This window comes from Humulus lupulus, chromosome 6, assembly GCF_963169125.1.
Source record: "Humulus lupulus chromosome 6, drHumLupu1.1, whole genome shotgun sequence".
In the NCBI taxonomy this organism is placed as follows: Eukaryota; Viridiplantae; Streptophyta; class Magnoliopsida; order Rosales; family Cannabaceae; genus Humulus; species Humulus lupulus.
The window spans coordinates 27,394,940-27,467,028 of NC_084798.1; the positions used below are offsets into that span (position 1 = coordinate 27,394,940).

The window sequence follows — 72,089 nt, forward strand, 5'->3', positions numbered from 1 at the left end:
TGAATTTTCCTATAATAATAGTTATCAGACGACTATTGGAGTGGCTCCATATGAAATGTTATAGGGGAGGAAATGCAGATCGCCCATCCATTGGGATGAGATGGGTGAGAGAAAGTATTTATGACCTGAGATCGTTCAGAGGACCAATGAGGTGATTGAGAAGATTAGAGCTCGAATGATCACCTCCTAGAGTCGACAGAAAAGTTACTCAGACTTAAGACGTAGGAGCGTAGAGTTTCAAGTCGGTGATCATGTGTTTCTTAGAGTTTCTCCCTTGAGAGTGGTGAAACGATTTGGAGTGAGGGGCAAGTTAAGCCCTAGGTTTTTTGGCCCCTTCGAGATTCTGAAACGGGTTGGAGAGGTAGCCTACAGATTGGAAACGCCCTCCAGGCTTATTAGGGGTTCACAACGTATTTCATGTGTCCATGCTTCGGAAGTACGTATCGGATTCTACGCATGTGCTGAGCTATGAGAACCTGAAGTTGGATCAAGCTTTGTCTTATGAGGAAAAGTCGGTTCAGATTCTAGACTGGAAAGATAAAGTCTTGTGGAACAAGACCATTGCCTTAGTGAAAGTGTTGTGGAGGAATAACAAAGTGGAAGAGGAAACTTGGGAGCTTGAGTGTGATATGCGTGATCGATATCCTGAGTTATTCAGGTAAATTTCGAGGACGAAATTTCTGTAAGGAGATGATAGTTGTAACATCCCAAATTTGCTAATAAGACTTAGTGCCTTGATTAGCGTGTCGGGAGGACAATAACTAATTTAATTATGTTAATATGTGGATTAAATGATTATGTGATTAGAAATGCATGTTTAGGTGACTTAAATATGCATGTGGGCCCATTTTTGTTAGTAGGGGCATAATTGTAATTTTGGCCCGTTGAGAGCATAAATGTGAATTATATGTATGTTGTGCTTGATACCACCAGATTGTGGTGATATATTTGTGATGTGCGATTTGAGACAGTCCTAGGGATCAAAATAGCGAAATAGTCACAACGGATTCGAATACCTGGTTCGGGGGTGAGCTTAGGGGTATTTTGGGAATATAGTTTTTGTTCGAGATTTACTGAGTAATGGGTAGCGATTTAGAAATCATTTGGGTATGTCCTGATTAAATGGGGATTTATAGGAACACTCGAGGAATTAGCGGGATGTGGCAAATGACAAGATTGCCCTTGGAGGCATTAAGTGGCAAGGTTAGATTTTAGGGGTAATTTGGTCAATTTGGAGGCTGAGGATGGGTTGGACTTATCTTAGACTCTAGAACTAGTTAGAAGAAAGTAGAAGAAACACTAAACCTCAACTCAACTCTCTCTTGCTCTCTCTTGGAGACTGAAGGAATTTTGGAAAATTTTGGTGGTGAGGCTCAGAATTTGAGGCTAGAGGTTGGGGGATTTGCAGCTGGAGGTGTTGGAAATCTAGTTTGAGGTCGGAATTTCCAATGAGGTAAGATTCAAAACAAGTTCCCGTACCGGATTCTTTAGTTTACTTTAAGTGTTTTAAGGTTTTGAATTCAAGTGTTTGAGCTAAGGTTGTAATGAAGTTTTTGTTGAGTTTTTGGGGTGCTTGTATCAGTTATGTTGCTTGGATATGAATCCTAGACTGAATTCTAGGTTTAAGGTTCAAGATTGGTGAATTTTAGGGAGGTTAGCTCATAAAATACATGAGGAATTATGAGTTTTGGGGTTCGCACCGCAGCCCTGTTCATCAGGCGACGCGGCCCGCTTGAACGTAGAGACTTAGGGGCCTTGGAATTTTGCCCAGGTGCTGCGCCGCATGCTGAGGCGCGCCACGACCTGTGTTCCTTTGATGAGAGCCCCAGGGCTCTTTGACTTGAGCACGTCACGACCCTTAAGGGCTGGGCCGCGACTCAAATAGGAAATGTTGGCCATTTGAGGGTTTTAAGCTCGGGAACCCAAATGTTAAGGCTCGGGAAGGATTTCTACTACTCGGTTTAGTAGAATCCGAGGTCCTGAAGACTATAATTTTAATCAAAAGTTTTTAATTGGTTAGGGATTGATGGATATCTATTTATTATGGCGTTATGACTAGGTTTTATGTCAAAGCTCGGGTTTAGGGGACCGTGCTCGGGATAGCGTTAATCTATCAGCTTGAGACATAGGTAAGAAAACTGTTTATGCCCGTAGAGCAGGGCATGACCCCATTATTTGTGTTTCAGGGCATGACCCTATTATTTATGTTTAATATGTGTGAATACTTGTAATTGCTATGCTATGTTGTCCATGATTATGAATGAACGACGAAGGTCGAGAACGGCAAGGGCCGGGAACGACGAAGGCTGAGAACGTCAAAGGCCGGGAACAACGAAGGTCGAGTACGGCAAGGGGTCGGGATTGGCGTTAAGCACACTGAGTGCAAGCTACTAGGGCAAGACCCTATAAGGGTGTTGTTTCCACCCGCTCGGTGAAGACAACGAACCCAGTGTCTGGTAAGCACCTTGGTTTGCATAGGTCGTTATATGTTTATTCTGTTGACTGTTTATGATATATATTGTTGGATTGAATTGTGATTTGTTATGCATTGAGTTTTCTTGCTAGGCCTCGGCTCACAGGTTCTCTATGGTGTAGGTAAGGGCAAGGAAAAGGTCGATCAACCATAAATTGGAGAGCATGGAGCGGTCTACACATGTTCAGCCTACCTGACTGCCACGACCAGGGCTATTTTGAGGAATATGATTTTAATGGTTGGTTTTGTCGCTTAGGTCGACTGTATTCACATTTTGAGTTGTAAAACAGTTTCAAACAGTATTTTGGGACCCCAAATGTACAACTTTTATGATTTTGAATGAATGTCCAAAACTTTATAACTAATGTTGTCAAAGGAGTCTTTATTTCTATTTAATCACAATTTTCAACCTAAAACCTAGATTAGCAAGCTAATGGCACATTTATAAAACACACGGAAACAACTCTAAGGTAGTATGGCGTTACAACCCTAGAAAAGATGGGATTATCCGTGACCAATCTAAAGGGGACCTCAATGACATTGTACAGATTTCCAGGTGAAGGGACGACAGCCATAGGGACAATTGGACCGGTGGTTACGCTAGGGGATGATGCATGAACTGTTACTAAAATACTTGAGTTTGTTGTAATCGATTGTCCGACTTCGTATAGCTTGATTTTGGGACGACCCGCATTGATGGTTTTTGAAGCCACTACCTCGATCTAACACCTGGCAATGAAGTTCCCCTCAGCCTCGGGGATATGCACAATACGTGGAGAACAACTCGTCGCCCGAGAATGCTACAACATAGACATGAAGGGAAAATCACAACCCGGGCAGCAGGCAATGGTCATAGACGAAGAATGTGAGGAGTACCGGGTAATGGAAGTTACCCATGGGATGGAAGAACCTCGAGAAGGAGATAATGAGGTCTCCCAACACGACGACATTGACCCGTGAATAGGCAAAGAGAAATCTGAGCTCAAAGCTGTGGAAGAGTTCGAGGATATCAGTATCGACCCAGAAACACCTTCAAGAGTTGTAAAATTTGGGAAAAATCTGGGAGCTGAAAGGAAGAACGAGCTGGTCAAATTCTTGAGGAAGAATATGGACGTCTTCACCTGGTCGCATGAAGATATGGTGGGAATCAGTCTGACTATAATAATGCATACTTTGAATTTGGACAAGAAAGTGCCTGTAAAGTCCTAAAAATGAAGGCTTTTGGGGAAAATACGGTTGGAAGCATTAGAAGAAGAAGTAGCTTGCCTACTTAAATGTGGATTTATTAGGGAAGCAAAATACCTGATCTAGGTTGCTAACCCCGTTCTGGTCCCGAAGCCAAATGGGAAGTGAAGAACTTGTATTGATTTCTCCGATCTCAACAAGGCATGTTCTAAGGACTGTTTCCCATTACCTAGAATTGATAAGTTTGTAGACGCTACCACCGGTCACGAGCTCATGTCTTTCATGGATGCGTATTCTGGATATAACCAGATCGCGATGAACCCTGCAGACCAAGAGCATGCCAGCTTCATGACTGAGCATAACGTATATTGCTACAAAGTTATGCCATTCGGACTGAAGAATGTCGGTGCTACGTACCAATGATTAGTCAAAAAAATGTTCGCTAACCAGATCGGGAGAAACATGGAGGTGTATGTTGATGATATGCTTGTTAAATCAAAGACTACCAGTAACCATGTATTCAACGTGGAAGAATGTTTTGGCATACTAAGAAGGTATGACATGAAGTTAAATCCCCAGAAGTGAACTTTTGGAGTTTCGTCGGGAAAGTTTCTGGGGTTTATAGTCAACACAAGGGGGATAGAGGAAAATCCAGAGAAAATCAGATTGTTGTTGGAAATGCATTTGCCTAGGTCGCGCAAGGAAGTACAAAGTTTAATCGGAAAAGTGGTGGCCCTAAACCGCTTCGTTGGAAATGCATTTGCCTAGGTCGCGCAAGGAAGTACAAAGTTTAATCGGAAAAGTGGTGGCCCTAAACCGCTTCGTTTCAAAATCCACTGACAAGTGTCTCCCATTTTACAACTTTCTCAGAGGAAACAAGAAGTTCGAGTGGACCAAAGAATGAGAACAAACATTTCATGACCTGAAAGCTCATCTAGCTGAACCCCCTGTACTATCAAAACTGGCATCTGGGGAATGTTTGTTTTTGTATCTGGCCTTGACAGAAAATGCGGTCAGTGCTGTGTTAGTTCGAGAGGAAAAATGGGCGCAAAAACCAGTGTATTATGTAAGTAAAAGACTTCTCAGAGCTGAATCCCGGTATCCATTAATAGAAAAGCCCTCGTTTTGTCTTATTTTGGCTTCTAGGAACCTCAAACCATATTTTCAGTTCCACACTATCCACGTCTTAACCGACCAACCTTTAAGGAAGGTTTTGTAAAAACCTAAAACGTCGAGACGTCTACTAAAATGGGCCATTGAACTTAGCCAGTTCAAAATATTATCTATGCCATGTACAACAATCAAGAGTCAAGCCCTCGCTGACTTTGTGGCTGGGTGCACAGGTTTTCAGGACGAGCCGATAAGAGAACCGGTGCAGGAATTGTGGAAAATATTCATTGATGGATCCTCTAATGGAAACGGATCAGAAGCTGGGATAATTTTAATCTCACCTGAAGGGCATCGATTCCATACAATTCTCAGGTTTAGATTCGAAGCATCCAACGATGAAGAAAAATATGAGGTCTTATTGGCAGGGCTAAGGGTGGCAAAAGAGCTAAAAACAAAGGCGATCCAATGTTATAGTGATTCCCAACTCGTAGTCAATCAGATATTGGGAGAATACCAAGCTCGCGCTATTAAGATGGCGGCCTACTTAGCCAAGGTTAAAGGCGAGTTTTCTGAATTCGAGTTTAGCTCCATTGAACAAGTACCCCGCGAGCAGAATTCCAATGTTGATGTTTTGGCTTGACTTGCTACCACCAAAGAAGCGGATACAATAAATGTAGTTCCAATGGAGTTCTTGGAAAGACCGAGCATAATAGCAGAAATAGTTGAGGTCGGAATGATTGACATAAAATCGACTTGGATGACCCTCATAGTGGAGTATCTCACAACTGGAAAGTTACCTGACGATCGAAAGGGTGCAAGAAAGCTGCTATATCAAGCTCTGCGATATGTTATGGTTGAAGGGATTCTATACAGATGAGGGCATTCACTACCTCTCCTATGGTATGTTCTGCCTGAGGAAGTGCATACTATCTTGCAAGAAATACATGAAGGTGTAACGCCCTAAACTCTAGGGACTGTTACGGTGTGCCTTCTAAATAGTGCTAAACTCGCTAATCGAGTCATTTGGCCAAAGTCGTGTAACTAAGTATGATTAGCGGTTTAGGGATTTTAAATTTTTGGATAAGATATAACGTTTCATTAGAACGTTTAATATATATATATTGGGATCCCAAAAGTATAATTTCAGAGTCTACTAGAAGAAAATATTTACAACAGGTCGATCTATGCGGCAAAACAGGGTTCAGCCCTAGTTTCCCTTCAAACCTCAGCCGTGGTGGTCGAGCAGCTGCATATGTACACATTATCACCTAAGCTCTCCAACTCAAGGATGGTCCAGCTTTCTTTTGCCTTTACCTGCACCACATAGCACCCGTGAGCCGAAGCCCAGCAAGAAAACTTAATATGCTCATGAACAGTTATAACATGTCATCGAATCATAAGGCACACGCCTAGCAGATATAGCCCTATTCCAGCAGGTAACATATCCACATAATGTTGAGTATAACACATCAACCAATGATCATAATAATCATCCAGGACTTTCAGTCCAAACAAATAGGTGACAGTCGCAAAAGTCACAAAAGTGGGTACAGCCCCCTCTAGCCATGTGACGATAGGGTCACCAGGGCTTAACAGATAAGTGAACCTTCCATAGCTTAAACAGGATAGGTGCATGGTGATTAGGCACCAACATAACCTTCCTCTTGACCATAGAGTCATAACCTTGGAACATCGTTCCTTAGCCGTGTGACAAGCAGTCACCCGGGCCCTAGGCCCCGGCTCTAGTAACTAGTCTTAGACTAGGCAAGTGCTTATAAGTTCATCAACCTTAGGGTCGGTCCAGCGTTAATGCCTTAGAGCCATTCAACGCTGATATCGATTAGATCTAATCTTCATTTGGCCTTACGTTCGTGACGCTATGCCATTTCTGACTCTTAGGTCAGTATCCCTGACTAGTCAGTACATATACAAGTAAGCAATGCCACCAAACATATATCATATGTCAAATATCCAAATAAAGGGCATTCAGCGTGCTTACTCAATAATTATTAGCACAACTAGGATCATGCATAAACACAGAGGCTCAAGCTTTGAACAATACCATACCCAGTATACAAAGCATGTCCTAATCACATGTTTCTCGTGCATCTCATGCATCATATTCAACCACTTGACATGCCTCAACAATAATCATGCATGCCACATTTAACAATCCAACATGCATCCAGAATAACCATGCATGTCACATTTAATAATCCAACATGCATCCAAAATAACCATGCATGTCACATATACACAGGGTGCAGTTTTCTTACCTCAGATTCGAGCTAGAATCAATATATGAGCGACCCTTGAGAACGATCAACCTTTAAGCCCTTAGCGGTCACCTAGTCATAACCAAATATGGGACACCATCAATAAAAATGATTAACATAGGTTTCCAAACCAATATCTAGCCTCTGGGACATCAATCCAAACTAATCCAAGTAGTAAGAACCATCTAGAGGCCTAAAACTATGTTTCCCGGGTCAAAACACACAAATGGGCTCAGCCCAGCTCAAGAGCCGCGACCCTGGCACCTTGTGCAGCGGCCCCCAGCAAAACCTGAAGCAAGCGCCGCGGCGCCCAACACCAAGGGCCGCGGCGCCCAGCAAGAACAAAACCATTCCACTTGCTTCATCGAGCTAGGGCCGCGGCCCCCAATCCTGGGCCATCCCCAAACACGATTTTCAACTTCCCAAATCCTCCAAAAACATGACTAAACATTCCCAAATCATCAAATCAAAGTTCCCAAGCTTCCCAATGGTCCAAAACCATCAAAACCCAAGGCTCAATCGAACAAAAAACGCAACAATTCACAAAAGCCAATTCTAAGCTTAGAAACTTTAAAACTCAAAACTTCAAACTTAGATTACCTTCGATTGGGTTATTTTCCGTCGAATCCTTCGGTTAAGAAGCTTCTAATCTTTCCCAGGATCGCTATGCCTCGACCCTCGCTTGATTCAGACTCCTAGAACTCAAGATTTCTTCAAAAAGACTTCGAATTGTAAAATGAGCTAACAAAGGAGAGAGGAAATATTTTCTAACGTACGTTCTATCTGACAAGCTACTTCAAGCTTAAGTAACCTCAAATAAAACCTAGTGCTCGGGGTCCCAAAAACACCCCCGAGGACATTATAGTCAAAACTTCCAGAATTTCCTCCTGACCTCAAATACTCCCAATTTATCATCAAATAAACATTCTTATTACCCAATAATCGACCCCGTTATGACAAAACCGCTAACTCATAATATAAGATCGTCTCATGCCGAATAGCTCGAATATATCTCCATAATGATGAAATCTCATTCACAAATTACAATATGCACCCAATTTACAAATATGGCCTCAATAAGCCAAATTACCAAAATGCCCTTATAATTATAAATACCCCCATATGCATGCATTTATCATCATATAATAATATAGTTCACATTAACATGCATATAATCATTTAATACCATAATAAATCAATTATGGCCCTCCCGGCCTCCTAATCAAGATCCTAAACCTTATTAGGAAATTCGGGGGGGCATTACAAAAGGCTTCTGCGGAGATCATGCTAGGGGCAAAACCTGGCTTTGAAGGTACTGAGACAGGGCTATTTTTGGCCCACACTAACAAAGGACTCGATCTCGTATGTCCAGAAATGTGACAAATGCCAACGCTTCGCCATAGTTGCCCGAGTAGCTCCCATTGAGCTAACCATGATCTCATCCCCTTGGCCATTTGTAGTATGGGGAATTAACTTGATTGGTTCTTTTCCAACAGGAAAATGAAGAGTTCATTATGTTGTTGTCGCCATCGATTACTTCACAAAGTGGGTGGAGGCCGAACCTCTAACAACAATCGCCTCGAAGAGAGTCCTGGATTTTGTCGTAAAAAATATCATATGTCGATTTGGGCTCCCAAAAAAGATCATGTCTGACAACGGAACTCAGTTCGATAGTGATCTCTTCACAAACTTTTGTGAAAAATATGGCATAACCAAGAGTTTTTCGACGGTAGCATACCTGCAGGCTAATGGGCAGGTCAAGGCCGTAAACAAGACCCCTAAAGGCGAGCTTAAAGAAGCGATTAGATGAGGCCAAAGGACTATAGCCTGAGCAGCTCCCGCAAGTACTCTAGGCCTATAGAACCTCACATAGAACCTTCACGGGACATACCCCTTTTTCTCTGACCTTTGGAAGTGAGGTTATGCTATTGATTGAGGCACTGGTGACGACCCACAGACAGAAGACCTTTGATTGAGATTAGAACCATGAACTACTCAGTGCATCCCTTGATCTAATTGAGGAAAAATGAGAAGCATCACAATTGCAGCTCGCCCATTATCAGCAGAAAATCACTCGTTACTTCAACTCGAAGGTAAAAAGGACGCAGACTCGGACTAGGTGATTTGGTTCTTCGGAGGGTGTTTTTGGCAAGTAAAGATCCCAAGGACGGTGTGTTAGGGCCGAACTAGAAGGGACCATACCAGATTGTTGAGATCCTGCGCGAAAGGACCTTTGAGCTAACCCGGTTAAGTGGGGAAATAGTTCCACGGACCTGGAATGTCCTACAGCTCAAAAAGAACTATCATTAATTTTGTTGTCTTTGATGTTTTTAGAATTATTGTTTACGTAAGGCTTATCTATAAAAGTCACTTAATTTTAATAACAATTGGATTATTACGTAATCAATGTTGTCATTTTATTATCGCAAAATGCTTTGTAAAAGCAACCTAGAACATTTATAAGTTCTGGTTGCTTGGGGGGACATAACCAAAGAAAGCTTTTAAAAGAGTTCAGCGTATTCGAATGAAATCTAAAACTTAGAGTTTGGAAAAATTGATTATTCAATGACTTTTTAAAGCTCGGATTTTCAAATTCCGAACACAAACTAATATTGAGAAATTTCTAAAACAAAACCCTTGGAAATAACCAGGTTCGAGGCCTAATTCCTAACAAGTACAATGCTATTAAGCAGACTAAAACCCTTGGATACGTTCAGGTTCGAGGCTTGATTCCTAACAGGTATAACGCAATTAGGCAGGAAAAATCTTGGATACAACTAAGATATCGACTAAAATTAGTTAGTCGAGCCATCAAAAATCTATCCCGATCTAAAGACAACCTTAAGATTTCGAGTGTACATGAATCCAAGAATTCACAAACATGAGAAAAAAATAGACCAAGGGGAACACAAATAGATCACAAATAAAATATGTATTCAAAATCATATAGTTATCTCGAGGAGGGAAAAAATCTCGATCTGTGCCCGAAGGTGATTGTTTTAATCCCTAGAGACTTAGTTACAAAATATAAAATGAAGAAAATGAATCATTGAGATCTGTCAACTTGCTCGAAAGATGTCACTTCCTCGCCATCCCTTTCAGCAGCATCAGAAGCCTCGACGGACTCAGAGGGTTCCTGTGAGAATCAAATCTTGAATTTGGCAAGATAAGGTTCCCAAAACCTTGGCTGCATGAAAGTGAAATTCTCATCCTGGTTGAAAGCCTAGCACTGGTAAGACATCTCCTCCATTGAATTTGACGACTCCGCAATCTCTAACCTCACCCTCTCGACCTCATCCTTGGCTTTGGCCTCGACCTCACCAAGCTTCTTTTTGAGGCCATCATTCTCAGCCTACAATTATTCTAGTCGACGACTCATTTCAATGACATGATTCTTAGCAATCCACTCACCTTACTGGGAAGCAGTCAATGCAGCCTTTGCAGATTGCTCACCTTCTTGGGCGACGATCAGGGTGGCTTGGAGCTCATCACTCCTAGCTCGAATTCGATCAATTTTGCGGAGTTAAGCCAAAACAGACTGCAAAAGGAAAATGCAAGTCAAGGTTAGTAAAAAAAGAGAGAGAAGAAAAGAAAAGGAAATGCTAGAATAATGAAAAGGGCTCACGGTGAGGTTCATTCCCATAGTGGACTCGAGAACATCTTCAGGAGTACGCTCCTCCATGGCCCTCAGATCCTTGACAATGGCTCTATACGCATGGCCCACCATATGGCTCACCATCTCGTATACAGTCCCCTGAAATGCTTTAGGGATCCTTGCTAGCTCGAGTGGCTTTACCAGGATCTGAACAGTTGGGACCTGAGCGGATGAAGCTTCGGCTTGGATCACTTGAGGAACCGAAGGAGGTACATGTCGAAGGAGAGGAGGAAGAGCCTCGAGAACTGTGACTGTTGTTACCGGGGGTGGGGGTTAAGTTTGCTGTTGTTGCTCCCAGGTGGAGCTGACACCTTTGTCTTTGACAGGAGACCCGATGGAAGTTCCAATCTTGGAAGCATGTTTCTTTGGAAGCTTGGGCCTTTTTACCATGGGCCCAGCTTCGACCCTGCCAGCCTTGAAGGCACCCTTTAGACCCAAGGCGTTTGGCAAGTCCATCTCTTTACCTAAAAAGAAATGAGCAGAAGATTCAGATACAAGGGATAGTTAGTCAAAGTAATGCAAAGACAAGAACAGAGCAAGAACCCTACCCTCCGAGCTAGGGAAGGAATCTACTATGATCAGCTCGAGGTTATGAACCAGACTAGGTATAACCTCTAACTCCTAGACTACCGGAGGTGGGGAAGAGTCTAGAATTATTACATCCTGGGTCCTAAGGGGTTTAAGCTCTTCTTCTGAGCTAGACTCATCTACAGGCTGCCTAAAGTTAGGGGAGAATACATCTTGACGTAAGGAAGGCCATGTCCTACGATTTGTCCCATATTCCTAAAAAATGGAGGACCTAAAGTGGAGGGTGTTGTCAACCACAATGGTGCATCTGGGGTAGCTATGGTTATAGCGTATCACTAGATGATCCACACATTGAAGGAGTGTTGTTTCAGGTCCGAGTTAGTAGGATGCCGACTAACGAGCTGATGGGGGTTGAAGCGAATTAGCCTAAAACTGGCAGCATCCCGATCTAGTTCTCTATATGGGTTGCCTTGGCCAGAAGTGTCGGCTGCTGCCGAAAACTCAGCTCGCTCTGGATCAGGACCCTGATCATCTTCAGGAACTCTCATCTTGCGCACCAGTAGTGCCACTTCCTCTTCCTCCTCGGTGTCTTCAATGGCGGGCAAGACTTCTTGAGGATAAGGAAGCTCAAGAAGAATGGAAGGTGGACCTCGGATCCTGATAGCCAGTGTCTGGCCTTTGCGAATCAGGTTGCAGGCCACCATGGTAGCATCATTCACTACCTGTCGGAAGTCCTTCTCCTTCAAAGGAAGATGGGACAATGTCTCGTATTGACCCCCAAGGGTCTCAGACCACTCTGTCCTCTTGAATATAGCTGGATAAGGAACAAACTCAGTTATAAGGATTAAACTCAAAAAAATGAAAATGATAAGAGGTTTGCGTGCAGAATTTAGAAAGTTAGGAGGCTTACGGGGGCGGTTGAAGTATCAGTGATTAAAATTCTTGAACCCATTTGACATAAAGAACTGGTCTTTATAATCATTTGGGTGGTTGGGGAGGTCAATAACGGAGGCCGAGTTGGGGAAGCGAGTGAGGTAGTAAAAGCCGTCACCTCGCCCCTTCTGATCAGGACTGGCCTTGAGGCAGAATAAGTACATAATATCAGCTAGGCCGGGGACCTCCCACTTGTGCCTCAAAAACAGATATTTTTACCCCGTCAAAAGTCGATACGAGTTTGGGGGGAGCTGGAACAGAGCCAGTTTGACGTAGTTCAAAAAATCCTTAAAGTACTGGTCTAATGGGAGGAAAGCACCTGCCTTCAGGTGCTCATCACTCCAAGCCCCAAAGTCATCTTGAAGAGGGGCGCAGCTCCGCTCTCCTTCCAATGGAGGTCAGGCGAGGAGGCCATCAATTCCCATCTCGATCCCATGGCTCATCAGTATTTTGTTCACTTTCCCCTGCGACGTTATTCAGGACACGATGTGCACGGCCTCGAAAAATTTTTAGGGTCGACAACAATCTCCCTCTCCACCACTGGGCCAAAGTGAGGAATTGGAGATTCGGACGTGATTTGCTTGCCTTTATTCTTGTTCTGAGTAGAGAAGCTAGCGACATTTTTCTTTGGTGAAGCCATGATCTAGCTCACCTGACGACAAAGTGGCCTATTAGTGGTGACCTAAGATAATTACTAGCTACAACGATAAAGGTACGGTGACCCGAGGGTTTGAGTGATTTACTTTTGGTGATTCAAAATTTACACGAGCTAAAATATGTCCTAGCACCAACGCGTGTTTCCACGCGCAGTCCTAGGCCACACGCTATGAATTCGGGAAATTCCCTCATACTTTGGGATTCGTGTGTCAGATTCGTCAAACCCACTACTTTTCTTTTGAAAGTGGTTTAATGTAAACCGCTTAAGGAATCGTGACCCTTAAGCTACCCAGAGCCAAACCTAAAAACCTCTCAACTTCTACATCCAAACAGGTATCATAATCGATTCATCAGTGACATTTTCCTTGCAAAACCCAGTAAATTTGCTCAGTTTTCGAATACCTTATTTCTAAACAAGTCTAGTATCATTCTTTTATCCTAAACCGAACCCTATTTAAACTCAGACATGGCCAGAACACGAAACGGTGCTGAACAAAAAAAAAAATCGAAGTAAAAAACTCATTGGAAAATAAAGAAGTGAAAGATTCAAGCCAGATGAGGAAATACTTACAGTTTATACATTTGTTCGATGAGAATGTTGATGCATCCATAGGTAGGAGCTTGAGAGCTTCTGAGAAACTGAAGGCCGATGAAGGATTTTGGAAAAAAAAATTGAGAGAAAAAGGGGATTTTTGTTTCTGAAATGAAAATTTTGAATGTAAATGTGGTAAGGTTCAGGTCTAATCTCCCTATTTCTACGTAAGCTTTGGGAATTAATTTGGGCCATCAGATTGGGTCAGCTCGAGATCCAAAGGCCAAGATTAAATGACCCATGCGGCGGCAAAAGGTTGACAGGACAGTTGTTACAGTCCTCGATCGCTGAACAGGCGCCAATTACATACAGCTACGTGTTCAACACTCGAGTAGTAGGCACGCACGATTTTACATGACAGAAGCCTAAAAGCCCCTATTGGGCGTGTTAGACGACGTTAAGCACGAGCAGAAGCTTGGGGGAAAATGTTGTACCCCAGAAATTAGCACGGGTTTAATCACTCAACTAGGGGTACATTTGGCATATGAATATATAGAAAAAAGTAAATGAGTAGAACATCTAGCTAATGATGATGTGAGCGACTCGGGTTAGGATTTGGCAGCATGAAATTCAGGTAATTAGCAGGTCGCCTCTTAGGATGACGGTCCAGTTCGAGACATGTAGTGGCTGGATCCCCTTTAGGGGGCTCTGAATATGTTCAGCTTGTAGAAATGTGGTCATGATGCATACTGAAGGATCTCGAGAGATTCAGAGGCACTCTATACGCTCATTAATGTCCAGGCTGTATGACACATTTATTGTCCGAGATAACATGAGTATACTCTGTTAGGCAATCGTATCCCTGTTTTATTAAATGTTTACTATATTTATGCACACAGTTACCCAAACCTGTCAAGGAAATTCCACTATAAATATTAGGGATAATGGACAGGGAAGGGACGACTTTTTTGTAATACTGAAACTCTGCATAAATTGTGAGAGAGTAATTATATTGTCTCGTGAACTAGGTGGATTTTAGTCACTGAACCACGTAAAATTGTATGTGTAAGAAATGGTTCATATAAGTTCATTACGATTTGTAAATAAGCACTAATACTCTTATTAGATTTCTAAATCTATAGTTGGCGAAAAACCACGTTAACAACAACAATGTCAGAGATCATACGACGTATTTGTGTATACATTTTAATGTTTTGAATTCTAAATTGAGATTTTTTTATTTGGTGAAGTAAAATCATAACACCATGGGCCTATTGTACGGTCTAAAATATTTTTTTTTTCTTTTGAACTTGATTAACTTTGGTTGGTTGTATAATTTTAAAATTTCACTATGCTTTAATAATATAATTAGGATGGATAACTTATAGATTATTCATGATAAATTATAGAATCATGCTCTATAGTTGGTTTAGAGTGAATGTTCTTGTATTATTAAAGAGTTGGATACTTAAGCTATGAAATAAGTAAGCTATTGCTCACCTTGGGCTAAGCTAAGCCAGTCCAAATTTGGGGCCCAAATTACAAGAGATTAATTAAATATTGAATAAAATTTATAAAATAAGATGTGTTAAAATTAAAATTTTAATAGGATCCAATTTTAGTTAGGGTCGACCTAGTGATGGTGCCAAAACTAAGATATAGAAGGAGCCATTTTTTTAATAAGCTCATACTAATATATATATATATATATATATATAAATAAACAAAAATATTTACTCAAAATATATATATGTATACAAAAATATATAAATGTATAATTTTTCAATCTAATATAACTTTATACATATATTTATAATAGTTTTTTTTTTTCAAAATTACATTGTATAAAATCATATAAAAAAATTAGTGAGTCATAGCCACCCTAATCCCAAACTTTGTCATTTTTGGTTTAGCTATAATGAGGTTTTGGTGAAGGGGAGTTTACATTTCTATACTAATAATAAATAATAATATCAAATCTGTTAGGGAAAAAATTATTTACCGAAATCCTACTAATTATTTACATTACTAATATTTTCATATGATGTAATAAAACAATAAGAATCACATATATTACTCACATTAAAATAAAATTTCCTTAAATAGAAGTGTACGTATTTACCAATTTTTGATTTAATAAAACAAAATGAATACCCATATATTACTCACATTCCCTTAAAATTCCCTTAAATATAACAATTTAAGTGTACGTATATAACAATTTCTGATTACATATATTACATATATTAACAATTCCCTTAAATTCCCTTAAAATCCCCAATATATTACATATATAAAATTCCCTTAAATAAATGTGTACGGATATAACAATTTCTGATTTAATATAACAAAATGAATCCCTATATTACTTCCATGATAAAATCTTTCCTTAATCAAATGTGTTAATTTCGTGTATAAAAAAATATATATATATATATATGTATTAACCAAATCATTGCATAATATCATTGCTTTATTACACATTTATGTTCTCCATATTTTTGTTTTAATTCACAGCTTATATAACATTTGAATCAAAATGTAAACAATACAAAAATCACTATTGTTTATAATTTGGCTATTAGCAACAACTCCATTGTTCTACTAGTAACCAACTTGAATAGTAATATAAAGGGGGACTGAAGATCATAAGGTGCCTTGAAGTAGTCATTTGATACTAGTAAGTATTTAATTTATTAAAAGTAAACCATTTAGTATATAAATAAATTGATGTGATTTTTGGTGTATGAAATGATGATGATTATGGGTTTAGTTTATCAGAAATAAGAGTAGTTATTTATAAGAATTTGTATTGTTAAAATTTATGTTTATTCAATTCTTTTATTTGTTTTGTTGTGTATGACATGCAACTGATTTTGTATCAAGTTTTGTTAGGGGAATGATTCCACCGTTTTTTTGTTGGATACTTGAAAGTAGTATTTTAATAGTGTTCGATTAATAACATAGCTAGTATCAAGTATTATCAAGTATTAGCATATCATTAGGTTGCAATTTGAATACCAAGAGGTATATTGGTGTATTATATACTACCAACTATATAATGTTTAATAACAATTGAAATTATTGTTTAGAATTTGGTTATGGATACCAAATAGTATATTTCAACCTAGAACACTAATCATATTGATACTATGTTTTCAAGTATAATTATAGTTTGACATATGTTGTATTTATATTGAATTTGTAGGAACATGGACATGGTAATGATAGTTGTGTACTACAATGGTATTTGGGAGGATACATTCAATTATAAAGATTATGAAGTGACTGGAATATTGATCCCAAATGGTAGCACATATGAGATTCTAAGGAGTTCCGTTTGTGATGCTTTGGAATTAGGCAGTGAAATAGATAGATTGGACCTACAATTTCAAATAAAAGATGGAATCCCGCCAATGACAATAAAGGATGACAAGGGCTTAAATTTCTACCTTGAGATGAAGCGCAGTGGTTCTAACAACACATCATTCCCCTTGCTAGTAACGACCTACAAAAGTGCAACAGTTGATAACACACAAAAACTATTGTTTGGAAGCAATAGCAAAAATGCTACCACCCAAGAAAAAGAGTGTGAAGAAATCAGACAATTACATTCGTGGAGTGAAATTGCAAATAATATGGCAGATTACATGTTTGAGCAGGAGCAACTAGCTTTGACAAATAATAGTGAACTACACAACATAGGTTTGATCATAGATCCCCATGTTGAAAAAAATTCAATTAAACAAGTATTTCGTGACAAAAGTGTGGTGGTGGATGCAATGAATATGTATTCAATAAAACACAACTATCAGCACAAAGTCAAGCGTTCATCAAAAACGAATTATGTCTTAGTTTGTTTGGATGATGAGTGTAAATGGTATTTCCGTGCATCATCATTGGGGAAAACAGATATGTTTAAAATCAGAAGTTTCGAGGAGACACGCACTTGTTCGTTAAGTGTTATCTGTGGTGACCATCGTCAAGCTACTAGTACTTTAGTGGGGAATATATTAAAGAGAAAACTTATGAACCCAAAAAAGATTCTTATGCCAAATGACATTGTTGATGACATGATGGATGATTACAGTGTATCAATTTCGTATCAGAAAGCATGGCGAGGGAAAGAAAAGGCATTAGAATTATCAAGAGGAAGACCAGATGAGTCATACCAAATTCTACCTTCATTCTTATTCATGCTACAACAAAAAAACCCAGGTAAAAAGTACAAATATTTTTATATAAAAAGTAGATCATGTTTGATGTTAATTGTTTACATGTTAATAAACTACCTAAATGTATCCATTTAATACAGGTACAATTACTGACCTTGTCATGGATAATGAAAATAGATTCAAATATCTATTTTTTGCAATTGGCATCTCTATTGAAAATTGGTAGCATTGTACACCTATTGTTGTTGTAGATGGGGCATTCTTAAAATCAATGTATGGCGGGACTTTGTTATCAGCGAGTTCACAAAATGCAAATAGAAAGATATTCCCCCTAGCATTTGCAATAGTCGATTCCGAAAATGATGCCTCATGGGAATGGTTCATGCGCAAATTGAAAGAATCTTATGGTGAGTGTGAAGGACAATGCATAATTTCTGATAGGCATGAGAGTATCGAAAAAGCCGCATTGAAAGTATATCCAGGAATTATGCTTGGTTATTGTGGTTACCACCTACTACAGAATATTAAGAAAAAAATAAAAAGGGGTGGTGAAGAGCTAAAAAATGCATTATAAGGGGCTAGTAAGGCTTATAATATGGATGAGTTTGAAAGATACATGTGTGATCTGGACAGAGTAGATGGAAGAATAAGATCATATCTAGCGAATGAAGTTGGCTTTGAGAAATGGACAAGAGTTTTTAGCCCAAACAAACGATTTTCAACATTAACATCTAATATTGCAGAATCAATAAATTCTGCACTCAACGCTGCAAGGGAATTACCAGTATCACTTTTGGTGGAATCCATTAGATGCCTGGTTCAAAAATGGCATTGGGCAAACAAACACCTGGCATCTTCAACATTCACAAATCTATCATCTGAAGCAGAGGAGTCGTTGAAGTACAATCGAGAATGGTCACGCAAAATGAAGGTAACAAACTTTGAAATTATATTTTATTTATTTGTTTAATAATAAAGATTACTAATTACTTTTCATTTTTTAAAAGGTTGAAACATCGAACCTAGTTGTCTACACAATTTATGATTCCAAAAAATCATATACCGTAGACTTGGGAAATAAAACTTGTACCTGTGATAAATTCCAATATGATAAAATGCCATGTTCACATGCAATGGCAGTCATTGGACGAAGAAATCTAGATTGTTATGAATACTGCTCATATTATTACACGAAACAATCATATATCGCAGCATACAAGGGTTCAATCTTGCCTCTTGGTGACATGTCAACATGGGAAGTACCATTAATTTTTTTAGCAATTGATGTACTACCACCTGCCACTAAACGACCTGCAGGTAGACCAAGGAAACAACGATATCGAGGTGCCCATGAGAAAAAGGATCAACACAAATGTGGGCGGTGTCAGGAAAAAGGCCACAACAGAAAAACATGCAAAAATCTGCCTATCATGCGTCCTAGTAATATGAAGAGAAATTAAAGTTACAGTTTCATCTTTTTGTATTTTTTTTATATTTACATTCAAATATGAGGTGTTCAGTTAACGATTTGAATGATTGTCTTATAAAATACATTTATGGTTTCGTATTTTATTAAATTTTTCCTTGATTATTAATATTCAAAACCAGATTTTAACATTTGATAGTTTGAATTAAATGTTATATTACTACCACATGGTATATAAATACATATAAATAACATGTCAAACATAGAAAATCAAGCCCGTTATACAAGAAATTGTCACAAAATGATTACACCACTAGTCATTGTTTATGTCATTTCATAAATAAAACATATTTATATAAATATATATAGAAGAAAATTATAAGTTGAGAGGCTTGACTTAGCAGATTATTGTTCTATTAATGAGGTATGAGTAATTTCAAGTTTATTCCCCCACATAGTATATTATTGTTCTATTAATGAGGTATGAGTAATTTCAAGTTTATTCCCCCACATAGTATATCTAAGAATGATGAATGTAATTTTTTCTCTTTAATAATTCTATGACCGCTTTAGAGCAAAATATATGACTATATCTAAGAATTATATATAATAGAACACATTGCTACAATAAGATAAATAATAGAAAATGCTTCACGAAATTTTGTACTACTAATTATATTTCAACTTGAATAATAAAAATTACTATTAAATAGAATTAAAACTGATTATTGAAAACCAATATATAAGATTACTGTCAATGTATCACAGAACCTCGAACATAAAATAAAATATGTTTAACTAAGAATTGCTGTTTTATTGTCAATAGCCCTTGAACTGTCATATCTGCTAGGAAATTCAGATACAGAAAGGTAGCATTCAAATATCAATAGCTATTTTATTGTCAACAACCTTTGATCTCTCATATCTACCAGGAAATTCAGATTCAGAAAGTAGCCTTCAACTTGTTTCTTTTTTGCGTAGACATACAACTCAACACAAATTTTATTGCGAAACACATCCACCGGCATCAGATTAGGCAACTTTTTAATTTCACCTCGCAAAAAATACTCAGCGAATTTGATGATGAAAATCCCACAATCACTATTATTAAAAAAAAAAAACAGGTTACATTTTACAATTATAGCCAAAGAATGAATGAATGAATACAATTGAATACCTATCAGTTTGTTCTGGAAGGTCAGGCACCACGAAAACTTCAAGAGGATCTGTTTCTTTCTTGTTCTCAAACTCATGAGCATTAGGCAAAATATCCATTCTACTAGCAAAAAATTCAATCCTAGCAAGTAATATAGGCAACAATACTGCATAGGGTCTCATCGCTTTCGATACTTTCCTCAGAGATGCATTTGTTCCCACTATAGAGTTGTACACCTCAAGACATCGCTTATGAATATTAAATATGCATAAAACCCAATGTGTCAAATCCTCAATGAGCACAGGCATCAAAATAAAATCAACTGCATTCCATCGAACATTACAATGCAAGTGCAACCCATCAATATACTCACTTATTGCATTATTGTCCGGTATTGCTGCTGCATTCTTTCCAGAATTCACATATTTTTTATATAATGAGTTGATCCGCTGACCAAAAAAAGAATCTATTGTTGTTGCTGAAATACTAATACTCTCGTCGTATCTAATTTGCTTCCTCAGGTAGTAAAATGCGATGTTTATGTGCTGCATATTAATTAATATACTAATTAGTATCAAGAAAAAAAAATGAGAAGTAAGCAAAAATCAATATCTCTAACCATTATATCTAGATTTCTTCCTGGAGTCAACAGATCATAAAACCATTGTTTGTTATCCACGTCACCAACACCGAAATGGAGAGGAGGGTTTATTCTCTCGTCTAGAAACAACTTCTTCCTGCGTTCGTCAAAAATTATATTTAAAAATAACCATTCAAATGATTATGTAAATTAATAATGTTGTCTGGCACTACCTATTATTTTGTTTAAATCCAAAACGAAACCATTGGTCAAAAGCCAATTGCTCAAAAAAATGAGGAGTATGCTCCAAGTCAGAAGAAAAAGGATACAATCCTTTGATAGTTATAATTGCTGGATTGGATTTGGACAAAGTAGTCTTCTTAGCAAAAGCAAACTCATCTGGAAATGGATCTTTAGTATGAACTCCTGGTTTGGCACTACGCTGACGAGAAACCAATCCAGCCTCAATAACAGGTAGATTGGAGTATTCCTATTATAAAAATCTACTAATTAGTAAAAAATTATATAATAATGCTATTTCATTAGATGATTGAAAATAACAAGAAAAAAAACAAATATTGAATAGAAATTTTAAAACCCAACCTCATTTTTCTTATCTGCATAGCGCTTGATGACTTCATCAACTGTATCACCAAGTGCCTTGAGAAATCCAACATCATCATCATCATTCCCACTTACAACATCAGCAGCTTCATTTGGAATTGACTTATCACCAATAATATTGTCTTTTTTTTCTTCAGGATTATCATTAGAGTTAACTATTGCATCCTTGTACACACTTTTATGATCAATACCCTATCATTGAAATACATCAACAATGCAAACTCATATTTGAAACATGTTAAGTATGTACAGAGCATGTAAAAAGACCTATAATGAAAATGCTTACTTTGTCATCACTGCAACCATTGTCCTTATGATCTTTTGTTTTTTGTTTATGCTGGTTGTGGTCCTCTTGGTTTTGGGTATATGATTGACCAACTATTTTATTTTGAACTGATGGGGTGTGAACAATATCATTGTTATGCATAAGTTCAATATCCAAAATGTTCTGACTCATTATATCAAAACTTGGGGGATCCTCATACTCAATATGTAAAATATTCAAAGAAAAATGGTTAATATGTTGATCACAAAAAAAAAAAAAAAAAAAACTCTAAAAACCAAATATAGAACCATATATAGCTTGCACGCCAACCTATTTATTCAGCTACCATTCAGTATCCACTCACAATAACTCATATAATAAAACAAGAACTATAAGCTCCCCCCTCCAAAATAAAAAAGACACAAAAATACCTTATTCTCTTCTTTCTGATTTTGTAACTTAGCATTAATTTCAATTTCTCCATTAATCTTAGATGACAAGCAAAAAAATGCATATCAGTGGCTAACCATTGTGTTCACAATATACTAAAATTCAATATCTAAAATAAAATAAATTAGTTCAATATATAAATATTTAACAAAGAAGATACCTTACTGACTTCTTTTTGTTTTTCCTGGTAAACACAAATATTAACATAAAAAACTTCAGCTAGCTGAAATATAAATATGAATACAATATAGACACAATTACAAGTACAACATATAACAAAAATTACATCAAAAGCTACCTTGTAGTCTTCTTTTTCAAGTTGAATGTCAGTAATCATTTCAATTTGATCATGGAACTGGAATTGGAAAATATACAACAATTATTGTTAAACTATCAAACAAAATAAAAAATGAACAAAAACATCAAACCTTAACATGTACCATATATTGCTTAATTTCCTTCAATGCTTCGACAAAAACATTCATCTTGGTATCATTATTCTTCATGATCTTCTCCAACAAATCAAACCTCGCATCAATATGTGATTTGTAATTGTTAATTTTTAGATCTAATTGGTCTTGCTTAATAAGAACAACCTTGATGCGATCAATCAAATCAGTAAATTGAGGTCGTTCCTTGTCAAACGATATTGGTGGTGGCATATACGAGCATTCCCCAGCATAAGTCATTTTCCCCTTCACATGAAATGGTTGAAAGTCATCATCCGTTTTTGAATCCGACATTGACAAAACATTGAAATTTTTGATGTCCAACAACATAGCCTCTTCTTCTGAAGGGATAATGTGATTTACCTTAAGCTAAAAAAACATGGAACACATTTGTAAGAGCTTATACAATAGATAAAAAAAAAAAAAAAGAATCTAAAATGTTAGAAAGCTAAGAAGTAGTAAACTCACCACAGATGAAACAAACACTTTCTTTTCTAGCGTACTATATTCAGGCTTTGATGTGCTACTCCATTTGGATATTCTAAAAACTTGCTCTTCGTCATAAAAACAAAATCCTTCATCCTTGAGATTGGGTATCGTTTCATACAGCCAACACTGGAATGTTAATGGGAACCCACCCAACTTGTTTTTGAAGATGGGCAAGTGGGGTTACCAGCAACCTTAATCACCGATTTCTCTTTTTCTCCAACCTTCTTTTTCTGCATTCCCTTAAAACTCGCTTGCAACTCTTTCAACGTTAGATCGAACACTAGCTTACCCCAAGGAAATGTTTCAATCTCATCAGAACCTACCAGATTCAAGATATTGTCTTCAACAAGTTTACCATCATGTTTAGACATCAAATAGTTAGACAAGAAATACATAGCAGCCAACTTAACAACGAAAATATCATCATCTTCAAATTTGCTTGACCCAAATCGTGTATGTATAACTTCACGACATACATTTTGATCGCTGAAATATTTATCAACAAATTTATTGCTGATGTTAAATCTTTCTAGACTATAATCACCATAGCATTTCAAACCAGTTATTATGGCAAACTCGCCTAATCCAAATCTAACTCTCTTGCCTCCAAAATCAAACCACATCTCTTCATTATTGGTTTGATAAAGTTCCCTCATCAACGCATGATGAATTACCTGAGCTTGCATGTTGTAAGATTTAAGATCCAATAAGTGCCCAAAACAGGTAGACATCAACATTTTCCATTGATTATTTGATAATTTTTTCTTAATGTCATTAATAATATTACTTTTCCCCCAAAAATGTATTTTACCACCAATTCTATCTTCGGGTTTGAAATACAAGTTCCATATCTGAAAATGAGAAACGATGTAAAAAAAAGTGTTTAATACTATTACTAAAATGTGCCACATAAGATTAGTACTAACTGGTATGCAATATCAAACACACAAATAATATTCACTACTATACAATATATAAAACGATATTGGCCGACATGTCATATTGATACTAAGTACTGACAATTGAAAATTTTAAAAGAAACAAGACCCATTAAGTTACTACAATATATATGAGGTTATCAAAAATCATATATTTAACTACTCCAAAATAGCTACCAATAAGTATCCAGAACTTGAACTCTCAAAAGCAACATATCACATTTAGATACTATCATATAAATAAACATTAATTTTTTTTTAAAAATTTAGATACTATTGAGTATTTATCTTGTAACTTGATACACACAAAGTGTCAAAAAAATAATCAGTACAATATTAAACAATAAATTTCCCAATAAATAATATTCACTACTATACAATATATAAAACGATATTGGCCGACATGTTATGGTGGCATTAAGTACTAGCAACTGAAAACTTTAAAAGAAACAAGACCCATTAAGTTACTACAATATATATGAGGTTATCAAAAATCATATATTTAACTACTCCAAAATAGCTACCAATAAGTATCTTGAACTCTCAAAAGCAACATATCACATTTAGATACTATCATATAAATAAACATAAATTTTGTTTTTTAAATTTAGATACTATTGAGTATTTATCTTGTAACTTGATACACACAAAGTGTCAAAAAAATAATCAGTACAATATTAAACAATAAATTTCCCAATAAATCTTTAGAAACTATAATAACTTACAAAGCAAATATACATACAAGGATGAAAGGATTATACATTAGTATGAGAATCTAAACAAACATATATTTTAAAAACGACCAAATCACTATAATGATTTTGAATAAAATCAACACGCCAACTTAAATCACAAAACTCACCGAGCAAAAAAATTGTAATGTGTAAAAATCAACCAAAATGAATACCCAAACATATAGCTAAATATATTTCATCCATAGATAAAAATTCATAAAAAAGAGAACTTGATATATAACTTGAATACCATCTTCAACACATGAATACCCCAAAACACGGTGGGTGTAAAAAACCAACAAAAAATAGATCAAACCTTTAACTTTTTGGTTGGGAAGAATGTTTCAAGTGAAGAACTTGACTCATATTTCATATGTTTCTGCTTCTTGGCCGGTCGTTCAACAGCTTTGCAGGTCACCGTCGACACCTTTCGCTTCCCCGACTTGTCTTCGGCAAGTGACTGCATTTTCTACTCTCAGTGGCAAAATGTGGCTTCTGAATAGATACACCGTATTTGACCATCTCAGCTATTCAATGAGATCCTCAAATGAATTTTCCAAACTTCAATCAAACCCCAAAAAATTAGGGATTCAAATCTCTCTCTCTCCATATACCGTAAGTAAAGAAAGAAAAGAATAGAAATTATTGCTTTGTAAATAAGGAAATAAATTATTGCTTTGTAAATAAGGAAATAAATTATACCTTTTTAATATCTCAAAAAAAAAAAAAACGTAACAGTAAAAAAAAGGAAATCAAAGAACTTAATATATGGAAATATAATTAGCTTGTTATATGATGTTAAAAAAAAGTGGGTATAATAAATATGTAAATAAAATATGATTATATGTTATTTATGTTAATTAATATTATAATGTAGGTATATTAAAATATCAATTTTATATTTATAATTATTTATATTATAACGTGTGTGAGTGTAAATCTTCCTTTGGTGAATATATGGGGTTGGTTTGGTTTCTAAGACTAAATTGAATTGGGTTTGCTATTTCTTACTTTAATTTTATATTTTTGGTATCTTATTTTGTTGTAATAAAAATATAGGAAAGATAAATGCACAAATATACACAATCCACAATAAATAGTATAGGAACAAGTATCAATTATTGTAACCTCAAGATTGTTAATGTACAAATTGCAAAAATAAAGACTAACAAAGTGGCACTAAACAAGAATTAAATTAAGTGAATTTTTGAGTTGTAAGTTAAACTGATAAGAAATTGAAATTAAGCTTAAAAATATCAAACACAATCTGAAATAAGTAACAAAAAGGAACAAAGATAGCATAACAAGTTTGGATAATTAATTGTCCATATTATGTGAATTCTAGTAACAATGTTGTGGCAATTCTCTTGCAAATTGACAGTTTAATAATCAATAATTCAAATTTAATTTTCAGGCTTTCGTTGAAATCACTAAGGTCTAAGGTATAATTCTCTAAAGTAACATATGTCTATGTCAATTTAATATTAAGAAAATGTATTTAAGCATCAATTCCACATGATTATAGAAGACAAAGAAGTATGTATGTGTATACCTCTACAAAATTAAAATAAAAAGAAATTAATCTTTGGACCATTTAAGATTTATGTATATTTACCCTTTTCAGCAATATCAATAGTGTACATACTACAAATATAAAAATATGTATCATAATTGTATTTTTAAAAAGTGTTAGATTAATACATTATGGTATTAAAATTGTATTAAAAAAATTATTAAGTAATAAATTATGTAAATTTTCCTAAAATAAATAAAAATCATTTTTAACCTAAGACAGGGTTTAAGCAATTCTTGCCGTTATATCTAACTTAAACCCTGCGGCACCTCCTAATAGCCTGTGCTGCACCGTTGGTGGTATGATATTGGATTTTTCAATAGTTATATACTTTTTCCCTACCGATTTCTTTTTGGATATTCTGGGATGTTTTGATATGGTGTTGGTTTCGTTTGAAATGACAAACTTTTCTATTCTTAGCTGTTAGAGGAGATTGGTTCGTTAGCTATGAGAATTGCTTTCTGGGTTCGGAGTCTTTTTGTTTTCTCTCTTCTGGGTCAGCCAAATTTCCCAGATTCCGCAACTGGGTTTGCTACAGAACTGCCCATATCCTCTTCCGAAGCTAGGCAATGTCATGTGATATTTACTTTGTAGTGTCGGTACGAATATGAAGAAGAAAACTCTCAATTCTTTATACCTCTTCTGCAAAAGCAGACGGCCTCTTACTTCTTGGGCTCTTCCAATGGAAACCGCAGATACTTCATTCTCAACTATTGCCAGTGACCATAAATCTCTCTCTCTTACCTTGGCCGAACAGCTCATTCGACGTGGCTTGTTGTCCTCTGCTCAGCAAGTGATGCAGAGACTTGTCAATCATTCCTCGTCGGTTTCGGATGCAATTTCGGTTGTCAATTTTGGTATCGAACGTGGTTTGGACCTTGATTTGGGTACCTATGGTGCACTGATTAAGAAGTTGGTTGATTCGGGTCAGCATCAGCTGGCTGAGGCTCTTTATCGTGACAATGTGTGTGTTAGAGGTATTGATCCTGACCCCTTGGTTTTGACTCATATGATTATTTGCTATTGTAAGTTAGGGAAATTAGAAGAGGCAAGCTTCCATTTGGATAAACTTCTTACGAAGAATTCTGTTCCTTGTAAAGCTACTTGTAACAGCCTTCTTAAAGAATTGTATGACCGTGAAATGATTTTAGATGCTTTTGATTTTTTCGTTTGGATTAGTAATGCCAGAGTATACCTGGGCTTTTGGTGTAGTCGGTTGATTGATAGACTATGCATTAGAGGCTATATGGATGAAGCTCTCCATGTGTTTGATATAATGCGTGAGGGAATTGGATATTTACCTACGGTTCACATGTTCAAGTCATTGTTTTATGGTTTTTGTAAGAGAGGGCGGGTCCTTGAGGCTGAGTTGTTATTTAGCGAAATGGAGTCTCATGATGTGTACATAGATAAGACAATGTATACTTCTTTAATTCATGAATATTGCCAGAGTAAAAAACTGAAGATGGCAATGCGGGTTTTTCTGAGAATGCTGAAGACAGGTTGTGTGCCTGATAATCGCACATGTAATACATTGATTCACGGATTTGTAAAGATGGGTTTGTTTGACAAAGGGTGGGTCATAAGCAAACAAATGGGAGATTGGGGAATGCAGCCCGATGTGATTACTTATGGTATTATGATTAGTGAATACTGTAAAGAAGGTAAATGTGACTCTGCATTGATGCTTTTGAAAACCATGGTTAGTTGCAGTTTAACTCCAAGTGTGCACTGCTACACAGTGTTGATCAATGCACTTCACAGGGAAAAACGATTTATGGAAATAGATGAATTGTACAAGAACATGCTTAACAATGGTGTTGTTCCTGATCACGTGCTTTATTTTACCCTTTTAAAAAACTACCCTAAGGGACTTGAGCTTCAGCTTGCTCTTATGATTTTGCAGGCGATTGGAAAGAATGGTTGTGGGATTGACCTTTCTGTGCTCTCAGCCTCCAATGACAAGTTTCCTCCTGGGGACCTAGAGCAAGAAATTGAAATCTTGCTTGGGGAAATTGTCAGAAGAGACTTAAATTTAGCTTCTGTGGCATTTAGTGTGTATATCTGTGCCTTGTGTATGGATTGTAAAACAGATGCTGCATTGAATTGTTTGGATGGAATGGCGAGTCTTGGTTGCAAACCTTTGCTTTTTACTTACAACTCCTTGATCAAGTCTCTTTGCAAGGAGGGACTTTTTGAGGGCGTTGAATCCCTAATTGCCATTATGGAAGAGCAGGGCATTATTGCAGACCAAACAACATATTTGATAATGATAAATGAACTTTGTAAACAAGGTGATCTGGAGTCGGCCCTTGGTGTTCTGGACCACATGGATGATATGGGGATGAGACCTAGTGTTGCTATATATGACTCAATTATAGCTTGTCTAGGCAGAGAGAAATGTGTTCTAGAAGCAGAAAATATGTTTAAGAGGATGCTAGAGATTGGTGTTGATCCTGATGAGGTTGTTTATACAACAATGATTATGGTGTACCTGAACAATGAAAGAGTTGTTGAAGCCCGACAGTTGTTTGAGAAAATGATGGAGAATTCAATACAGCCAAGTATGCTTTCTTACACTGCCCTTATAAGTGGATTAGTTAAGAGAAACATGACTGATAAAGGATGCATTTACCTTGGTAGAATGCTGAGAGATGGCCTTTTGCCAAACGTTGTGTTATACACCTCTCTAATAAGTCATTCCTTGAAGAAGGGTAAATTCGAATTTGCCTTTAGATTAGTTGACTTGATGAATTACAGCCAGATAGAATTTGATCTTGTCACATATATTGCACTGGTCACTGGTGTTTCTAGAAACATTCCTGTTATTCAGAATAAGAGGCACATTCTAAGCAGACAATCTCTACAAGCTTGGCAAATGTTGTTTCATTTGCTCCATCAGAGTAATCTGCTTCCGAAGGAAAACTATTTACAAGTTCATCTAACCACTTCCGAAGAAATTAAAAGCTTTGCTGTCAAGTTGATTGAGACGATAGAAAACACAAGGTTCATGCCAAATTTGTACCTATATAATGGTATAATTTCTGGATTTTGTTGGGCGCAGAAGATGCAAGAAGCATATGATAAATTTGAATCAATGCAAAGAGAGGGTTTATGCCCCAATCAAGTTACTTACACTATTCTCATGAGTGGACATGTTCATTCAAATGATATCAATTGTGCAGTTGGAGTTTTCAACAAGATGAAAGCAGATGGTTGTGACCCAGATAAAATTGCATACAACACTTTGTTGAGAGGGCTGTGTAAAGCTGGGAGACCAGTGGATGCCTTGACACTTTCCTATGCTATGCGCAAGAGGGGTGTTTTTCCAAGCAAGCTTTCTTACGAAAGTTTACTGAACTGTTTCTGTGCTAGTAGTTTAGATGATGGTGCCTTCAAGATATTTGAAGAAATGATTGCCTTTCATTATATCCCTCGCTGGTTTAACCGTCACTGGTTGCTCTGCATACTATACGAAAAGAACAAGCTGCGGGAAGCTCGTTTTGTGTTTGATTCCATACTTGAAAGAGGGCAAGCATGGAACAATGAAACAGAGAGGATATTTGTTGCAAGCTGAGGCAATTGATGAGTGTAAAGTTCCTGAATTGAAGGTATATAAGAATTTCCCCATTTTTCTGTTCTCTTTCTGTATTTCATACAATTGGTGATGTCTGATTAAACTGTGATTATCTTTAGGAGATTCTTGAGGTCCCCTCCTTGTACTCAATCACGGTGTTATTGATTTTGGGGTTTCTGGTTTGTTTTTTCATTTATTGGTTAGATTTTTTATTGTGCAGTGGTATTATTTCAATGATGTCCATCATGGGATTGCTGATAATAAGGTACAAAGTGAAATGTAGAATGGACAAAAATTCCTTAGATCATTAATATGTTGGTTTGCATTTATAAATATTTGGTAGGTAATGGCTGCACTTGGAGACTAGGGATGTTTTAGACAGTGAATCTCAAAGCACAATAATCTTTGAACTTTTTGCAACAAGAAGTTCGCCATTTTATACATTGTTTTACTTTTTCTCTTGCCATTGGTCTACTGAACATAGTATGACAAGAGCCTGATATGCTCGATCATTCTTGCATAATAGTGCCCATCTCTAGATTCTGGAGAGTTGGCACTTGGCAGCCTTGTATCACTGTCTTCAATAATATTTTACTTTTTTCCATCACAGTTTTGTAGTGTGATATAATGTGACTATTTGTGTTCATATTGACATAGACATTGCGAAATCATCACAATTTCAATCATAAATGTTACTTGGTTTCTGACTTGAATTTTAATACTTTGTTTGATTTGTGATAATGCTTGTCTACTGTAGATGATATTTCATTCAATATATTGTTGATAGCTCACATTTTTGCTAATGAGAAGCCATGAAAAATCATATGAACATTAGATTTTTCCCATTACGTAACTTATCCTAACATTTTTGAGGTTGAGGGTTTGCACAGGAACCTCACTGTTGTAGTATGTAGTTTTAAAATTGGGCTCTGTAGAGTAGGCCATCTTAACTTTGCTGTGTATCTGTTTTATTTTCTAACAGAAATACAGGATCTAATACTGGCTTTGGCTTATTCAGGTATAATTCACTTAACAATGAGTACCTTCAAATTTGCTCATGCTACAAGGCAATATACGAGATTCCTTTGGTCATATAAAACCCTTCTGACTGAATTCCGGTAAAAGGTGAATCAGCCATTTTGTGCCTGTGCATTATTTAGAGTTCTTTTGGAAGGATTCTACATGCAGATTTTAATGAAATTATGTTGGCACTTGGTTCTGGCGCCACATGATCCAATGCAATCAAGCTAGACTTCTAATTTCCACCTTGGAGGATACAAATCTTTCCAAGCCTTCAAATTTTAGGTAGGTTCTGACCTTCTTATTCATATGCTGTAAGGGTTAGCTGTTTATATAACACACTAGAACTGCCTACTTTAGTAAGACAAATATAAGGGCGACATCCATTCTTTGCAGGTTTCTGTGGAAACAACTAACCACCATGGAGATAAGATAATTGACAGCTCTTTTGGATTCATACAAGGATGAGAAGAACATGGTTGAAGGTTCCTTGGGTGACAAAGCAGCTATAGATCTAAAACAGAAGATTATCGAACATGTGTGCTTTCCATAGACACTCCAAAGCTCGTGTGTCTGAATTTTTAGGTTCGTCAGTGCTATTTTAAATTTTCCAGGTTTAAGCACTAGGCTTTTCTTTCATTTCCCGAAAGGTATATAGAAATATTGTTATATGTTTTCTACTATGAGCAAAATCCAACAACAGTTTAGAATATAACAAAACTAAATATACTTGAATTGAATCATGTTGGTTGTTAGTGACTTCCTATATTTTAACTCTAAATTGGTCTTGATCTCTAACTTAGAATCTTTTTTCTATAAATGCAGGTTGCTGAGAAGCAATGGTTGTTACCAAGGCCCTAGCAGTAAGGTTCCTCTAATGTTAGTCTTCTTTCTACCATCACTGACATTTCTTGTTAAGCTAAATAATGTTCATAACTAGTTAGAGTCATTTTTGGTTGTATTGCCCCCAAAATTAATGCCTGCATACCCTTGCCTTTGATTTCAGTTGGGATTTGTTATTGAGAAAAAACATCCCTAAAACTTTTGGGACAACCATCCGTGACTAAATGAGTTAGATAGGGAATGTACACAGGGACTAACAAATACGCAGGGATTAGTGAAGACAAATATTTAGCAACTATAGAGATTTAAATGTTTTAAGGTTGCCAATTGAAGCACAAAAAGGGAGCTAAATTGAGAATTTCAGTTGCAAAATACTATCTAGATTATAATTATTATTATTAAAGAAGGTGAAAATGTAAATCATTGTATCCAAAATCAAAATTTGTATTTATATTGCTTTTGAAATTATTATTAATAAATATTATTGCAATTAGTAGAAATATGTTAGGAATTTTTAGTTTCTTTTTATTGTATTGTATAGTATTTTTTTTTACTTTGCATTACTTAAAAGGTATATTTTGCAATTAAAGTACCAGAAGTTTTACTTTTTTAACTTAAATACTTAATTTTTTTTTTGGTGATAAAAATACCACAACGTTACTTTTTCTTGTAATCTTTAGGTACCAACAGTTTAGTCTAACTGTTTTTGCGGTAAAAATACATAAACTATGTGTTTACTTACCGTTAAATACCAAAATTTATTTATTTATTTGTGCAGTGTGAAGTAAAAAACGTTAGAGCCATACCAAAATGGTATAAGAGCCATACTTCATCCTATCCTACCGACGAATCTCTATTTCAGGTTATGGCAAACGAAACCTTATCTACAAGTTCTGCAAAATCTAGTGCTCCTATAATATCACCCTTGTCACTTACTCTTTCTCCATCTTTTCGTAAGTCCACAGCCAACAAACTTGACTTTCTTTATGAACTATCATATGTTCCTGAAGAAAACAAGATTACCAATAACAACATTCCTTTGATTAACCCATACCAAATTTTCCCAAAATCCATTACTCATTTTACCTGGTCCATTAAAGCGCTCATTAAACCATCCTACAAAGCCCCAAAAGAATATATCAAAGCTTCTAAATTCAACAAGTGTCAATTGAGACCTACTCTTGAGGTCTAATTCGTTACTTTACAAATCCCTCTTGAATTTATTCCCGAGTGGATTGCACAAGGATTCACCCATATTCATTTTGGTGCCATTCGCTTAGCTATTTCCCTCTATGGCCGAAAGGGCCTTCCAATCGGCTGCCGAATGGGTTTGCTCGACACCCGAATGAGGTAATACCAACATGCAAGCATTGCAACCATATAAACTACATTAAATTCAGGAACAGTAATAAATACACTGTTTCCTAACTTTAATACGTCTCTTAAAGACAATCACTTGACCGATGCTTTCAAAGTTGATGTCCAACTTTTTGGAATTAACTAAGATCTTACTTCCATTGGAGCTACTCTTCACTACCATATGGCATATAGACTCCAAGATCATGCTCTGGATCTTTTTTTGCCAACAGCTGAAGAAGCATTATTGGTCTTAGTAGACTCTACCCAAGTTCCAACATGCACTCATATTCCAAGGCAAATCTCTACAGATGATCTTATGAAGATTTTGCCTAGTTCATGGATAACAAACTATGAGATGCTCCAACAACCTCAAAAAGCTGTCCCGACTCTTACTGAACCATCTTATCACAAGAAAAAAGATGACTCTGTCGAAATAATCTTTGACATAACTTAAACAAAGACTCCCAGTTGCTCTACCGCCCAGTATATGATGACTTCTATCACACCAGCTAATGTGGAAATCCAATCATTGGATTCTCAAGGCAGCCCTATTTATGCTTTTGAATCTTTCGAGGGACATAAGTATTTGAATGTTTGTGACTGCAAAAGCTACTTAAAAATAGAAGAAGACCTCCCAAAGCCAAAGCGACGTCCTAGCTCAGGAAAATGACTTAAGCAACAGCTAGATCAAGGAGAAAAATGAATAGGATTGTTTGGCCAACTCTCTGGAAAGTTTGACTATATAGTCAAATATTCTGCTCCCAAAGACTTACTTGACTCTCCTCCAGAACCAACTGGATGAGACATTGAGTTTCCTCCAACAGGCTCCCAAGAGCCTCCACTTTCAGCTCTTCAACAGAACATTTTGCCATGCTAAAAAAAAGTAGCAAAATAGATGCAATATCATGGAGAAGCTTTTCCTGCTCAAAATTAGTTCCAACAAATTTCACAAGTATGTATGATGACTACTATTGATTATGAGTCAGATTTTCCTCCTTTAAAGAAAGTTGATAAACAAGACGACCAAGGTACGGTCTCTCACCAACCAAAGGTTCAAAACCCCACAACCAGGAACGCGGATGAGTCTCTCAAAAAAGTATCTCCGGCCGAAGAAGTTCTCAACTGGCAATCATAAAATATGATTGCCAAAAACAAGGTCTTAAAGCAAGTCGAGTTACAAAATACCAGAATAGAGACGGCAGTAAAACAATATAAGACTACTGTCATCGTTAAACTCACTGCAAAGATCCAACAGATTCATGAAGAGCTTCTAGCCATCATTAAAGCAAACTCAATTCCGATGCCAGTATTCCTAGCAAAAGAAGCCGAGATGAAGAGGCTTAAAACTCGATATGAATCCCTCAAGAACTGGTTCTGCCAACAAGAACCGGCAAAGGCTTCTTCAACTAGCTATTTGGGAACCTTGTCCCTGTTCGGGATAACTACGATGCCGGTCCCTTGGCAATTTGCTACAATACCAAAGACCTCCCAGCCTTTTCCTATTACTGGATCTGTGTAAGAGGACTCTATTGTAAGACTGAGACGCATGCTTGATGAAAACCAACAACAGAAGACAAAAAAGGGGAGGAAGAAAAAATCACCAAGCCAACCGACAGACGAACTCAAGCAACTTATGGTTCATCCAGCCACAAATCCTCTTGTCACAAATGATTCGACATACAAGCACTCTCCACATCGCAGAAAAGAAACAGACACAGACGATAAAAGCTCTTCGGCTAGTTTAGAAGATATTTCAGATGACTGGTCTGAAGAATGAGTTCAACTTCTAATGATACTATACCTAGTGATCCCGAAAGTCTATTCAGTGAAAACTTATTTAGCGATGACGATGGAGCAGTTCCACATTTGATGGTTCAACCTGCTGAATCAAACTCACAGACTGAACCAATTATCACAAGTGAAAACGAAAGTGGAAATGAATCAACAACGCCACATGTTCCCTAAAAACGAAAGAGTAAAAGTTAAAACTTTCACTTTAGATGACCTCCTGCCATCAAAATGGCGCAAAAGCTTCCAAGAGTTTCAGGCTTGGCTCAGCCTAGAATCACAAAAACTAGAAGCACATATATGAATGGTTCTCCTCAACTTTGTCTTGGCGATTACAGACAGATGGCGTTTTTACAACTTTCATCTATCACCAATACCCTGACCTACTGTACGTTGAATTCTGCGGACAGGACGCTCAAGTCACTGAAAGACTACGCGCATAATTCTTTAAACTAAAATGTTGTTAAATGGATAAGAGACATTTGGAGAAGCATTACAAAAAGATGACTCAACAGTTCTACCAAATAGGTGGAATTGATGATCTAAATCTAAAACAGGCTTTGCTATCTTTCATATCAGAACCACTAAGAAAAGAAACCTTCAGACTTCTCTCAAGAACAGGAAGAACCCTAGTTGATGCTACGATTGGAGAAATCTATCAGCTAGTTCTAAAGACATTGGAAAAGATGTGCTCTCAGCACAAATTTATCCAAGAATTCATGAAACAACCCAAGAAGCTCGGAAAGGCTTGCAGCCAAAAGGACTTGCGGATCAAATACCCATCAGAATCAGCATGTTTTTGTCTTCCAGAAAAAATGAAACACAACAAAAGGTTTAAGACCTTTAAATCCTCAAAGGAAAAAGAACGTCGCACATTCAAGTTTCTAAGAAAGAAGCGCTCTATAAGGAAAAAGTTCGACATATGTTTCATCTGGGGCAACAAATGACATTATGCCAAACAATGTTACAAAGGGAAAACTGCCAAACTAATCTCCCACATTCAACAAGCAACTGACATATCTCTCGAAGAAAATGACCTAAAATCCATCTTCTCTACTGATGACGAGATAAATCCAGAGTCCATCGGTGCATTCGAACAACATAAGGCTTTAAATGAAGTCTACCACATGGCAGCTATCAACACAATACAGCCATCACCAATCATCTCCACGTAAATCCTCTCTACAAAATATGCTCAGTCAATCAAAGTAGCAGCCTTCTTTGATATAGGAGCATCATACACCATGATGAACCCTGATGTTCTCCCTCCGGAATATTGGAGGAAGGAAAAACAATTATTTCATGCAACGAATGGAAGCATTTTCTGTACAGAGCTCATCACTAAACCAATTAAATTACAGTTCTTCCCGGGATGCTCTATCATTCATAGAGTAATTGACTCAAAATTACCAGGGAATGATCTAATTATTGGTTTTGATGTCTACACCAAGAAAAAGGGTTTACGGATCCTTCCTGGTGGCCTTGGCTACAAACAACATTTTGCTCTATGGGAATCTATACCAAACTACTTTCTCATGCCTCTTAATCCATTCTCCAAGATCAGACAACGGCTCATAGAAAATTCATGTGCCACAAGTCATGCCGAGTTCCTCCAAAAATGTGAACACTCTCTATGGAAAAATCATCAATTTACCATTCAAGCTCAATGAAGACATTAACCCTACCAAGGCAAGTCACCAAGGCATGAACCCAAAGCATTAGAAAATGGCAACCGAGGAATGCAAAGAACTACAACAACAATGATTGATCGAACCAACCACCTCTTCATGGGCATGCCATGCTTTCTACGTCAATAAGAGATCAGAGCAGGCTCGGGGAAAGCAAAGGTTGGTCATCAATTACAAGCCCTTGAACGAATTTTTGGCAGATGATAAATTCCCCCTTCCAAACAAGAATTCCCTATTCGCAAGTCTGTCAAAGGCTCAAATATTTTCGAAATTCAACCTAAATGCGAGATTTTGGCAATTAGGTATCAAACAGGAAGATAGGCCCAAAACGACCTTCTACATTCCAAATCACCACTATCAGTGGACTGTCCTTCCCTTTGGTCTCAAAACAACCCCATCACTGTTCCAGAAGGCCATGACTAAAATCTACGTCCCCATTCTAGATAAGGCCCTGATCTACATTGATGAAATATTGCTCTTCTTACAAGATAAACAAGCTCATCACAATCTACAAGCCCAATTCATCTCTCTCACAGAAGCCCATGGGGTTATGTTATCCGAAAAGAAGTTGATCATTGGACAAGCCCAAATTGACTTTCTAGGGATGAAGCTTATTAAAGGCTAATATGAGGCCTAACCTCACATAGCCCAAGAATTGTTAAAGTTTCCTGAAAAGGACTTCACAAAGGTCCAAATCCAACAGTTCTTAGGAATTGTAAACTATTTACGGGATTTTGTCCTGCGACTTTCGGAAATGACAAGATCACTAAGTGACGTGCTTAAAAAGCAAACTCCACCATGGTCACAAGAGCAAACTGTAGCAGTCAAAAAACTTAAGGAGATAATGTAGACACTACCACCTTTGTAGATTCCTTCTGATGGAAAAAGAATCTTGCAAACAGACGCTTGAGTTCGTCTGTTGGTTGGCTTAGTGATTCTTTCTTCCTCCCCTTTTTTGTCTTCTGTTGTTGGTTTTCATCAAGCATGCCTCTCAGTCTTACAACAGAGTCATCTTGCACAGATCCAATAATGGGAAAAGGCTGGGAGGTCTTTGGTATTGTAGCAAACTACCAAGGGACCGGCGTCGTAGTTATCCCGAACGGGGACGAGGTTCCCAAATAGCTAGTTGAAGGAGCCTTTGTCGGTTCTTGTTGGCAGAACCGGTTCTTGAGGGATTCATATTGAGTTTTAAGGCTCTTCATGTCGGCTTCTTTTGCCAGGAATACTGGCATCAGAACTGAGTTTGTTTTGATGATGGCTTGAAGCTCTTCATGAGTCTGTTGGATCTTTGCAGTATCGATGACAGTAGTCTGAGATTTTTTTACTGCCGTCTCTATTCTGGTATTTTGTAACTCGACTTGCTTTAAGACCTTGTTTTGGACAATCATATTTTCTGATTGCCAGTTGAGAACTTCTTCAGCCGGAGATACTTTTTTGAGAGACCCATCCATGTTCTTGGTTGTGGGGTTTTGAACCTTTGGTTGGTGAGAGACCGTACCTTAGTCATCTTGTTTATCAAATTTCTTGAGAGGAGGAAAATCTGACTCATAATCAGTAATAGTCATCATACATACTTGTGGAATTTGTTGGAACTGATTTTGAGCAGGAAAAACTTCTCCATGATATTGCATCCATTTTGCTGCTTTTTTGTAGCATGGAAAAATGTTCTGTTGAAGAGCCGAAAGTGGAGGCTCTTGGGAGCCTGTTGGAGGATGCTCAATGTCTCATCCAGTTGGTTTTGGAGGAGAGTCAGGTAAGTCTTTGGGAGTAGAATATTTGACTATATAGTCAAACTTTCCAGAGTGTTGGCCTAACAATCCTATTTCTTTTTCTCCTTGATCTAGCTGTTGATTAAGTAATTTTCCTGAGCTAGGACGTCGCTTTGGCTTTGGGAGGTCTTCTTCTATTTTGAGGTAGCTTTTGCAGTCACAAACATCCCAATACTTATGTCCATCCGAAGATTCGAAAGCATAAATAAGGTTGTCTTGAGAATCAAAGGATTGGATTTCCACATCAGCTGGTGTGAAAGAAGTCATCATATACTGGGTTGTAAAATAACTGAGAGTGTTTGTTTGAGTTCAGTCAAAGATTATTTCGACAGAGTCATCTTCTTTCTTGTGATAAGATGGTTCAGTAAGAGTCAAAACAAGTTTTTGAGGTTGTTGGAACATCTCATAGTTTGTTATCCATGAACTAGGCAAAATCTTCATAACATCACCTGTAGAGATTTGCCTTGGAATATGAGTGCATGTTGGAACTTGGGTAGAGTCTACCAAGACCAGTAATGCTTCTTCAACTGTTGGCAAAGAAAGATCCAGAGCGTAATTTTGGAGTCTGTATGTTATCTGGTAGTGAAGAGTAGCTCCAACAGAAGTAAGATCTTGGTCAATTCCAAAAAGTTGGAATAATTAAATATATATTTTTTTGCCAATTTTTAAATACATATAGTAATTTTAAAATTAAAATTGATTTTAAAATATTAAAAATATTTTAATTGATTTCATAATTAAAATCAAGTTTTTCCCCTCATCTTTGTCTCCTTCTTCATCTCACTAGATTTGTTCTTTCGTCCTTCTCCTCTCTTCTTTTGTTTTGTTTTTTCTTCTTGTTTTAATTAACATAGATTTTTCATATATTTTTAAATCAATCAAATTATTTTTTATGGTTTAAAATATATTTTAATCATTTTATAAAATACCTATAATAATTTTTAAATTAAAAAAATCATTAAAATATATTTAATTTTTTTTTGTATTTTTAAAATAATTAAAATATTTTTATATTTTAAAATCAATTTTAATTATTATTTTCATTTTAAAATTACTATAAGATTTAAAAATGACAAAAAATGATATATATTTAATTATTTAAATTTTTTTGTACTTTTCACCGAAAAAAAAGGTTTTAGTATTCTACGGTAAGTAAACACAAAGTTTGAGTGTTTGTACTGCACAATAAGTTAGGCTTAATGGTTGATATCTACCAAATGCAATAAAAAGTAACGTTTTAAGACACTGCAAAAAAAAAATTGGTATTCAAGTATAAAAAAAGTTGAAGTTTTAATACTTTAGCCAAAAAGTAATATTCTTAACAATATATATATGTATTATAAGGTCTTATATATTTTTTATTTTTCTTTTAAATTTGGGAAAGTAAAAATCATGAAAACCATAGCAATGTCCTATTTTGTATGGTGCTCATTTCCCATGGCCTCGTCTCACCCCCTTTAGAAGAAGCTACAAAAATTGCTAAATATATAAAAAGACCCACGTGGATGAAGGGTGTTGTTTTTGTAAAAAGTACGCACGAATGTACTTCTCCAGTGCCGCCCAAGACCACATTTAATTTCAATGCATTCTATAAAAAACTCCATTATGTTTCAGAGCTAAAACTGTAATATTATAGTGAAGGCATAGCAGTAAATATCCTCATTATTTTAAGCAACATCTCTAGTTTAACCAAACCTTTCTCATACCTCTCCATTTATGTTCATGTGAAAACAAATAACATGTGTGTATCAATTGAAATAGAAAATTTTGCAACAAAACTAAGTTGAATGAAAATACACTTGTGACTGATAGAAAGATAAATATGACGAAAAGCTTTTATATATATACACTTACATATTGTTGAAATACATTTGAACCATTTCGGTCAGATACAACAGAAATATACCAATCAATTTTAGTTCAGCAGAAGAAAAAACTTCACTTACAATTGCTTGACTTTCTTCAGAGAACGAGATGGTACATTCAGTATCACTACCATCTATTACAAGGCTGAATCCCATTTTGGGATAGCCTGAGTTTACTAATGACCCTTTCACTAAACAAACACAACATCATTATTGCAGATTTTGGTATCTAAATCGTGAAAACTTTCAGCTCTCAGGTTATTGAGAATTCTCTTAATTGTGATTACAGGCAAAATTGAAGAAAAAAGCACCAAATGCTTCTTCAAGGAAGAACTGAATCACTGCTTCAGACTTGCCTGCACAATACAAACTTTCCACTACATGAAACTGACCTCTTCATTGACATTGCTCCACTTTGAAATGATCTTCCATTTGAAGAACTACTACCTTTAAGTCTCTGCAACTTTTGATTCCCACCAACTCTCTTTTCTCTAACTACTGAATCCAATCTATTGTTAACCACGTCCAATTGCTTATCAGAATTCTCATCCGGTTCCACAACAAGAACTTTCAATAGAGAGAGATTAATCTTCGAAGCCGAAAAAGAATCCAAAGAAACAGACCTTCTACTTGGCTGTACTCTATCTGCTTCTTCATCAGAATTCTCATCTCTCTTTCTTTCCTCCCCTGTTCCCATCCTCATCTCACCAATTTGATCCTCGTTTTCATCACTGAATTCTTCATTATTGTCAGAAATCGCGATCCGGGTTTCTTCCACAGGACTGGAATTAACATCACTCGGCTCTGGGGAAGGCGTCCTGGCAGCCGAACTTGTTACAATTGGAGCTCGACACAAGGGGCAACTCGTGTGTGATCTTAGCCAAGTATCAATACAAGGGACATGAAAAGCATGACTACACTTGGGTAAAAGTCTAAGAGTCTCATCTTCTTGAAACTCACTCAAGCAAACCGAGCAATCAGTACCTTCAACAAGGCCTTCTTCTTTTTTATACTTCAAAACCGTGATCGAATCGATAATGGAGGGCAGTAAACCGACAGTCCTGATGTACCAGATGGGATGGTCAACCACAGGTCCATGATCTTCATCAAAAAACTCAAGGTGGGTTTCCTCCTGTTGTTGCTCAGGCTCGTTCCTTCTACGATTAGACCGACCAGAGTAATACCTCGTGTAAAAGACATAGCCACAAACAACTAGAAAACTGGCTGCAATAAGAGCTATTGTTACAGACAAAAAGATTGAAGCTTTGTGTGAATGGTGTGAGGAGACTGGATAACTTGGTGGAGGTATAAATGGAAGCTTACACTCTTTTGGGCATATAATAAAACACCCGGGAACGCAAATTTGTGGTTCTTTACTTTCACAATAGGGTTGACATATTTGGGTAAAGTTAACAGGTGGCTCAGCACCAACATACAATTTTCTATGAAGGGTAGCCATGTTTTGCAATACCCAATTCAAAATCGATTCACAGAAACCGAAACCATGAAAACCTAAGAGAGAGAGAGATGAATGAAAGAGGTGTTACCTGGTTGTTGAGCAAGAAAGGGACTAGAAAACGGATACAGGAAAATGGGTTGAGATTGGATGAAGGGATTTCGTCCAGAGGTGATCTTTGAATGTTGAACACAAATGGAGTATGTTAAGCCTTTCTTTTGACTTTTTCACCGTTGGTTGTTGACTTGTCTATTCTTGTTACCTCTTGGCGGCTCATCAAGGCCCTCTCTCCTATTTAATTATTTATTATTTTGTAGAGTAATCCAGAATTATCTTTTTCCTTTAGTAAATGAAGTTTCTTTTTACACAAAATTATCACATTTATATTTTTCAAATTGTAATCATTTACATTAATTTGGTTGATTAAAAAAATAGAATAAGAGATTTTAAATATAAATTTTATGTGTTCGTATATTATGACCAATGACATATTAATTTATCTTAAAAATTCATATAAAATAAAATTTTCTTATCTTTATATTCAATATTTCCAACATATCTCACTTACTATAAAGTAATATGTCATTTTATCTTTTTAATAATTAATGTTTTTTTTAATTATTTATATATTTGAATAACTAACATCTCACTAAGAAATATGGCATGTTAGAAATGGACAGGAATTTTTTATTCTAATTAGGTATAGTCAAATATGTGTATAAAGAATTAGCTATTAATTAAATTGACCCACTATTTCTATATAGATGCCAAATCATGTTTCTTTTTCAACACTCTAATTAGAGTTTAATAGTTTATGCTCATATAGTATCCAAAGGAGAAGAATTTGTGTTCCACACCATTTCTCTTGTTGAAGGGGTCACCAATTTTTTTAATTATTATTTTATATCTAACTTATCATATATTAATTTCTCTATTTTTTTTATTCACTAATGAGATAAGATGAGATGACAGAATAAGAAATGAGAGAAGTCCTATTAAAAAAAATTTGAAAGATGAATAATAATCTCTATACGAAGGTAAGACATTATAACAATAGGTACAAATATATAAAATAGAGAATCCATTAAAATATATTTTTGATGATTTTTTTTTATATATATTTTAAAAGTATATTTATTTTACATTATTCATTGCAAGTGTTTTTTACTTAAGCAAACGGAGGTCATAATAAGTTCACTCATCTCCATGTGTATTCTCCACAACTCATTCACCTTCTCTTTGTTTATTATTCTCCACTTTTACATTCTATATAATTATAAGCTCATCTATGTTTAATTTATTCTCATTATTAAAACTAGACTTAATTATCTCTTTTTTTTTTCTTGTTTTGATTTCCATAATCAATATCAAATCATTCTCATTGGATTCTATTTTCCATCGTACGTGTAAATTATTGTTGTTAAAAAGTATATGAGTTGTTTTTTATTCCATTAAATTTGTAATAAATGAAGATTTCGACTTTCAATTTCAAATAATTACATAAATGATATTTTATTATGTAAATTGGAAAACAATAGTATCCTCATCTCAACAATTAGACTCTTCTTATTCACTTTTTCTATTTTTTCTCCCACAAACTCAATCTTCCATAGAAGGCTAATAAAGAAAAATCTAAATCATTTTTTAGTTTATTATTGACTAAATTTATATTGATAATACTATATCTCTTTATTTCAATTTACAAACACAAAGAGCTTATTTTTATTTTGAAACCAAAGAGTTGAAATTGATATAAAAAAAATAAAGAACCAAAAATAATATAAACCCTAAAAAGAAAGATAGATTATCCTTTTAACATCTTTAACTCCTTTTAGCTTAATTTTCAATTGTGTTTTTTTTTTTTTCTATTTCTCCTATGCTCATTAATTTTTCAATATTTTTGACAAATTATTCCTCAATATCACATCTTTAATCAAATAAAAACTTTTCATTTAACAAATTTGGCCGACAACCAAAACTATTCAATTTAATGTTTCTCACTCAGTCACTATCATTTGTATGGCTCTAATTATCCACAAATGATGTGGAAGTTTCTTAAATGATAAAGCCCTCACTCTTATGCCATAGGTGATGTCACAATTCCATCAAAATTCAAAACCCAAGCTAAAGTTAAAGCTTAGCTAAAACTTAAACCAATTAAAGAATTCATCACAGCAGAGGAGGATTCTTACCTCAATTAACTAGCTACGGCCTCAAGCTGCCTTAAACCCAATCCTAGCTCCAATTCACAGCTTCAATCTCCCAAGCTATCACCTCAAAAATCCAAAGGACCCCAAATCACTCCAAGGGGAAGAGAGAACCGAGAGAGAAAAAGAGAGAGCCAAGAGAATGGACTGAGTTTGTTTTGTTTAGTTTCCTATCACAAAAGTAATATAGCGACTAAGTCACCCCCTTGACACAAAAGACTAAAATGCCCATTGATCAAACCTTACTCCTTTAATGCCCTAAGGGCAATATCGTCATTTGCCACATTTTCCTGCTAAACCTCAAATTTTACTTAAGATTCCTAATTAATCCCACTAGTCTTCCAAACACTAGTATTTTCCCCCAATTATAACTCATACTCTAATATCCCCGGTAATTTGCCAAATTACTAAAATACCCCTAGGCTCATCCGAGCTGAGTATAACTCTCCGTTGTGACTTTTTCGCCAAATTGTCCACAAGGGTCGCCTCGTGTCACACATCTCAAATATATCCATATAATAATGTGGTCTTACTCACAAAACACATATAATTTATAATTATACCCTCGACGGGTCAAAATTACGAAAATATCATTTTTCACCAAACACAGGCCCACAATCACATTTAATGCACATAAGCATGCATAAATAGTCATATTATCATACAACTCATATATTTCACATAATCACATGTACGTTCAATTAAATTCATATATTAATCCATTTATGCTCTCCCGACACACTAATTGAGGCACTAAGCCTTATTAGCGAATTTGAGATGTTACAATTATCCCCTCCTACTGAAAATTTCGTACTCGAAATTTACCTGAACAATTTGAGATACTAATCCCGCATATCCGACTCTAGCTCCCAGGTCGCTTCCTCGACCCTGTTGTTCCTCCACAAAACTTTAACTAGAGGAATTGTCTTGTTCCTCAGAACCTTGTCTTTTCTATCTAGGATTTTAACTGGTCGCTCATAAGACAAGTCTGTCTGTATCTCCAAATCATAACCCAGCACATAGGTTGTGTCTAACACATACTTACAAAGCATTGAGACGTGAAATACATCATGGACTTCTGATAATAACGGGGGCAAAGCCAATCTATAGGCTACCTGCCCGGTCCTCTCTAGGATCTCAAAAGACCTAGGGCTCAACTTGCCCTTTCTTTCAAACCTTTTTACTCACCGCAGTGGTCAAACTTGCAGAAATACATGGTCCCCTACCTGGAACTCCACGTTCTTGCACTTAGGGTCAGCGTAGCTTTTATGTCTACTCTGTGAGGTGAGCATTCAAGCTATGATCTTCTCAATAGCCTCACTAGACCCATCTGAGAACCCAAATACTTCCCCTCTCCCATTTCATCACAATGAATGGGTGACCTACATTTCTTGCCATACAACATCTCATATGGAGCTACTCAAATCGTTGATTGATAGTTGTTATTATATGAATACTCAATCAACGGAAGATACTTACTCCAGGACCCCTCAAAATCTAACACACATGCTCTAAGCATGTCCTCCAATATATGAATCATCATCTCAGACTGCCCCTCTATCTGAGGATGATAAGTTGTACTGAACTTCAGCTGAGTCCCCATAGCCTTCTGCAGGCTTCCCCAAAACTTGGAGGTAAAAATGGGATCCCGGTCCGACACTATAGATTTCAGAACCCCATGGAGACATACAATCTCCCTCACATATAGTTCTGCATATTGGTCTACAGTAAACGTATAGTTCTACGATCACCCATACGAGTCATGTTGCCCCACTGTCCTAGGCAAGCCTCCAAAAAAATCCATAGTGACGTCTTCCCACTTCCACTCGAGAAATACCTAAAGGCTGTAACAGCCTCGCTGGACGCTGGTGTTCAACCTTCACCTGCTGACAAGTTAGACACCTCGCCACATAGTCAATCACATCTTTCTTCATCCCAGGCCACCAATACAATGACTTTAGATTCTGATACATCTTCGTGGTGCCTGGATGTAATGAATAGATTGTGGTATGAGATTCATCAATGATCTCTCGTCTGATACCCACGTCCATTGGATCACAAATTCAATCTTTGTATCTCAGAAAACCCGTCTCTGTAATGAAATAATCCTTAGCTACTCTAGCTAGGACATCCCCTCTAAACTTTATCAACTGAGAATCACTCATCTAGCCTTTCTTTATTCTCTCCAAAAGAGTGGACTGCAAAGTAATATTGGCCAAGCAGCCCACCATCAACTCTATCCCCACTCTAGTCATGTCTTCCGCCAATTCCTTCGATATCTACTTTGAACTAAACAACTGTCATGGGCCTCTTCAACTCAAAGCGTCTGCCACTACATTGGCTTTCCCTGGATGGTAAATAATCTCACAGTCATAATCTTTTACCAACTTTAGCCAATGTCTTTGTCTCATATTTAAGTCCTTTTGGGCAAATAAATACTTCAAAGTCTTATGATTGGTATATATCTCGCAATTTTCTCCATAAAAATAGTGTTGCCACACTTTCAGTGCAAATACCACCGCTGCTAACTCCAAATCGTGAGTAGGGTACCGTTGTTCATATTCCTTCAGCTGTCATGATGCGTAGGAAATCACCTTCCCAATCTGTATCAGTACACATCCTAGCCCCAATCTCGATGCATCGCAGTACACCACAAACTTACCCCCATCTGAAGGAAGGCTAAGCACGGGAGCAGTAGTCAGTCGTCGCTTCAACTCCTGGAAGTTGTTCTCACATCTGTCTGACCATAAAAACTTCAAGTTCTTCTATGTCAATTTTGTTAGGGGTGTAGCAATCCTTGAGAATCCTTCCACGAAGCATCGATAATACCCTGCCAGCCCAAGGAAACTCCTGACCTTCGAGGCATTCCTTGGCCTCGGCCAGTCCCTAACTACTTCAACCTTGGCCAGATCTACCTTAATCCCATCTCCACTAACAATGTGATCGAGGAATGTCACCCGTGGTGACTAGAACCCACACTTCTTAAACATGGCATACAACCAGGCTCCCTCAATCTCTATAATACTAACCAGAGGTGCTGCTCATACTCTACCTCTGAATGAGAGTAAACTCAGATATCGCCAATGAAGACAATAAAAAACTGATCCAAATAATCCTTGAACACCCTATTCATCAGATCCATAAACATCACTAGGGCATTGGTCAACCCAGATGACATGACTAGAAACTCATAATGCCCATACCTCATGCGTAAGGCCGTCTTCAAAATATCCTCATCCTTGATCCTCAACAAGTGATAACCATATCAAAGATCAATCTTTGAGACACTTTCTTACCCTGTAGTTGGTCAAAAAGGTCATCTATATTCGTTAATGGGTACTTGTTCTTAATATTCAGCTTGTTTAATTCCCTGTAATCTATACACATCCTCAGAGTCCCATCCTTTTTCTTCACAAAAAAAACTAGAGCACCCCACGATGAGAAAGTATGTCTGATAAATCCCAGGTCCAATAATTCCTGTAACTGTACCTTCAACTTCTTCAGTTTTGCTGGAGACATTCTGTATGGCACCCTTGACACTGGTTTTATACCTGGTGCCAACTCAATGACAAACTTAATCTCTCAGTGCAGTGGCAGTCCTGGTAAGTCCTCAGGGAACACATCTAAGAACTCACACACCAGTCTGGTCTCCTCTAGTCCCACTGGCATGACCTTAGTGGTATCCACCACACTAGCTAGGAATCTTATACAACCTCCTTGTAATAGGTCTCTAGCTCTCAATGCAGATATCATAGGCATACAGGGTCCATGCACAGTGCCAACAAAAACAAAGGGGTCCTCACCCTAAGGCTCAAAAGTCACCATCTTTTTTGCCCCATACCTGGCTAACCAATCCATTCCCAGAATCATATCGAAATCATCCATACTCAACTCAATCAAATCCACTGATAGTTCCCTGTTGTCCACCACCACTGGCAATGACCTAATACATCTCTACCAGCTTCCCAATAGGAATAAAGTCTCAAAGCCCACAATATAATAGTCACAGGTCAGCACATTCTATCAATCACTCTACTAGAAACAAATGAGTACGTAGCACCATAATCAATCAATACAGTATATGGAAGAAAGCTGACTTGTCACTACTCAGGGACTAGCCTCAGCCTCTGCTTGAGTCAGGGCGAACACTCGAGCTGGAGTCAGGCTGTCCACCGTCTTGGGTTCCTCTTTCTTCGAACTCGAGCAATCCTTCTTGAGATGTCCAACCACCCCACACAAATATCATGCATTTGCCCGACATTCTCCCAAATGGCGCCTCCTACACCTGACACACTCTAGGTAACTCCTCCAAGTCTCATTGCTGCTCTGGCGGCCGCCCTAAACACCCTAGCCCCTCCTATCAGGACCTGTAGTGATCAAGGTGTCTTCCTTTTCTGGTCACTAGGGCCTTCCCCTCTACTAGATCCGACAAACAGAGGTACTGCCCTCCGAACATCACGTCGTGCAACACTCTCCCTCCATATCTTGTTCTCTGCCTCCTCAGCTGTGAGGGCTTTTTCAAAAACCTGGGCATAAGTTGTTTCCCCATGTACTGACGTAATCTGAACATCACAGGCTATCATAGCACCCAGCCCTCGAAAAAATCTGTCTTGTCTTGCTACATCAGTAGGCACCAAATCTGGTGCAAATTTAGCCAGCCTATCAAATTTCAAGGCATACTCAGTGACTAACATACTGCCTTGCACCAAATTGATAAACGTGTTCACTTTTGCTGCTCTAATGGCATTACTGTAGTACTTCTGGTTAAACAAGTCTCGAAACTCATCTCAACTCATTGTAGAGAAATTTCGAGTTTGGGATACCACCTCCCACCAAATACGAGCATCATCTCGAAACATAAAGGTGGCGCAAGCCAATCTGTCATTACCTACCACCCTCATAAAATCTAAGATGGAGGTAGTCAAGCCCATCCACTGCTTAGCCTTAAGTGGATCTGGTCCTCCCTCAAAGGTTGGAGGATGTTGCTTCCTAAATCGTTCATATAACAGTTACCACTTGTTTTCAACCTCTAGTTGCTGCACAACTGATCCCACAACAGGTGGCATAACTGGTGTAGTGCTCCTTGATGGAACCTGTTGTCTCAATAAGCGGATCTCCTCTACTTGACTCTGAAGTCTGGCTTGCATATCAACAAGAATTTTCTGCCAGTTTGCAGGGACTGGCGAATGGTTATGACCATGGTTATCATCTTTAGCCTCGATCTCAGTACAACTAGTCGAACTAATCGCCTTGGAGGCATAACTCTCCAAGTATATCTGCAATCAATGACTCGGTTGATCAGGCAATGATAACAGGTTTTAGAAGTCACCCCACGGTCCAACACCAACGATTAAGAAAATACATCCAACCATAATACTAAAAACATTTCAATAGTGTTAATGTACAGTAGCAATGCTAATAAGCATGCCTTTTCATGTACACATAAAAGTCAAGGGTCAGGCCCTATCAGTATATTTCACGCTTCCTATGCTAACATATAATTACAACATAACTATTTCAATTAAGCAATAAACATATATTCAAATAATTGGTTACCTAGCTATGAGTCGAGCTTTTCTTTGGCGGCAAGTGTACATGCCTAGCTTATCTTCAGGAATCATTGAACCTTGGCAACTTTGATACCAAGTTGTAACGCCCTAATAACCAGGACCGTTACACTGTGTGTTTAAAATTGTGCTTAACTCGTGACGAGAGTCATGTGGACTAAAACGCGTAGTTAAAATTTGGTATAAATTTTTTTGATTAAACTTTTGCAACTTTTCATTAAAAGCTTTAGTACATAACACGGGATCCCAAAGAAAATAGAAGTTTAAAAAGGTTGATACAAAGGAAAATAAATGAAGTACATAACAGCCGTCCTAAGTAGCAAAACCACTAAACCCTAGCTTTCCAAAAGAGGTCTTGACTGTGGCGGTCAAGCAGGCTGCCTATGTACACGGCGCCCCCGAAGCTCTCTAACTCATTGCTGGTTCAACTTCCCCTTGCCCTTAACTGCACCACGTAACACCTGTGAGCCGAGGCCCAACAAGAAAACTCAAATAAACAGATACAAATAATCAACAGATCACAGATAACATGCTTAGCAGTAATAAACATACTCAAGCATGTGTTCAACTCAATTACACGACCATAGGATCAAATGAGTGCATATTGCACTTCCAAAATGGCTCAACCATACGACCTGCATTCCACATGCTTACGTCGATCACGGCCTTAAGCCAAGCTTTTCAATCAAATGAAAAATTCATACATAACATAGTCATTCACGTTTAGACAGATATTCAAAAATATGATTATAGTCATACTTAATAATTGGGGCTCAAGCCCTAATCACAACCTGGATGCAGTTTTCCTGCCTCAAGTCCTGAGCAAATAGCGTATGGCGACCCCGAGCGCGATCCTTACTCCCAAGCCTAACGGTATATCCTAGTTACAACATAACAATGGATAATCATCAAGAGATAAACCAATTTGAAAGCTTCAAGGTTGATTCCTAGCCTCCGGGACCTCAGATTCTACTAAACCGGGTAGTAGAATCCTTCCCGAGTCTTTAGGTTTGAGTTCCCGTACTCAAAAACCCTATTTGGAAAAATTTCCCCATTTGAGCCGTGGTGCCCCTCACTAAGGGTCACAACGCTCAACAAGTCAGAGAGCCCTCAAGCTATCTCTCTGGACACACACGCTGTGGCGCAGCCCACCAGGCGTCGCGATGCCAACGCAATTCAGGGAACTGCCTTGACCTTTGAGTTCATGCGCGCCGCGACGCACCAAGAATAACGCTGCGGCGCAACCTCGTGAACCCAGAATGTCCAACATTTTCAAATTTATAAACTCCCCAATAATAGTTCCAAAACACGATTTTAATGCAATTTGACCATAGAAGTGGTCTCAGCAGCTCATAATCAACAAAACCTAACCCATAAACACAACAAAATATCACCCAAATTCAAAACCCAAGCTAAATTAAAACTCAGCTAAAACTTAAACCAAATAAAGAATTCATCATAGTAGAGGAGGATTCTTACCTCAATTAACTAGCTACGACCTCAAGTTGCCTTTAACTTCCCAATCTATCACCTCAAAAATCCAAAGAACCCTAAACCACTTCAAGGGGAAGAGAGAACCGAGATAGAAAAAGAGAGAACTAAGAGAATGGACTGAGTTTGTTTTGTTTAGTTTCCTATCACTAAAGTATTCTAGTGACTAAGTTACCCCCTTGACACAAAAGACTAAAATGCCCCTTGATCAAACCTTACTCATTTAATGCCCCAAGGTCAATATTGTCATTTGCCACATTTTCCCGCTAAACCTCAAAATTCACTTAAGATTCCTAATTAATCCCACTAGTCTCTTCCAAACACTAGTATTTTCCCCCAATTATAACTCATACTCTAATATCCTCAGTAATTTTCCAAATTACTAAAATACCCCTAGGCTCACCCCGAGCCGAGTATAACTCCATGTTGTGAATTTTCCGCCAAATTGCTCACAAGGATCGCCTCGTGTCATCTCAAATATATCCACATAATAATGTGGTCCCACTCACAAAGCACATATAATTTAAAATTATACCCTCAATGGGTCAAAATTATGAAAAATGTCCTTTTTCACCAAAACGAGCACACAATCATAATTAATGCACATAAGCATGTATAAATAGTCATATTATCATACAACTCATATATTTCACATAATCACAAATATGTTCAATTAAAATCACATATTAATCCATTTATGCCATCCCGACACACTAATCGAGGCACTAAGCATTATTAGAAAATTGGGGACATTACATGTACGATCAGGAATCAAGTGTCGCGACTCAATAAAGAAGTTTCACGACCATAGCGTCCCAAATTTTCTAATAAGACTTAGGGTCTTGATTAACGTGTCGGGAGGGCAATTATTGATTTAATTATGCTAGTATGTGAATTAAATGATTATGTGATTAGAAATGCATGTTTAGGTGAATTAAATATGCATGTGGACCCCATTTTGTTATTAGGGGCATATTTGTAATTTTGGCTTGTTGAGGGCGTAAATGCAATATATTTGTATGCTGTGCCTAATTCCACAAGAGAGTGGTGATATATTTGTTATGTGCGATCCGAGACCGTCCTAGGGAACGGTTTAGCTACAACGGGGTGAAACACCCGTCTAGGGAGGAGCCTAGGGGTATTTTGTGAACATTGTTAGTGTTCGGGATTTACTGGGTAGCGGGTAGTAATTAAGTGATTATTTGGGCATGTCGGGATTAAAACGGGGGTTTATAGGAACACTCAAGGATTTAGCGGGATATGGAAATTGACGGGATTGCCCTTGATGGCCCTAAAGGATTAGAATAGACTTGAGGGCATTTTAGGTATTTTGGGATTAGACTTAGCCTACACAACTCTGGAAACCAAAGTAAAAAATAAAATAGAACTCTCTCAATCTCAATTTTCTCTCTTTCTTCCACACGTCTCTCTCTCTAGGCTAGGGGGGGGGGGGAGTTTGCTGAATTCTTGTGGAGTTTGGCTAAGGAATTTGGAGAATTGGAAGCTTGAGGTGATTGGAGTAAGCTCAGCTTGAATTGTTCATTGAGGTAAGAATTTATGGCACTTAATCACCAAGTTCCTGCTGTGTTTTCTCAAAATTTGTTTAGTCTTAAACATTAGGTTTGATTTTGATTATTGTTGGGGTTAGAGGTTAGTTTTTGGGATGCTTAGACCAGTTAAGCTGTTTTAAATTGAACTGTGGGCTGAATTCTGGATATAGGGTTGATTTGGCTAGGAATTGGTAGGTTTGGGCTGGGGAAAATGCATGGTATTTCTGGGTTTTGAGGCTCGAGCCACGACCCTCTTCATCAGGCGCCACGACCCATTTGAACATTTAGGCCTGGGGGCCTTGAAAATTTGCCCAAGCGCCGTTGCGCAGGGTATAGTGCGTCGTAACCCGTGTCTTTCAGCAGAGACGACTTTTCCCTCTAACTTGAGCGCATCACAGCCCTTAAGGGCTGGGCCGCGACTCAAATGTGAAATATTGGTTGTTTGAGGGTTTTAAGCTCGGGAACCCAAACGTTAAGGCTCGGGAAGGATTCTACTACCCAGTTAAGTAGAATTCAAGGTGTCGGAGGCTAGATTAATATTCTGAAGTTCTTATTTAGTTTAGGGCTTGATGGATGGTTATTATGAATGCGTTATGACTAGGTTTATGTCAAAGCTCGGGTTAGAGGACTGTGCTCGGGATCGCGGTAATCAATCAACTCGGGACACAGGTAAGAGAGCTGTTTGTACCCGTAGAGCTATGTGGTGTGTTGTGTTGTATGTATTGTTTATATCTGTTATGTCATACATGTGGTTGTGACTGATCGGTAAGAGTCGGGAGTGGCAAGAGCCGAGAGCGACAAGAGTCGGAAGCGGCAAGAGCCAGAAGCGGCAGAGGGTCGGGATTAGCGTTAAGCATGTTGAATGCAGGCTGCTAGGGCGATACCCTCTATGGGTGTTATACACACCCGTTCGGTTAAGACTGCGGACCTGATGCTTTAAAGAGCACACCGAGCGGAGGAGACCGCTGCTGTGCTACTATAATGTTGCGTTTATTATGCTGCTATGATGTTGTGTTGTTGTGCTTACATGTTGTTATAGTTCTATGATGCTATGTTGTTGTGTTTATGTGTTGTTATACTGCTATGATGTGATTCCATTGTGTTGTTGTGCCATTGTGTATCTCAATAACAATTTGTAGATTGTTTATGTCCTTTGATTAAGTGTTTATTTGTTGAGATAAATTATCATATGTTGTGCTTTGAGGTTCTCTTGTTAGCCTCGGCTCACAGGTCTTTTGTGGTGCAGGTAAGGGCAAGGAAAGGGTCGATCAATCATGAGTTAGAGGGCATGGAGTGGTGCATACATGTTTGGCCTACCTGGCTGCCACGACCAGGGTTATTCTGAGGAATATGCTGTTAAAGTTAGTTTTGTTGCCTAGGTCGACAATATTTCCCTTTTTGAGTTGTAAATATGCTTCTAAACTGTATTTTGGAATCCCAATGTAATACTTTTATAATTTAAACGAATGTCCAACCCCTTTTATACCAAAATCTTATTTAATTGAGTCTTCATTTTAATTAACCACACTTTTAAGTGAGTCTTCGTTTTAATTAACCATACTTTTGTCAAATACCTCGATTAGCGAGATAATGGCACATTTTTAAATTCACATGGTAACGACTCTAAGGTAGTAGGGCGTTACAACTTGGTATTAGAGTGTGCCAAGGTTTATGGTTCCCGAAGATTGACTGAACGTGTACGCTCGTTGCCAGAGACAAGCTCGACTCAGGGTCGGTTGGTATTGAGTGAAATATTTGCCTAGTTGTTAATCTGAATGACCTTATATGTTTGTGATATAGGGTGCATGAGCAATATATATTTGTGTTTGGTATGCCTATTGCATGTGACTGTTGTGTTGCCTGGCCTTGCTCGGGGAATAGTTCCGAATGGGATTACCATATCTGATGAATTGAGTCATTAACTGCAGACAGACTTAGAAGTTATGTATCCAAGGCAGTCAAGTGAATCAGGCATTGTTAATGCTGGGATTGAAAATAGTAGTCGAGGCTAGAACCTTCCATCTGTTCCCTGGGATTGGCAGCAGGTGTTCGCAGGCATGCATGATAGATTGCAAAAGAAGGAGGAAGAGATTTGGTTGTTGAGACAGCGGGTTCCATACAGGAACATCGCTCTGGGTGCTTCTATGACATTGACATCAATTTTGGTTCAACCTAAGGGTGGAAACAAGTGGGAATAGTTGTATGAAAGATTCTAGAGGCATTATCCTCCAGTTTTTGAAGGGGGCTTAGATCCGTTCAGAGCGGAACAATGGATGGGCATGGTTAGCTCAATCCTTGATTATATAGAAGCGTAAGGCAATGTTAGAGTGGCTTGTGCCACGTACATGCTACAGGAAGATGCCCGGACATGGTGGGAAGTGGTATCCCAGACCCGAAATGTTGTTATGATGGGTTGGGAGGAGTTCAGACAATTGTTCAACGAGGGGTACTATTGTGACGCAATTCGAATTGCGAAGATCAATGAGTTCATGAATTTGGTTCAAGGCAGTAAGACGGTGACTATGTATGTCAACGAATTTGATGGGTTAGCCAAGTTCGCATTTGACTTGCTGCCGACGGATGCAGCCTGGAAGGAACGATTCATTCAAGGGCTGAACTCTGGGGTGGCCCATAGGGTTAGGGTCGCTCCAGTCCACGAGATTTCTACCTACTCTCAGGCGATAGAGAATGTCCTTGCTATAGAGGATGCAAGAGGTGAGATATTGGGCGAGGGTGCCGTGGGATAGGAAATTCAGTCAATGGTACCCTCATTTGCGGGAGCAGGTAGAGGCAGATTCCCCAGTAGTCAGAAAAGAAAGATCCTTGATAGTTCTACCACTTTTTGCCCTGACAGGAGGGGTCATAATATTCAGGACAGCCGCCAGGGTGGCAACGAGGTCTAGAGAAGTTATCCAGTGTGTGTCAGGTGCAGGAGATGCCATTTGGGAAAATGTTGAGCGAAGGCATGTTTTATATGTGGAATAGTTGGCCACATCATGAAGCATTGTCCAGAATTGGAGACAGAAGAATCAACAAGTACAGACAGCTCGACCTCGGCTCGAGAGTCCGCCTGGAGGCAGCCAGAGCTCGAACTTGGCCCCTTGAAAATGATAGGTTGGCCTTCTAGTTCTTGTTCCTTATATTATATTGACTGAGTTTGGTGCTACGTACCTCTTAGTAAAGGTATAGACATGGGATACCTACCGTATGATTAGTATGTTGTGGGGCTTAAGATTTTGCGTTTGTTAGGAAAGTTGGTAATTTCTAGGGAATGGAATAGAGTATTACAGGTAGAAAATTTGTCGTAAGAATTGGTTGGGATTGTTATATGATAAACTTGGTATAGTCCTAAGTATGGATTAGTTTTCCAATAAGGGACAACCATGGACTGTGAGAGAGAGTGATGGCTTTCGAGTGTAAGAGGAGAGGACTCGTTAGTGATTGCGGGATGTTTAGCCATGGTGGTAGGTACCACTAGGGTTGTGTCAGTTAGACTGAAGGGAAACTAGATTGGTCAGTGGGATTCCGGATGGGTGTATAATGATTTGTTAAGATTGTTGTCGTGACTAGGAAATGGAGCGTACTGCAGGAATAAGGCAATAATAGAACTAGCACCAAAAACACCGTGAAGAATGACGCTAGTTGAGTAGCCAAAATTAAAAGTTCAGCCAAAGGAGTTACTTGACTTAAAGATGATCCGACGAAGCATTTTACCATGGGACATATCACGTCGTGGGTTAAGGAGGAGGTCGAACCTGCAAGAGCACGTATGATATATGAAAGCCAAATAAGGTAATTGTTAAGAACGGATATCCACTACCAAGAATGAAGGATTTATTTGGGTTAGTTATATCTAGCTCGATCAAGAAGTATTTGGACTACTTCTAGTTAAGAACAAATTATAAGAAATATCTGAAGTGATACTACTGAGGTTGAGGAAGTGGGGATTACAGGTAAGACTCCAGAAGGAACAAGTTCCAATTTCTCTAGATGATATTCCAGGTCACTTAATGGGAAGGGATGGGATTGTATATGAATAAGATAAGATTGAGACCATAAGGAAACTGTTAAGGGAACACACGGTGAGACTGGTGAAACACCTTGACTTCTGCCTGAAGCATCTTCAGGGATTGTTGTACCATTGATTAATGTCATATAGAAATCTAAAGTTTGTCTGAATGGATAGTTGTGTGCTAGATTCTCAGAGATTGGAATAAAGGGTTGATTCAAACGCCATGGTACTGTTGTAATGACCCAACTAATGCTAAGACTTTGGACCATTAAAACTACTATACATAGACACTTTAAGAAAACATACATATGAAAAATTCATAACTTTATTAAAAACTAAAATGTTGGAATTCATAAATTCGGGGTATGGGATCCCATTGTTTGAAAAATAAAACATAACTTTAACTTAATTAAAATTGTTTACAAAACCAAGTGCGGAAAATACATAGAAACATAATTAAAAAGACTGAAAATAACATCGCCCTTGAATCGTTCATGCAGTCCACCGAATCCATTCTTCCTCAATACACAACCCCAAGTTGCCAAGAATCCTTCCGCCGCCATAACTATTTTCCTGCATACATAAAAATAAAGGAATAAGCCTAATGTCTAGCAAGGAAAATCTACTAAAAACATAAAACATACACATAAACTATATCATGAACATATAATATAAACATATGTCATGTACTACTACAATGGCCATTATACTACTTGGGGCTTGTAAACTAAACAAGTCATATGCCCAATAGATTGGTGGGGCTTGCTAGCTAAGCAAGTCATATGCCCATAATTTACTGGGGCTTGTTAGCTATACAAGTCATATGCCCAAGGTCTATAAACATACTATGCATAATGTAACATAACATAACATAAAATAACATAACATAAGATAGCATAACATATCATATAAACATATAAATTCTATCCCATTTCCTTACCAATACCAGGATTTGAGAATAAGGACGGGATTTGGAACACTCCTAAAACCAATAATAAGAAGGTGAGTATTCTAAAAGAAAGAGATGATCAAGAAATGAACTAAACCACCAAGATGAAACTTACCGAAAAGAAACCTTAAGTTCAAAGAACTTAAATACCTAACCAAGAATGGAAAACAACGGGTTAGGATCTGAAAGAAAACTAAAGAATTAAACTGAAATGAACTTAAGATTAGGAATACCTTTGGATGTACTAGAATCGAACTACACCTCGATATTTGAAACACACTATTTATCTTACTTCCCAAGTGTTTATAAAGCTTAAGATGATAAAGCTTATACCCCAACCCAAGTGTTTAACACTCTATAGTAATCCTACAAGCTTGAAGGCTCTGAACACAACAAGAAGAATGAGAGAAATGGCTGGGTACTTGGTCTTATTTATAGAGTTCAAGGTGTGGAAAGATATTCTTTTAGCTTGAATAAAAATAATGAATATTAATTGAAAATTATTTGAATATTCGTTCAACAGAGGCTTAAGACTCAGTCAAAACGTTCAGAGGCTGGTCAAGTGGTTAAGTGTTGAATTGAGCTCGGTTTCAAAAACATTTGAAAACATAGCCCTAGAGCCGATATATCACCCATTGTAGGAGATATATCGCATGGGCTTATATCCCGAGGGTTCGTCGATGCTTTTGTGCGAAGTTCACGTGTATTTCGTATTCCCCATGTGGCGATATATCAGCTCTTAGGTTGTGATATATCAGCATTCGTGAATATATTAAACACGTAATTGCACATTATCAACTTAATTTGAAATGAAAAAATAGGTTTGAATTTGTAAAACAAGATTCCAGCAGGTTTTGGAAGGGTCTAGAGCTTCTAGAAATCTCTATTTCTGAATTATCCACTTAAATCCTCAAATAAACAAGGTTGTGATAAATGCCATGCTCTTAATGGTCTTGGAAGGTTCTATAGTTTTCTGGAACTTTCTTTTACTTAAACTATAATTAAATCCTTAAATAAACCTGCACACGACAAGTGTCATGATCTTATTAATTATATTTAAACCTTATAGTATAATAAATTGTTAGGAAAATATTGATTTGCCTCAATGGAAATGATTATAATATTACAACTCTATGCAATAATATTACAAGTAAATATAGATTGATTAAATAAGGTTACAACTCTATAACTGAAAATACAAATAAACTAAAGAAAGGAAGAAGATGATGATGAAGGAGAGAATAGTGAGAATACAACTCTAAGCAAAAGATTACAAGTAAAATAAAGTGTTTAGACCAAATGAAAAGATTACAACTCTTAAACAAAATATACAAGTAAATAAAATAAGAGAATAAGAAGAAAAACAATAGAATAAAAAGAAGAACATAAACACAATCAAACTCTCACTTACACAACCTAAGTGAAGAGGATTGGGGATCACCAACTTGAACAAGGTTTAAAAACTTTGTCCAAAAGCTTATTTCCCCTAACTCAAGCACTAAGGGATCTCTCTCAGATATTGGAAAAGCTTTATGGAATTATCAAACACTTTGGGAAGTGAGGTTCTATAGTATTTCGGTTGTGGTATAGATTGGTCTTTGAAGTCTTTGAGGTAAACCAAAACTTTACTGCTACTGCTGCTGCTGCTGCTGCTGCTAGTGTTCAACTAAGTCCCGGCTTGAACCAAAATCCACAGTAATAAACATACTACTACTACTACTACTACTAAAACTACTACTACTACGGACTTGTATAGGAGGATGGTGTAGTGGACCCTGTCCTTGCTCAGACCATGGGCTATTAGTGTGGTACATCAAGGATTATGGTGCGTCTGTATATATACTAGAAGAGTGATCGGTTGTAGCCCGCAATGGTTGAAGGGATAAGGACTTAGATGTTCTACATGGGATGTCGAGTTGACAGTAGTACCTGTTAGCCACGGTTAGGATAGGGTAATGACCGAGATTGGCCCGGAACCTGTGATTGAAGAGTAACAGATATACCTCTATGAATAAACAGTGAAACACCGGAAGAAGATCTTGTACGAATGGTTAAGAATTCTACCGCCTTACCACAGATGGGTTAAGATATGCGAATCAGATGAGTGATCCGATGGGTGTTGACGTTAAGGGAAAGATACGGGACGAGCCTTAGGTTACCTCTCTATGATTATTGTATCCAGAAAGTTGAATACTGAGAGGCGCATGACTTAATCTTTTGGTAAGTGAGAAATGATAGTTAGGAGCCAAGAGGGCTATTATGACTCTAGGATATCCTAAAGTTAGTATGAAGGTATATAATTATGGACCCTAAAGGTGGATCACCTCAGACTGCAGATGAGGTGACTGGATGCAATAAGTTGTGACTTGACCTACTGGGTTAATACACTGTGGTTGGCGTGAGTGAGTTATCAAAAGAGGGAGTGTGTACGAAAGGAGACCGTACGTACCCACTAGACACCAACGTTGACAATGTTAAATTGAGAACCTTAGGTTCCCAGGTTCGGGAATAGGGTCATAGAGAGTGATGAGTATAAGGTTGGAATATGGAATTAACGGTTACCGTTAGACATGGATAACCTAAAAGAGTAACTCAGGCTTTAAGTGTTTCACTTCGAATATGTGAGTTTTGGGACCTTGAGGTAAATATAGTCCCTGGAATGGATTGTCCCAATGATGAAGGTCGATAGACGGCTGGAGTAGTGTAATGCCCCAAATTTCCTAATAAGGTTTAGGACCTTGATTAGGAGGTCGGGAGGGCCATAATTGATTTATTATGGTATTTAATGATTTTATGCATGTTTACGTGAATTATATAATTATATGATAGTGAATGCATGCATATGGGAGTATTTATTATTATAAGGGTATTTTGGTAATTTGGCCGTTGTGGGCGTAATTGTGTATTTTGGGTGCATGGTTGTGATTAATTAACATAGCCACATTATAAGGTGGATTGGTTCGAGCTATTTGGCATGAGACGATCATGAGATGTAAGTGTTCGGTCTAGTCATAATGGGTTTAAGTTCGGGGCTCGGGGTGAGTCTCGGGGTCATTTTGATGACTAGAGCATTACCAGAAATTAAAGGGTAATGGGATAAGATTTATTGGTATTTGGGAATATTGAGAATAGCGGGAATTGGAAAGCGTTAATTATAATTAACGAGATAAGCGGGAAAGGACGATTTTACCCTTGAGAGTGTTTAGAAGGATTTATTTGGCCTAAGGGCATTATGATCTTTTGACCTTAAGGATTTATATAAGCTTTGAGTGTTTAGAAGGCTGTGGAAAACAGAATAAAACAGAGCCTTATCTCCTTCTCTCCCGTACAAGATTTCTCCCTCATCTTTCCCTTCAATTTTGAGAGCCATCTTGAGGAATTAAGCTAGGAGAGCAAGGGTGGAAGCTAGGGAACGTGTTTCAGCCATTAAAGGGGATTCAAAATCAAGCTTGAGGTGAGTTCTAGTCTTTAGTTTCTTGTTGTGCTCTGTTTTTCCCTTTCGTTTTTCAGCTTTTGATTCTTGTTGAAAGTTTGGGTTTGAAGAGGTTTTAATTGATGTTTAGCTTGGGTTTTGATGAGGGGGAGTTATGGGTGATGTTTAGAGGTTTAATTGAGTGTTTGGAGAAGGTTTGGAGCTAGTTTGAAGGCTTGGTTCTAAGGGAAAACGCAGGGGGGTCGAGCTGGTGCATTGCTGAGTTTTTGGCTGATCTGGGTAATGAGCTGCGGCCTGGCTTTTGTGTGCCGCGGCCTAAGGTGGCTTCTGAGGCAAAAATGCCTCTGTCAGGGAGATGAGCCGCGGCATGGCTTTGGTGAGCCGCGGCCCATCAGGGCAGATTTGACCAAAATTGTGTTTTTAGCTTAGGGATGCTTACCATAGGCCTCGGGGTTGATCCTACTACTTGGTTAAGTGGGGATTGATGTCCCGGAGGCTAGATATTGGTTTGGAAACTTGTGTTGATCATTTTTATTTATGGTATCCTTTATTTGGTTATGACTAGGTGACCGTTAAAGGACTAAGAGTTGATCGTTCTCGAGGATCGTTCTTTTAATCGTTCTAGCTCGACTTCGAGGTAAGAAAACTGCACCCTGTGTATATGTGACATGCATGGCTATTATCGATGCATGTAGGTTGATTATTGAGTATGACATGCATGGTTATTATTGATGCATGTCGGTTGATTATAATGTGTGACATGCATGGCTATTCTTGATGCATGTTGGTTAACTATTAAACGTGACATGCATGACTGTTATTGGTGCATGTTGGATTGATGAATATATTGCATATGGTGCATGAGAAACTCGTGATTAGGACATGCTTTGTATACTGGGTATGATATTGTTCAGAGCTTGTGCCTCTATGGTTGTGCATGGTCCTAATTGTACTAGTATCTGTTTAGTAAGCATGCTGAACACCTTGTTTACGAGTATTGGACATGTGATATATAATTGGTGGCATGACTTACTTGTGCATGGCACTAGCTAGTCAGGGACCGACCCTAAAGTCAAGAATCACACATTGAATGGCTCTATGGCATTAATGCTGGACCGACCCTAAGGTCGATGAACACGCATTGAATGGCTCTATGGCATTAATGCAGGACCAACCCTAAAGTCGAAGAACTTATAAGCGCTTGCCTGGTCTAAGACCAGATGATTTCAGCCAAGGTGTATGACCCCGGTGACTGCTTATCACATGGCTGGCGGACGCTGTCCTTAGTTACGACTCTAGAGTCGGGAGGATGGTTATGTTGGTGACCTATCACCATGCACCTATCCTGATCAAGCTTATGAAGGAACCACTTATCAATTAAGCCCCGGTGACCCTATCGTCACATGGCTAGAGGGAGTTGTACCCAATTCTGTGACTCTTGGCTATTGTCACCTACCTGTTTTGGACCGTTGGTCCTGATTGGCTGTTACAATTACTGTTGATATTATATCATGTTATCTGTTGATATTATATCATGTTATCAGATGATATTACATCATGTTATCTGTTGATATTATATCATGTTACCAGATGATGTTACATCATGTTATCTGTTGATATTATATCATGTTATATTGTGTTTTCTTGCTGGGCTTCGGCTCACGGGTGCTACGTGGTGCAGATAAAGGCAAGAGGAAGCTAGACTATCCTTGAGTTGGAGAGCTTAGGTGATGACGTGTACATATGCAGCCGCTCGTCCGCCACGACCGAGATTTAAAGTGGAACTAGGGTTGAACCCTATTTTGCCGCTTAGAACGGCCTGTTGTAAATATTTTCTGTAATAGACTCTGAAATTATATTTTCGGGATCCCAATGTATATATATTAAACGTTCTAGTGAAACGTTACATCTTAACCAAAGTTTTTAATCCCTAAACCGCTAATCATACTTAGTTCACGATTTTGGCCAAATGACTCGGTTAGCGAGTTTAGCACTGTTTTACAAGGCACATTGTAACGGTCCCTGGAGTTTGGGGCGTTACAAGTAGCTCTGAGTAAGATATTATGAGAAAGGAAACGAGAAATACATATTCTGCAAACAAAAAAAAAAAAGAATGAAACCAAGAACAAGAAGTATTCAGGTTCAGAGTGGGTTTGAAGAAGCGGTAAAATTATTAAGGATTGTTAGGGCAGGGTATCTACTTTATTGAAGGATATAAAAGTTTGCAAACTTGAGTATGGGAACGTAGGATATCAGGATTGGAAATTTTGCGCCTCTTCGAATATTGTGGACTAAGAAGGGCAAATAAGTTTGGGGAAGAAAGAAAGAGAATTTTGACCCTAGATTTGAATAGATCTTAAAGATCCTAACAAGGACTAGGACAGGGGCTTACAGTTTAGCCTTACCCTACCATGGGTAGAGGCTCATGAGATATTACTGGTGCCACTATTAAGGGAAAAAGTGTGAGTACAACCTCTGATCGGGAGAAGGGGGTTTGGAAGTTCATGGGAACTTATTGTACAAGGGAAAGTTAGTGGAACTCTGGACACAAGAGATAAAGACATACAGATTCAAACCACCCTTCTTGTGAAAGTGTTGCAAGTAGTGGCAAAGTAAAGAACCTGATTCTAGGGTTCTAGTCAGGGTTATGGAATTTGTATCCTGAGATGTTTGAATAAATTTCGAGGATGAAATTTTTGGAAGGATGGGATAGTTGTAGCGTCCCAAATTTTCTAATAAGGCTTAGGGCCTTGATTAGCGTGACGGGAGGGAAATAATTTATTTAATTATGCTAGTATGTGAATTAAATGATTAGAAATGCATGTTTAGGTGAATTAAATATGCATGTGGGCCCATTTGGTTATTAGGGGAATATTTGTAATTTTGGCCCGTTGAGGGCATAAATGAAATATATTTGTATGTTATGCCTGATACCACAAGAGAGTGGTGATATATTTGTGATGTGCGATCTGAGACGGTCCTAGGGAGCGATTTAGCTAAATACACAATGGGGTCTCATACCCGGCTTGGGAGGAACCTAGGGGTATTTTGTGAACATTGTTGGTGTTCGAGATTTACCGGGTAGCCGGTAGTAATTTATCGATTATTTGGGTATCTCGAGATTAAAATGGGGATTTATAGGAACACTCGAGGATTTAGCGGGATGTGGAAATTGACAGGATTTCCCTTGATGGAACTAAATGATTAGGATAGACTTGAGGGAATTTTAGGTATTTTGGGATAAACTTAGCCTACACAACTCTGAAAACCAAAGTAAAAACAAAATAGAACTCTCTCAAACTCAGTTCTCTTTCTTTCTTCCTCACGTCTCTCTCTCTAGGCTAACGGGGGGGGGGGGGGGGGGAGTTTGCTGAATTCTTGTGGAGTTTAGCTAAGGAATTTGGAGAATTAGAAGCTTGAGGTGATTGGAGTAAGCTCAGCTTGAATTGTTCATTGAGGTAAGAATTTATGGCACTTAATCACCAAGCTTCCTGCTGTGTTTTCTCAAACTTTGTTTAGTCTTAAACATTAGGTCTGATTTTGATTATTGTTGGGGTTAGAGGTTAGTTTTTGGGATGCTTAGACCAGTTAAGTTGTTTTAAATTGAACTGTGGGCTGAATTCTGGATATAAGGTTGATTTGGCTGAGAATTGGTAGGTTTGGGCTGGGGAAAATGCAGAAAAAAGCATGGTATTTCTGGGTTTTAAAGCTCGAGTTGTGACCCTGTTCATCAGGAATCGCGGTTCATTTGAATATTTAGGCCTAGGGGCCTCAGAAAATTTCCCAGGTGCAGGGTATAGCGCGCCGCGGCCCTTAAGGGATGGGCTACGGCTTAAATGTGAAATATTGGCTGTTTGAGGGTTTTAAGCTCGAGAACCTAAACGTTAAGACTCAGGAAGGATTCTACTACCCGCTTTAGTAGAATTCGAGGTCTCAGAGGCTAGATTAATATTCCGAAGTTCTTATTTGGTTTAGGTCTTAATAGATGGTTATTATGAATGCGTTGTGACTAGGTTTACGTCAAAGCACGGGTTAGAAGACTGTGCTCGGGATCGTGGTAATAAATCAGCTCGGGACACAGGTAAGATAGCTGTATGTATTATTTATAGCTGTTATGTCATACATGTGGTTGTGACTGATTGGTAAGAGCCGAGAGCGGCAAAAGCCAGAAGCGGCAGAGGGTCGGGATTGGCGTTAAGCATGCTGAATGCAAGCCGCTAGGGCGAGACCCTATAAGGGTGTTGTACACACCCGTTTGGTTAAGACCGCGACCTGGTGCCTAAAAGTGCACACCGAGCACAGGAGACCATTGCTGTGCTACTGTACTGTTGCATTTTTTATGTTGCTATGTTGTTGTGTTGTTGTGCTTACGTGTTGTTATACTGCTATGATGTTATGTCGTTGTGTTTATATGTTGTTATACTGCTATGATGTGATTCTGTTGTGTTGTTGTGCCATCGTGTATCCCAATAACAATTTGTAGATTGTTTATGGCCTTTGATTAAGTATTTATTTGTTGAGATAAATTATCGTATGTTGTGCTTTGAGGTTCTCTTGTTGGGCCTCAGCTCACGGGTGCTTTGTGGTGCAGGTAAGGGCAAGGAAATAGTCGACCAGCCATGAGTTGGAGGGCATGGAGCAGTGCATACATGCTCGGCCTACCTGGCTGCCACGTCCAGAGTTATTTTGAGGAATATGTTGCAAAAGTTAGTTTTGTCGCCTAGGTCGACAGTATTTCCCTTTTTGAGTTGTAAATATGTTTTTAAACAGTATTTTGGGATCCCAATGTAATACTTTTATAATTTAAATGAATGTCCAACCCCTTTTATACCAAAATCTTATTTAATTGAATCTTTGTTTTAATTAACCACACTTTTTGGTCAAACACCTCGATTAGCGAGCTAATGGCACATTTTTAAATTCACGTGGTAATGACTCTAGGGTAGTAGGGCGTTACAGCGGCCCATGTTCGATAGCCTAAAATTTAACTCATCTCCGCCTCGATAAGCGAAGTAGCCTTAAGCGATGGTGATGCGTCTCAAAATTCCCAAAAAATAGCGCCGCGACTCAATAGTCCAGCGCCACGACCCTCGTTCATCCCAGATTTTGCCTTCTCTGTCTTCCACAACACTGCAACCCTTAAGACCTAACGTCACGGCTCAAAATCAGTTTTCTCCAAAACTTTCCTTTTCCATCCTGAGAACCTTGTTAAAGGCCAAAATTAACCCGATAGATATCTCTTAACCTCAGTTTCTCCAAATTAGGCATTTTATGCTCATAATGTAAGAACGTCATAAACTATTTACTTTTTAAAACGTCACACATTTCATACTTATTAGAAAACTACCATTTTAGAGAAAAAGGTTCAGTGGGGCCTTTTTAAAACTTACAATTTGGGCCCAATGGTTTAAAATAAAAATATAGTATCTTTATGAAATTTTAGAAAATAAAACAAATATATAAGTCCCACTGTGAATTAATGAAAACATAAAGTTCATAAATTTTCTTGGTCTTCAACTAGATCGTTAATCGTTCATGAACACCCTGTGTCATACATGCCAAGACATGGAACTCCCCATATCACAGTGCATGCCAAGAAGAAACCCTATTGCCTACCTGAAAGGGAGAAAGTAAGGGGGTGAGCCAAAAACCCAGTAAGGAAGTACAAACAAATACAACAATTACCAAGAAACAAAAAGCAATCTACATACACATCGTAAACTCATGGCATATCATAATCATATCATATTCATGTCATAATCATATCATATTCATAAGATTTCATAAACATAAGCATAATCATACATCATGTGATCATGGCACCCCTATTGTCCATGTCACATCGTGAGGTAACCAACAAAATCATAAACTAGTAAAGCCTCCTCTATGAGGTAAATATGAACTTTGGTCCTCAAATAACCTCGACACGTCCACCCTATGGGTTATGTCATATCCTTAGTATCTCATTTGTTGTGTCGCGTTCAGCACGCTAACAGCCTACTGCTTTTCATAACATACAAGCATATATACTACAACTTATATCATAACATAGAAGCTCGTCCTTTTCATAACACATTAGCTTGCCATAACTCATACTTTTAACAACACAATAGCTCTTGCAACATATTAGTGCATACTTTTCATAACATAATTCATAGAAAATTCTAGCTAACTTCCTTACCTCAGTTCAAGCAAAAATAAAGTGCGCAATCAAACGTTCGTCTTAAAATCATGTAAGGTTACACATGCATACGTGGCACATGTTGCACCACACTATAAACATTCAGTAATTTCACATAAAATCATAAAAGAATAATCTTAAGTCAACTAGTGAATCCTCAATATTTGCAAAACAAGAATCATGCACTTAAATGGCGTATATTTAAACGTAAAACTTAATTTGCATGTAACATGCATACATGAGACGGTTCTTAAAACTTGCTTTGAAGTTGGTAATATTTATTCATTTATTTCTTTGCCAATTCACAAAAATTCAGCAAACATAAATTAAATAATCAATTGATTATTACTATATTCATTAAAATCATACACTTACTACCCATAAATTTTATTACAAAAATTTAATTTACTAAAATATTTCTTTAGTTCAATAATCTCATTTATTATTTGATAGCAATTAAAATGTGACAAAATTGTATAGTTGTTTAAAATAATTAATTTGGCATAATTAGTTAATTTCATAAAAGTTCTCCTTTAACTTGGCAAATCAAATAAATTATACCAATAAAATGTGACATATTTAATTTCCTTTAGAAAAATAACATTTCTAGATCACAAAATTTATATTAGTTTGTGATTCTCTAAGAATGGTTTAAGGAATAATATTACTCACATTTCATTGATTAAATTATTTAGTCATCTTAAAAAAAATATAGTTTTTCTTAATTATTTTGTCAATAAAAACTGCATAAATATGTATGAGAAAAATATCCATTAAAGTATGGGAAAATCACATTTATCATATAAAAATATTAGGGCATAAATTACTAAGACATATATTTTATATCCTTTAATTAAAAGAGATTTTTTTTCATGAAACTAAATAAAAATTAGCAAGCATGTCATAAAATTAATTTTAATTAATTAAGCTTGGCAAAAGAACTCACAACATGTACATGCTTTTAAAAAATAAACGTTAAGCATTCTTGAGTTCCAATTTTACAACCTTTAAAAATAAAGTTTCACACATGTCATATTAAAAAGTGCAACATATGTACACAAATTACACATTTTTCTCATTTTAACTTATAACATGAACTCAAGACGTAATGTACTCTCTTTTAAACCATTTTTTGCAAATTAACATTCTAAAACAATAAAAATCAGCAAGCCTAAAAATCACTTAATATTCCAAAAATTCTCATAGTTCCTTTTTAAACAGATTTAACAATTCACCCTAACATGCTTCTATACTTTGTACATCTTATTATTACTATTAGCATGCAAAACTAACAACACCAAAATCAAGCTATTCTAAGTCATATAAAACACCAAGGCCGAAACCTACATGATCAAACAACTCAATTCTCTTTTGCATGTTTATAAGGATAATAAAGAAACAACATTAGCATATAATAGTAGACCAAACTCAAGACTAAAACCTTAATGTGCATCTATCATTACCTTTGCATATTCTTGCATAAATCATTAGAATCAAAATATCCATGGCATTATAAACATAAGATCCCCACACAATTCTCATCAAACTCATACATCATGCATACCCAAAATTTCCTCATGCTTGCCTAAATATCCATACACGCTCAAACACACACACACACACAACCATAGAGCCCACACACCTAAGCCACTTACAAGAATACAAAATTTCATAGCAAATATTTTATGAAAACTACTCATACATAACCCACATGCATATTTCCTTTCATGTTTCTATGGATTTAAGAAAATAAAGACATGGAGAACAATCAAAATACATAGAGGCAAAAATCCATCCAAACAACCAACAACATATCAAAACATAAATAAAGAACATATAATTCATCAAAACAATGATAGGGTTAGAGATTTCCTTTACCTCCTTTGATAGAGATTAACAACTAAAAACTAAAACCTCATCTTGGTACACTTAGGATTTTCAAAACTCACAACGAAGAAAAGACAACTTGCTCTTAGAATGAAGAAGAATAAGAATAATGAGAATAACACCATGACTAGAATGATTACCCCTAGGGATTTTAGAAATCCCTTTCTCTCTCTTCCTATTTCTTCTTTTCTTTCTCTCCTAGACTCTCTAGCCTCACGATCTCTCTCTCTCTCTCTCTCTCTCTCCCCTCTCCCTGTTCCGCCAGCCTCACTTATTTCCCTTCTTATCCTAACCCAATGAAAAACCTAGAACCAATTACCCAAATCACTCCCTTGTTATTTCTTAATTTTCCTCTCCCAAATCAAGGCAATAAAATCCTTTGACCCATTAAGGAAATAAATAAAATAATTAGAAAATCAAATTTCCTTTCCCTTTGTGGCTGTCGTGAGCTCACTCTCTCCTTCTACACTATTTGTTTCTTTTTTTTTTTAAATATGAAAATTACTCTCTAGAACATTCTCCTAATATCTCTTTTTCTTAATTAGATAAAATACTCATAAATAAAATAATAAATTAAATAATGCATGGAAAAAACTATTGCATGCTCACCATGCAATCATGCACACACACAAGTGCTAAGGTGCATTTATACTAACCATGCAACTTGGTGCACACAACCAAAACTCAAGAACTCACAAAATAAAACAATTAACGATTTTAATTCACCTAATTTCCACCAAACAATTCAAACAATAAAAGTAAATTCCTAACACTTAACAATTAATAATAAAATAAAGCACACAAATTAATAATAAAAAAATTGGTGCGCTACACATATCCCAAGATATTTCCATGTTTTAGCCCATTTATTTATTCTGCATATGATCCTGAAAATACTAGCAAACACAAGTCATACTATACAAACTCGCCTAAAAAGGCATATAGACTCCCTAAATTTGCTTTCTAAAACACTACAAAAACTAACCTAACAGAAAGTAGCAGATTCCGACCAAACTGTTGAAGCCAGTGGATATTGAATGTGATCGCGCAAGATGGCCCCATAACCAAGCTTTTGGGAAGCAGAGTTAATAGCTGCATCTATATTGAGTTTCATTATGGTATTGGGGGGAGGTTATCACTTCTTTTGATGGGTGTCCTGAGTGTGAGTGGGACCATGAGGAGTGGGAATTTCCATGAAATTAGTCACCTAAAACTTATTCAAATAGTTTAAAGCCCAATTAACAGTCAGCTCATTAGTAAGAAAAATGTTTCATGAACTTTCTTATTCCTTCGATGCCACACTCTACAAATTACGACAAGGAATTTCTCAAAGTCTGCTTGGGGGAGAAACTCCAACAATTCCAACATAAAATGATAAAAATGAGAATGTCTAGGGAATATGAAGCTTACCACTTAAGACAAGAGAAGCCAAATGGTTTTTAAACTCCTACATCCCCATAGTGCGTGGTAGGTAGTCTCATGGTTATCCAAACAAATTGGACAAGATGGTGATGAAGGGACACCATAGATGCTAAGATTAAGCATTATTGGGATCCAATCAGAATAGGCCCTCCATGCAAAAATCTTGATTTTTGATGGAATGTTTAAGGACCAAAGAAATTTCCACCATTTTGATGTGCCTGTAGAGGAAGAAACTTGGCCTAGACCCTTCACATGGAACACTTGCCAATATCCACTACAAACATTATATTGTGTTGTGGTTGGTTAAATACATGGTGAAATTGGTTAAACACGAAAAATGTGCAAAAACCATAACGATTTCACAAAATTCAATATGTGAGAGTTGACTTTCAGTATAGACATTTATAAATTATCTTTTTGGGTCCAAAGCATTTCTTTGGTATATGAGACTACCAAAAAAGTTTGGGAGCATTTGAGGATATTTTGAGACAAATTTTGGAGCATCAAAATAGAGGCGTCGACGATACGTTGCCTCTGGGAGGCGATGCATCGCTTGCCTTTGAAAGAGGCACCCAGGTGATGCATTACCTGGTGCCAAGCAACATGTCGCCTGGGCTTTCCGTACGAGTCTGTAAAGTGACGTGTTTTTTGCTCCAAAATTTAAACTATAATGCTCTAATCTTATTGGTTGAGTCTAATGAAGTTCCTATACTATTTAAAATATTCATTGAAGTTAATTGGCGTAGAGTCCAAGAACTTTACTTAGCTAAGTTAGATAGTAGTATAATAGTAATAATAGTATTATCTTTATGACTGTGGATTTTTGGTTCAGACCGGGATTTATTTGGACACTCATAGTAATACTTGTAGATTTTCTAAGTTTAACCTATAGTTTAAGAATATTAATTTTAACCTAAGGTTTGATTAATATGATTGATATTGAGGGTAATATTTATTATATTATAAGGTTTAGATAAGACCCAATAAGATTATAGCACATGTCATGTGTATGTTTAATAATGATTAAGTATTTTGAGGAATAAATTTATTAAGGTTAAAATTTGAATATCCTAGGGTCAGTCAGCAGCTTTGAAAATGTTAGAGGGCTTAGTCAAGGCTGTTTACTCAATTCAAATTAAGCAAAAAATGTGTAATTTTGTGTTTAAATATTCAACGTATGCCGATATATCGCAACTATAGGGGGCGATATATCGCAGCACAGAAAAAAAAAATGTCGCACGATTGCCTCGGGCATACTGGCCCAGGCGATATATCGCCTCCTTCAGGGCATTTTGAAACATTTTGAAAATGTTCTCCATTCAAATCTTCAACCTCTTGATAAGTCTAGTATCTTTTTGAACGAGTCTTCAGCCTCTACTGAACGATAATTCAAATGTTATTCACGTAAAAAGCCATTATTTTTATTCAAGTTAAATGAAGATCTTTTCATTCCTAAACTCTATAAATAGGACCTAGTGCCCAGCCATTTATTCATTCTTCAAGCTAAGTTCAGAGGCTGCAAGTTGCTAGGTTATTGTGAGAGTGTAAACACTTGGGTTGGGGATCATAAGCTTACCAAACACTTGGGAAGTAAGGTTTTATATCATTTCAGTTCAAGGTTTAAATTGACTATAGAAGCATTCAAGGTATTCCACACTCTAGTTCATTTGGTATAATTCTTCCATTCTTTTCATCTCATTCTCTTTAGTATACTCACCCTTCCATTTACGGTTTTTAGGAGTCTTCCAAAGTCCCAAATCTGTCCTCATATCCCGGTAATTTTGGTAAGGAAAATAGGATAGGATTTATGTGTTATA

General features: G+C 37.3%; 3 protein-coding genes across 5 annotated transcripts; 2 read left to right on the plus strand and 1 right to left on the minus strand.

Annotated features, from left to right (window-relative positions):
- The first annotated feature begins 18,119 nt into the window (after nucleotides 1-18,119).
- LOC133784890 (uncharacterized) lies at nucleotides 18,120-18,685 on the plus strand. Its single transcript, XM_062224157.1, has 2 exons — nucleotides 18,120-18,455; nucleotides 18,665-18,685. Exons 1-2 carry the CDS (start codon nucleotides 18,120-18,122, stop codon nucleotides 18,683-18,685), a joined length of 357 nt encoding a protein of 118 aa, XP_062080141.1.
- Nucleotides 18,686-26,477: 7,792 nt separating this feature from the next.
- Nucleotides 26,478-32,152, plus strand: LOC133781956 (pentatricopeptide repeat-containing protein At5g62370). Of its 3 annotated transcripts, XM_062221081.1 has the most exons (6): nucleotides 26,478-29,819; nucleotides 30,006-30,050; nucleotides 30,804-31,090; nucleotides 31,202-31,390; nucleotides 31,631-31,684; nucleotides 31,812-32,152. In XM_062221081.1, the coding sequence occupies exon 1, from the start codon at nucleotides 26,816-26,818 to the stop codon at nucleotides 29,783-29,785; it is 2,970 nt and encodes a 989-aa protein (XP_062077065.1). In that variant the 5' UTR covers nucleotides 26,478-26,815; the 3' UTR covers nucleotides 29,786-29,819; nucleotides 30,006-30,050; nucleotides 30,804-31,090; nucleotides 31,202-31,390; nucleotides 31,631-31,684; nucleotides 31,812-32,152. The 3 variants fall into 3 exon arrangements, with proteins under 3 accessions (XP_062077065.1, XP_062077063.1, XP_062077064.1); XM_062221079.1 differs by having other exon boundaries at nucleotides 31,631-32,152; XM_062221080.1 differs by lacking the exon at nucleotides 30,006-30,050 and having other exon boundaries at nucleotides 31,631-32,152.
- A 7,906-nt stretch (nucleotides 32,153-40,058) lies between these two features.
- LOC133781957 (RING-H2 finger protein ATL54-like) lies at nucleotides 40,059-41,975 on the minus strand. The gene has a single exon (XM_062221082.1). It carries the CDS (start codon nucleotides 41,574-41,576, stop codon nucleotides 40,464-40,466), a length of 1,113 nt encoding a protein of 370 aa, XP_062077066.1. The 5' UTR covers nucleotides 41,577-41,975; the 3' UTR covers nucleotides 40,059-40,463.
- Nucleotides 41,976-72,089: the final 30,114 nt, after the last annotated feature.

Bases quoted from the DNA above. Each gene is read 5' to 3' on its own strand.
- LOC133784890 (XM_062224157.1), top strand. From the start codon at position 18,120: ATGGATGAGTTTGAAAGATACATGTGTGATCTGGACAGAGTAGATGGA. The intron at 18,456-18,664 runs GTAACAAACTTT...ATGCAATGGCAG, and splicing joins AATGGTCACGCAAAATGAAG to TCATTGGACGAAGAAATCTA.
- LOC133781956 (XM_062221079.1), top strand. From the start codon at position 26,816: ATGAAGAAGAAAACTCTCAATTCTTTATACCTCTTCTGCAAAAGCAGA.
- LOC133781957 (XM_062221082.1), bottom strand. From the start codon at position 41,576: ATGGCTACCCTTCATAGAAAATTGTATGTTGGTGCTGAGCCACCTGTT.